The sequence below is a fragment of the Equus caballus genome, chromosome 6 (genome assembly GCF_041296265.1).
Source record: "Equus caballus isolate H_3958 breed thoroughbred chromosome 6, TB-T2T, whole genome shotgun sequence".
Taxonomy (NCBI): Eukaryota; Metazoa; Chordata; class Mammalia; order Perissodactyla; family Equidae; genus Equus; species Equus caballus.
The window spans coordinates 84,165,510-84,235,642 of record NC_091689.1 but is presented as its reverse complement, the minus strand read 5'-3'; the positions used below and the strand labels follow the sequence as shown (position 1 = coordinate 84,235,642).

General features: G+C 43.8%; 3 protein-coding genes across 15 annotated transcripts; 2 read left to right on the top strand and 1 right to left on the bottom strand.

The window, feature by feature from the left end:
- Positions 1–10,839: 10,839 nt before the first annotated feature.
- Positions 10,840–18,159, top strand: NFE2 (nuclear factor, erythroid 2). 3 transcript variants are annotated; one of them, XM_001495426.6, is made up of 3 exons: positions 10,840–11,129; positions 15,522–15,691; positions 16,873–18,159. In XM_001495426.6, the coding sequence occupies exons 2-3, from the start codon at positions 15,578–15,580 to the stop codon at positions 17,878–17,880; spliced, it is 1,122 nt and encodes a 373-aa protein (XP_001495476.2). In that variant the 5' UTR covers positions 10,840–11,129; positions 15,522–15,577; the 3' UTR covers positions 17,881–18,159. The 3 variants fall into 3 exon arrangements, with proteins under 3 accessions (XP_001495476.2, XP_070127669.1, XP_070127670.1); XM_070271568.1 differs by lacking the exon at positions 10,840–11,129 and adding an exon at positions 15,070–15,283; XM_070271569.1 differs by lacking the exon at positions 10,840–11,129 and adding an exon at positions 15,093–15,330.
- A 3,452-nt stretch (positions 18,160–21,611) lies between these two features.
- HNRNPA1 (heterogeneous nuclear ribonucleoprotein A1) lies at positions 21,612–28,096 on the bottom strand. 5 transcript variants are annotated; one of them, XR_002808406.2, is made up of 12 exons: positions 27,965–28,096; positions 27,302–27,418; positions 26,863–27,009; positions 26,561–26,771; positions 26,370–26,462; positions 26,191–26,283; positions 25,834–25,908; positions 25,473–25,631; positions 24,761–24,916; positions 24,475–24,540; positions 21,991–22,069; positions 21,612–21,755 (listed from the first exon to the last, which is right to left on the bottom strand). XR_002808406.2 is itself a non-coding variant. In XM_014740750.3 (11 exons), exons 1-10 carry the CDS (start codon positions 27,977–27,979, stop codon positions 24,485–24,487), a joined length of 1,122 nt encoding a protein of 373 aa, XP_014596236.1. In that variant the 5' UTR covers positions 27,980–28,096; the 3' UTR covers positions 23,536–24,244; positions 24,475–24,484. The 5 variants fall into 5 exon arrangements, 3 of the variants coding, with proteins under 3 accessions (XP_014596236.1, XP_014596238.1, NP_001229438.1); XR_002808407.2 differs by lacking the exon at positions 25,473–25,631; XM_014740750.3 differs by lacking the exons at positions 21,612–21,755; positions 21,991–22,069 and adding an exon at positions 23,536–24,244.
- Positions 28,097–28,538: 442 nt separating this feature from the next.
- Positions 28,539–64,974, top strand: CBX5 (chromobox 5). 7 transcript variants are annotated; one of them, XM_070271575.1, is made up of 6 exons: positions 44,100–44,439; positions 45,875–45,911; positions 46,016–46,193; positions 51,326–51,512; positions 54,537–54,637; positions 56,283–64,974. In XM_070271575.1, exons 3-6 carry the CDS (start codon positions 46,057–46,059, stop codon positions 56,431–56,433), a joined length of 576 nt encoding a protein of 191 aa, XP_070127676.1. In that variant the 5' UTR covers positions 44,100–44,439; positions 45,875–45,911; positions 46,016–46,056; the 3' UTR covers positions 56,434–64,974. The 7 variants fall into 7 exon arrangements, with proteins under 7 accessions (XP_001504609.1, XP_003365300.1, XP_070127675.1 ...); XM_070271573.1 differs by having other exon boundaries at positions 44,105–44,198; XM_070271576.1 differs by lacking the exon at positions 44,100–44,439 and adding an exon at positions 45,291–45,526.
- Positions 64,975–70,133: the final 5,159 nt, after the last annotated feature.

Below are 70,133 nucleotides of genomic sequence, written 5' to 3'. Positions count from 1 at the left end.
AGGAGGGTAGGTGATAAGTGTGTGGAGGAAATTAAAACTGAAAAGGAAGCCAGGGAGAAATTCCACTCTGTTGCACAATTTATTTTTTTTTTAAGATTTTATTTTTTTCCTTTTTCTCCCCAAAGGCCCCCAGTACACAGTTGTATATTCTTCGTTGTGGGTCCTTCTAGTTGTGGCATGTGGGATGCTGCCTCAGCATGGTTTGATGAGCAGTGCCATGTCCGTGCCCAGGATTTGAACCAACGAAACACTGGGCCGCCTGCAGCGGAGTGCGCGAACTTAACCACTCGGCCATGGAGCCAGCCCCTGTTGCACAATTTAGAGTGGTACGATTTACACTGGGGAGAACTGTGGGACAGGGAGGAAGTTCAATAGGGTGGTCAGAAGTGGACATCTGATAAAGACCTGAAAGGAGCAGGGGAATGACTCATGTGGATATTTGGGGGACGAGCATTCCAGGCAAATAGAACATAGAGGAAAATGTGGAAGAAAAGTATTAATATATATTACCCTAGAAGAGGAGATGGAAAAAGTGGATTATTAAAGTTTTTCTTTATATGTGTTGGTATTGTTTGACTTTGTTACAACATGCATGTGTTTATGTTTAAAAACTAATAAAAAGTGAGTAACAAAATGGGGATAAAGTGAGGATTAAGTGAGATAATATGTGCAAAAATGTGTGTAAACTGTTAAATGCTCTACTGTTGTTGTTTATTATCTTATAAATAATTGGGTACCGTTGAACACTTCTGAGCAGAGACATGAGATTATGAAAGCATTTCTTTAATTGAAGCAAAATTCATATAACAAAAAATTAACCGTTTTAAAGTATACATTCAGTGGCATTAAGTACCTTCATAATGTTGTGCAACCACCACATCTTTCTAGTTCCAAAACATTTTCATCACTACCAAAGAAAACCTGGTACCCGTAAAACAGCCACTCCCAATTTCCCCCTCCTCCAGCCCCTGGAAACCACCAATTTGCTTTCTGTCTCTATGGATATTTCAAATAAACGGAATCATACAATAGGTGACCTTTTGCATCTGGCTTCTTTCACTTAGCAGAATGTTTTCAAGGTGCACCCATTTTTCAGCATGTATCAGTATTTCATTCCTTTTCGTGGCCATATAATTTTCAATGGCTCAGTTTACCCTGTTTTGTTTATCCATTCAATTGATGGACACGTTTGAATTGTTTCTACCTTCTGGCTATCGTGAATATTGCTGCTATGAACATTCATGTAACAAATATTTGAGTACCTGTTTTCAGTTCTTTTGGACATACACGTAGGAGCAGAATTGCTGGGTCATATGGTAATTCTATGTTTAATTCTTTGAGGTACCACCAGCCTATTTTCCACAGCAGCTGTACCATCTTACATTCCCAGCAGCAAGATATGAAGATTCTAATTTCTCCACATCTTCACTAACACTTCTTATTTTCCTTTTTTTTTTTTTTCCACAGCCATCCTAGTTGGTGTGAAGTGTTTCATTGTGGTTTTGGTTTGCATTTCCCTAGCGACTAATGATTTGAGCATCTTTTCATATGCTTGTTGGCCATTCGTGTGTCTTCTTTGGAGAAATATCTATTCAAGTAATTTACCCATTTTTTTACTGGGTTGGTTGTCTTTTTGTTGTTGAGCTCTAAGAGTTCTTTATATATTCTGCACGCTAGACCCTTATCAGATATAGGAGTTGCAGGTATTTCCTCCTGTTTTGTAGTTTGTGTGGAAGACATTTTAATATTATTAATTTGACAACTGTGTGTGTAGGAAGGATTGGAGGAGAGATGAAAGGCAGAAAGACCAACTAGGAAGCCATGGCAGTTCTTCAGGTTGCAGTGACCACAAAATAGGCACAGGAAAATGCCCCCCCAAAGATTGCGTGCCACAGGTGAAATTAGGAAAAGTCAGAGAGTAATGGATGAGATCACCCACATGTAGAAGTAGCAAATGACCTGGTGTAGTTTCAGGAAAGCATAATTCTATCAAAATATCGAAAGCTCTAGCAGCCTAATCACTTAAAGTAAAATGGCTGGAGCCCTAACACAATCAAACTCTAACCCAATCCGTTATAATAAAATGGCTGAAGTGAACATAAGCCGAATCAATTATATTAACTTGGCTGGAGCTGAAACCCAATCAATTGAATGGTACCTGGTCTTCACAGAAGGGGGAGATAGAATCCCCCCTCCCCAACCAAAAAACAAAAGGAAATGTTGTCAATATTCCTCCAGTGACGTTTAGGAAAGAGGATTCCCTGTTTGTCTGACACAAGTGATATCTTACATATTTTTAAAGGAGATGGATGCAGTTCTATTAGCCATTAAAATTTTCCAACTAATTCCACTTGTTCACTAAGCACCCTTCTAATTATAATATTTGTCTTCCAAAAGTCGTCAACTATTTTGATCAGCCAATAGGACTGTCTTGGCCACTGTAAGTTTTATGGAGAACAACGTAAATCAATCATGTCGCTTATATATCATGCTCTTTTAAGTTTGGTCAGCATGGGTGAGTTCTCCCAAGATGAATTAATTGACTGAAATCAACTTCTGCACCTTCAAAGTGAGCCTCGGATCCAAAGAAAAATTAACAACGTTAATCTTCTGTCACTCTAACATCAGCCCAGGTGTGAAAGGAGCCTTATTTCATGTACTTAGAGAGATAGAGGAGTTTTTTGTTATTTTGTTTTTCCATTTTAGAGTGAAACCAGAGACTCAGAAAAGTGATTCAAGTTGCCCAGGGCCACACACAGTTCAGCTGGACTAGGTGCTGAGCACTCTGACTCCCAGCCAAGGGCCTGCTCTGCATCTTGCTAAAGCCATCATACATTGCTTCTACTCCAGCCACTTGCAGAATGAGAAACAGCGCAAAAAGAGGTAATCACAGACAGCAGTGTTGGCGGCCACAGCTGTTGATCTGGAGATGTGGCTCATCCCCTCCACAAGATGACTGGTGAGGACACCTCAAGTCTTGGGTGCTCAGTGGGGCACTCCTTGGAATGAAGCAGGTCTTGGGAAGACAACAGAAGAAGGGAGTATCTTTTTGACCTAACAGCAGTCTGGCTTTATCTCTGAGGTGTAGGACACATCTCCCCAACACAGGACTGTGATGAAACTTAAGACCACAAAAAGGAAGCTTCTTGGGCTTATATAGCTACTGCTTTCATCCAAGGGGATGGGCTGGAAGTGCCACGGGCGTGAACTCTTAAGACTGCCACCTTGCAATTCAGCCCTCCCTCTGAATTGTTCTCTCACTCTTCCCCAGGATTGAATCCACATAGTCAGCCCCGCTGTGGTACAGAGTTGAATGTTAGCTGTGTACTCAGAAAATCTAATTTCTCATCTCTTCACAGAGCTGAGAGGGGATGGCTTTAGTTAGGAACAGGGGTACTTCCTTCAGCTTAATAAGGTAGAAGGCCAAGTACATGGGAATAGATGCAAGTAAGCTGCTGGATTTGGCATTGGAAAAATAAGGCAGTCTCATCTAATTGCATCTATTTTATCAATGAAATATGAGGCAAGGTCATCTGCTGAGAGGGAAGTGGAGGGAGTACTGGAGATTTCAGAAGAGAGAAGGTGTGAAACAGTTATCGAGCAGAGTAGAAAAGAGAATTTACCAGGGAAATATAGAATTATTGGGCAGTATTCAGATTTGGGGACATAAATTTAAAGTGATACCAGTCTGCAAGGCCGTCTCCGTGGCCGAGTGGTTGAGTTCACACGCTCCGCTTCAGTGGCCCAGGGTGTCGCCAGTTCACATCCTGAGCGCGGACATGGCGCCGCTTGTCAGGCCATGCTGAGGCAGCGTCCCACATGCCACAACTAGAAGGACCCACAACTAAAAATACATAGCTATGTACCGGGGGGCTTTGGGGAGAAAAAGGAAAAATATAAAATCTTTAAAGTGATCCAGTCAGCAAGATTCTGATATTTTCTCCATCAAAATTTAGCTGCCTGGGTCTAGACATGGAGAAGCTAAGTTGTTGGATTTAACCAGAATCGGGGTTTTTTTCCCAGAAAATTTCAATAGAGAGGAAGAGGGGCAAGGAGGTTAACAGTGTCTGTAAATTCATAGTTCTGGATATAACGGGGAGTAAATGGATTATTTAAAAAATAAAATAAAAACATAGTACCGATGGTTTAGAGGTCCTTGAGGGAGGGGGATGTTAGGAGGCAGGAGGGGTGTTAGAGAAGGAGAAGGAAATGCACAGAATAGCAAACAGAGGGTGAGGTTTTTGGACATTTCCGAGGATTTTATCAGGATTGAATTGTTCCAGCTTTCTTTTCCTTTCCAACTCTTGGTTTTCCCTTATTTCTTCTTGCTGCCTCTTCTCCCACCAGAGAAAAAGAAGCAATGTAGTCTGCTTTTGACTTCCTGTCTGGGTGACTGAGCTGCTGGCTCTCCACCAATCCTCAGTATGGACCTCTGCCTCTCTTTCTCTGTCTCTTCATTCTGGAAAATGAAAGCTGATAGTTGGGGGAAGATGAGGCCAGGAGCCCTATGCCTCCTTCTCGTGGGTGTCTCCTTCTCTGGAGAGAGGTCTCTTTGGGGAAAACGTTGCCAGAGGCAGCAGCACTCAGGTTGTGAGCATGATTTCAGCTGCAACCAGAGGGAACACACACAAGAACTGCTGACAGGGAGAGTGTGAGGCCCTGGTGTGGACAGCCTTCTTGGGAAGAGCTTTAAACACCAGAGAATTTGGGAAGGGGGCCAGAGGCACAGGGGAAATTAAGACACCCTTCATCCTGCATCTCTGATGTGCGGTGCGTGAGACTTGGAGAATCAAAGGGGCCCAGGCTCACCACGGTGAAAAGAACCCCTGCAGGCTCCCTCCTTGTTAGTTTTGGCCAAGATGGTCACTCCTAGAGACTGGAAACAACTCAGTCAAGCCCTCTAAGTTTCCCCAGGACAGGTCAGCCCACCTGCCCCTGAGTGCTTGTAGGGAGAGGGCTATCTGGGAACTTTGATAGGCAGCTAGACTCCTGGCAGGGAGTGGTCTGGTCACCATGACCTTCCCTGCTGTCCCAGGAATCTGCAGGAAGCTTCCCCTCCACCCACACTTCCTTTTCTAACCATCGGACTCCCATACACTATAACCGATCAAACCTTTATAGATGTTTCCCCAACAACTGTGCATTTACATATATCGTTTCCTCTGCCTGGAATGCAGTGCCCCATTTTTCTCCCTTGAAAATTCAGATTCTTCCATCTTTCAAGACTAGTTGAAAGGTTACCTCCTCTCTGAGGCCTTCCCTGAGACAGTTAGTTGCTCCTTTTTCTTTGTTCCAAAAAAATTTAATTTATTTATTCTCACATCACTGGCCACATCCATTTATCTGTTTATACATGTGCCTGCATGTATAATATATGCAATATAGTTTACCATTAGACTGTGAGCACCCAAAGGCAAGGATCACACCTTAATCATCCTGGTATCCTCTAAATTTAGCAATTCGCTAAATACACTATAAATATTTGTTGAATGAGTGACAGCATCTTGTACTCAGAACTAAACACCTTGAGGTACATACAAAAAAAGACAAAAATAAAATGCAATCCTTCTCAAGAATAGATAGAAATTTATCTATTAGTTAACTAACAATAATTTAACTTATTTAATATTTAATTACTTAATAATAATATTAGATGTACCATATGTATGCCATTTAATAGTGTTTACTATATCCCAGGCACTGAATCACTGAATTAAACATACATACTCAGTTTTTCCTTTTTTTCTTTTCTTTCTTTCTTTCTTTTTTTTTTTTTTTTTTGAGGAAGATCAGCCCTGAGCTAACATCTGCTGTCAATCTTCTTCTTCTTGCTGAGGAATACTGGCCCTGAGCTAACATCCGTGCCCATCTTCCTCTATTTTATATGTGGGATACCTGCCAAAGCATGGGTTGACAAGCGGTGCCAAGTCCACACCCGGGACCCAAACTGGTGACCCCTGGGCCACCGAAGCATAACGTGCACACTTAACCACTGCACCACCGGGTGGGCTCCCATACTCAGTTTTTCACTCAGTTACTTGTACAATAACGTGTAAGATAAATATTTTTATTATCCCCAAATTACAGATGAGAAAAATTAGGTTCAGAGAGATTAAAGAATTTACTTGAGATCTCAAAGTGACTGTCAGAGCCAAGGTTTGAGAGCAGGCATTTCTGACTCTAAAACTCTTGCTCTTAACCATTATACTGTGGTGCCTGAGACAAGTTATGTACAATATAGTTTACACCAATCATTGTTACAGGATGACATAATGAGACACAAAATCATAAGGTTTAATTATAAAATAAAATATTTAAATGAGGTTTTATTAATTTTCCATTACATATAATAATTGCAAAAGGAGTTAGAGAAGAGAAATACGTGTATGGCTGAGGTAGCCAGCAAAAGTGTTGTGGAGATGGAACTGGACCTGAGCTAGGCTGCGGAGTGTTGGTCAGAAGAAGGGAACCAACATTAATGTACTGTCTGTATAACAAGCACTGTATGTACATTGTCTCATCTGATCCCTCACAACAACTGGGGATGGAAGCTCTGTTCTCCCCATTTACCAAGAGGAAACTGAGGTTCAAAGAGGTTAAATAATTTGCCCAAGTCCACACTGCTAATTGTTGAGCTGAGACTCAAATCCAGATGTCTCTTCCACTCCATCCTGCCTCAGGTTGGTAGAAAGGGTCAAGGAGAGCATTCTGATGGAGGGGAGCAGCAGGAGCAAAAGGAGGAGGCTGGAATGAGCAGGATGCCTGTGAAAAGGAGGAAATAAATAGTCAGGCACCAAGCCTTCCATCCTCTAAGGAACAGAGGGTGGGACTTCCTAGGCAGCTCCACCCACTGCAGAGGATTGCAACAGGGTGAGGTGGGGGTAGGGGTTCTGGGGTTCCTGGAAGGTGACTGAAGCCCATAAGGCTGGCACTCTGCCCACTGTGTGGCTAAAACTTGCCCCGCCCAATGGTCCTGAGGTGGGAGAGCCATGCCTGATGGCTTGTTCCTGGAAGTCTGGCCACCCCCTGCCCCCCGACCCAACACTGCTGCATCCTCGTCCTGGTTCTCTCCCAGGACCAGGCTGCTCTCTGGCCTCAGGTGTGTCCCAAGCATCTCGCGACCAGAGTCTGGCTTCCAGATAGACTGTTCTCAGTTCTTCAAGCCCCTGAGACACTCTTGCCTCTAAGTTTCTAAGCTGCCATTTCCTAATAATAACAGACTCACTTTCTTATTGATCTCATTTTATCTTCCCAACAACTCCGCTAAAGAAGTATTATTATCATTATCTCCATTTTTCAAGTGAGGGAACAAAGCTCAGAAAGGTTGCATTGTCCAAAGCCACATAACCAGTAAATGCTGGGACTCAAGATTCAAGATCTGGTCCTCCTCCCTCCTTCTACCATACACCAGGCAAACTACTTCTGTCTTTAGATTTAGAATTAAACCCCAGGGGTTATTTCTTCTGGGCTATTCTGGACTCATCTATCAGCCCTCGTCCATCTTGGGTTCAATGCGGGGCTCTGCCAGCAGGGCATAACTCTTAAATGCCAGGGTCTGGGAACCTCAGTCTTACCCAACTCCCTGGACTCTTGAAAGCCGCAAGCCTTTTTGGCCTGAGAATGGGGCTCAGTGTCCCCACAACTCCTGAGTCAATCCTCTAAGAATTCTTATCTGTGGAAAGGAAGCTCCTCTAAGACTTTTTTATCTTATCCTATCCTTACCCAAACTAGAACATAAGGAAAAAACAATGGATGGCTTAGGAGGTCTGGCTCCACCATCTGGGCCTCAGTTTCTATCTTCCCACTCCCTCACTTTAGTAAGAGGGGCCTCACTATTCCCTCGTCCCAGACCCCCTTCACCACCTCCCCCAGCCATCCGGGGTAACCGCCAGGCTCTGCTGCCTAGGATAACACCCAGCCCTCCCCTTGTCCCCTGTGGCTGCCTCCTCTTTCCGTCTGTTGAGAGAGGAAGCCAGGGGGTGTCGGGTGCAACCCTGCAGGGCACTGATAAAGGGCCAGCCCTTCCCCCGCCCCTTGGGGCCGCTGTGGTCAGACCAGCAGGCAGGCAAGGCAGCCAGCTCCCTCTGGGACCCAGGCCCTCCCCTGGTTCCAGCTCTACCTGCCCCGCCCTACTCGGGAAGCTGGTTGCATAACCTAGTGGGGTGTTTGGCAACATTGCTTGTGGCTTGACCTGATGCTGGTGGTGGTGTGCACACGCGTTGGGGTGAGGGTGAGGGTGGATTGAACAGGGGTGGCAACAAGTCAGCCTTGCAGGGGTGGGTGAGCGGCATGGAGAATGGTATGACAGTAATCTGTGTGGCCAGGTTTTTCTCCAGATTCTGTCTCTGCTACCTTTGCTGAAGTGGGAGAATCTTGGGGATAGGAAAATCGTAGGTATTCTGCCTTGCCAAGCCACAGGGACTGTCCAACCCATTCAGGCTCCTAATGTCCGGCTAATCGTACATCAAACAAAGGAGACTTAAGGTAGAAGGCTGTTGACTCTGGACACGAGGAATCTGTGAGGAGGGGGCTAAAGGAACCTTCCCGCCCCTGAGGGCTGTAAAGGGTCTTCTGGAGGCCGGACACAGCCTGGGAACCGCAGTAAAGTCCTCTTCCTACAGGAGGGGAGTGGGGGTGACATGGGAGAGACACCTCCGCCTGGCCAGTCACCTAAGTGAAGGCTGCCTGTTCACTTAGCTCCCCCTACGTGACCACATCTGTGCCCCTAAATAAGTAGTAAACTGCTTCAAACACTTCTATGAATGCCTATTGCTTACAGGATGAAATACAACCTCCCTACCTTGACTTTCAAAACACTTTACAACTTAGCCCCAGTCAAACTTCCCAGGCTTATCTTTTACTACTTCCTACCCCTGCACCCCACCCAGTAAACCCAAAGTACTACTCTGTGTCTTTGCCTCTGTGCCTTCACACCTTTGCTTGGAATACTCCTCTCCTCTTCTCTGCCTGGTGAGCCCTTCGTCATTCTCCACAGCCCAGCTCCATTGTTGCCTCCTCCATGGTGCCTTCTCTGAATTTCACCAGGCAGAAATTCAGCTCCATAGCACTTTATATGGAGCTTTGTTAACGTAATTCCCCAGCTAGACTGTGAATGAGGACATAGACCATGTCTTATTCATCTTTGTTTTCCTGGAAAGTAAAACATAGGAGACACTCAATAGATATTTGCTGAATGAATGATGAGCCTTGTGTTATCCATAGGCATATCTGCAGTGCCGCAAACAGAGTCCTGAATTGGTAGTTTTTCATTCACTAAATGTTTGTTTACTAGCTGTAACCTGATATTATTTAATCACAATTAATCACAATTTAGCCACAAGTGTGATTATCATTACCCCTCATCCCCCTCTGAGGGGCCCAAATAAGTATGCAAATGAGAGAGCTATACGTGAATGCCCATGTATGTGACCCAGATTCATGCCCAGGTCATTGAGAGATTCTGAACCCACATGTAACATGCGATGAAGCTTTGGGTCACCTCCTGTCCTACATTGATCATGCATGGAGAATCATGACCTCCTGGGATAGAGATGAAATTCAAGACATTCAGCCATGGGTTCCGCATGGGCGTTGATCAATCCCATACACAGGCTGCAGAGAAGCGGTGTCAGCTTCCCTCTTGAGTTGCTTGGTTGTGTTGCTGGATTGTGGAGGGTCCTGAGAGAGAACTGGGGTGGCTGATATAGTGGTGTAGTGGTGGGGAACACTTGGAGAATTCCCAGCAGCTATTCTTTATCAACAGGGACTGAAGGTTTTCATTATTTTAACAGTGAACACAATCTTATCAGAGAGTGCTGGCTGAATGCCAGCCTTGCCTAAGGGGGGCACCTGTCTGCCTCCTCAGTCTTTGTTTCCAATTTAACTTGAACACAGTAAGAAGAAAAAATAGAGAAAAAGTATAAGATGCAGCTGTAAGGACTGAAGCTAGACATAGGAAGGACTTTCCTTAGAGCTGAAAGCAAATAAAAGCTAAGAGGAAGCAAGACTCTTTTCTCCTGGTCTCTGGAAAGAGATTTGTTTGGCCTGGGACTTGAGTTGTGTGTGTGTTGGAGGCAGAGGGATGAATGAGTGACTTCTGGTGGTAATTATTGGGCCTGACACAGAGCTGTTGTGGGTGCTGGGGGATGGACCTGATATCCTACACACGTGCCCTGGTCTGTCCAGGGTATGTGGCTGCCATGTGGCTGGGGTGCCTTGCCTGGAAGAAAGGAGGACAGAGGGCACCCGGGGTCCCCTTTAAGGGAGGTGAATAATGTCCCTGCTGGGTACCCCCCCCCCCCCACCTCAACTCCCCTCACACACTGACAACAAACCTGGCCAAGAAAGAGGCCTTTGTCCTAGGACATCTGAAGCTGCGGGGGAGGGGAGAAGGCGACAGGTGAAAGGACACATCAAAGCAGCCGGCTGCCCCTCCTCCCCAAAATAGCTCCCGACCCCTTTCCCAGAATCCAGCTTTTCTTAGATAAAAGCGGTCCCCTAAATGCCCACCTGCCTAAACAGCCGGGACGCCAGGCACCTGGTCCTTTTCTTCGGCTGCCCTCCACCTTGTCATGACTCAGTTTCCCTGTCCCTAAGAGGGTCAGGGGGCAGAGGGAAGGAGGTTACAACTTGTATGAAGTTTAGAGGTCACTTTGGAGTGGACCATCAGGTTGGAATTCATCATAAGCACGGGAGAAACGCAGACCTGGCTGGACTCCTGGGCTCCAAAGGAGGGCCGGGAGAGGCCCGGAGCCATGTGTGCCCCCGCTGGCCGGGAGCAAGGTGGGGGCGGGGCGTGGGCAGAAACCACACCGGGCTCAAGTTTCCTCTGTTGGCCAGAAAGGGCAGGAGGAGAGGAGGGCCATGGGGAAAGGGGAGGGTTAGAGGAAGGACGGAGAACTCAGGCCGAGGGCTTCAGAGAGGAGACGGGTGCGCCGCCCCGAGCTCCGCGCTCAGCCCAGCCTCCACACTCAGCGCTCAGCAATGGCCCGGGGGCGGGGCACGGCCCTCCCCGGCTCTCAGAGGTAGCAGGGATCCTCACCCGGGAGGTGTCAGCCCAGGCCCAGCCTCCCCAGAGACAGCACCCGGAGCTTCATCTCTCTCCTCTCTCTGCTCGGACCCTGCCACAGGTGCCTGAGGGGCGGGGTGGGAGAGGGATCTCAGTGGGATCCAGGGACAGGCTGGGGACGTGGAAGCGAAGGTAGAGGGAGAAAATAACCAACTTTCCGCACATTCCTAGCAGATCTCAGACCTTCCCAGGCTGCCTTTGGTTTAGGAATTTGACATCTCTGGGAACTCTTCTGGGAGAAGACCTAGATGGCTTCTTGAGCGTTCTGGGGTCTTGGGGTGAAAGGCTGTAGGTGGGGACCAGAGAGTGTGGTCCTCGAGGGGCTGGGGAGTGACACTGAGTAACACTTCAGCAGGCTGGCTGCCCTGGGGACATGGTAGACTCTCAGGTGTATAGTACTGTCCTTTCCCCTACTCCACTCCTTCATGCTGCCCTGTCCAGCCAGCTGGGAAGGTCTGGGGGAAGCTGAGGAATTGGAGGCACTGAATGCTTGGCTGGCTGAGAAGTGTTGTTGCAGCAGGATGGGTGGTGGAGGTAGGGGGTGCTCAGTTCTTGCCTCCCTCTGTCCCTCTCTTCTCTGGGCCCCGGCTGTAGAGATCAGCTGGGGCTGGAAGGGAGAGGAAGGCATCCCACCCTCAGTGTAGTTCCTTCCTACTGGATGTCTTGGCAGCTTGGGAGGTAGGGGCTGGGAAGCAGTGGAAGAGAAGAGGGGAGCCATCAGATCTGCTAGGGCTTGGATTCCCTAGTCATTGGCCCCCAAAGGACTGGAGTTTGGGGTCTTGGGACCGAGTGACAGGATGGCAGAAACTTGTCCCTCTCTCTCTTGTTCCCATACACCTGTTTGAGTCATGTATGCCCCCAGGAGACTGAATCTCGCTCCGGTCAAATCTCTCTCTTTCTCTCTCTCTCCCTCCTTCCCCCTCCCTTTTTCCTCTTTTCTGTTTGTTTCTGTCTCACCTCTATGTGCCTCTCCTTCTTTGGGGATTCTTCCTAATCTTTCTAAATAGGTTGCTCACCTGGCACTCCACACCCCAAGTTTCATTGATCCCTCCACATCCTTTCACTGCCTCTGTTGACACTTGGAGAGGTGGAGTGGTCTAATAAGCCTCGGAACAGTGTCCCAGAGGCAAACCCCCTCTCCACTTCCCTCTTCCTCAAGGCTATTAGAGCCCTGGGGCAGCAGTTGAGGCCAAATGCCTTCCTTTCCCCAGCATCCCTCCCTAAATGGTCCTCACCCTGTATCCTTAAGCATAAAGCTCCATGTCATTCTGTGAGTACTCAGGGATTGTGACAAGATCTTTCTGTATAGGCCTATCAGGATGAGAGTAAAGAGGATAGACTATAGTCCCTGGAGATGATTCCAGTCCTACCTGATACATAACGTTGGGGAGTAAGATGGCTGTGTGACCGCAAAGTGTGGACTAAACTGAAAAGTGGGAACTGTTTATTATAAAAGAAGAGGAACACAGATGTCCACTCCGCTTTCCCAGTATCTCTCTAGTTTCTGCACCCTCTGTGATATTCTATTTGATCCATTTCTGGCTATACCCTCCTCCCTGATTGATACCATGGACTGCCAGCCTCCTGGCCCATCATCAGGAAGATAGGCTCCTAAGACACAGAGGGGCCTATGCCTCGTGTACAGACCACCACCCATCTTGAGTGTCTAGGGGAAAACATGCTATAGTCACGCACTGTGTAATGACATTTTGGTCAAAAGTGGACCACATATATGATGGTGGTCCCATAAGATTAGTGCCACATAGCCTAGGTGTGCAGCAGGCTATACCACCTAGGTTTGTGTTAGTACATTCTTATGATGTTCACACAATGATAAAATCGCCTAACAATGCATTTCTCAGAACATATCCCCATTGTTAAGCGATGCATGGCTGTATTGCCCTTTGGCCTGGTGCAAACTTGCCACTGCACTAGACAGCTGGTTGGAGCTGATCCAGAAGTTCTCCTCAACTCCCCCTTCTCCAACCTCCTGTCTCCCCCTGCTCTCCTTTTGGATTCTCATTTCCCTGTCCAAGATGAGGAAGAGATTGAGCTGCTGGTCTTCATGAGAAGGGGCTGATATCTGGTCTCAGAGACACGAGCAGCCTAGAACCTAGCCTTGCCTGGGCCAAGGGTTTGAAACCAAGAGAAGCCTGGAGAGCACTGCCAGGCTCCTATCTGGCTTTGTGTTCTTTCCTGTGAATTCATACGGTTGGACTAGTTTAGTAGTTCTCAAGGCAGGGTGGGCCTCTGGCATCGGAAACACCAGGGTGCCTGTTAAAATGCTGCATGCTGGGTCCCTGCACCTATGAAATCAATTCAGTAGGTCTGCGGTGGGAGGCCTTCGGGATTCTGTGTTTACAAGTCCCCCGGGGGAATGTAGTGCACAGTAAGGTTTGTGACTGCTTGAGCCAGATGCAATCTACTGCCTCTCACAGCAAGGACGTTCTCTAGGCCCATCTCCATTTAATGAAGGAGACTGAATGTGAAGCAATTCGCCCAAGGTCATGAATCTGGAAGGCCAGACAACCTGGTCTCCTGCCTCCTAGGGCAGGATCTTTGTACTGCAGCTGAGAGTCAGATCCAGGAACAAGTAAAAAGGGACAAAGGGTGGGTACGTGTGTGAAGGACTATGAGGCAAGAGTCATTGTCCCTGCCCCCTAAACCCCTTCTCCATTCACTTTGCCTTTGGGCAATTTCCGCCAGAACCTGGGTGCGGGAGGGTGGGGTTCCGGTGTTGAAATGGCATCCTGGACAGACATAAACACCCCACCCACCCTGCCCACTGCCCAAGGGCCTGTGCCTACACCCCTCCCAGGGGACAGCAGTATGACAAAGGAGTGGGGGAAGGGGCTAGAGAAGATCCTCCTTCACAAGGATAGTTTGCATTCTCACTAATTTTGTGGTAAGTCAAAGAGTGGATTCCATATTAAATAGCTGTGATATGCCATCCTTGTGATTATCTAAGGTCATGCAATTTGAGGTCATCCAGTCCTGTCTTCTGTCCTTCCATAAGTTTCTCCTACTCTCAGCTGGCCACCTTGACTTATATGGCAGAGGTGAGGTGTGGTGTCTGGCCCTAAGAGATCAGGAGGCCCTGGCCAAATCTACTTGAAATCTCATGCTGGAGGCAGGGTGAACAGATGCAGGAGAGCTGGGTATCAGGGAGGTAGGGAGGTAGGATGAGGAGAGGGACTGCCAGAGAGGAGAAGATGAAAGCAAGGGCAAGAGTTTGCTGAGAATGCTAAGCTGTCCAAGCAGAAACGGACCTGTGGCTTCAACTTGTCCAACTCCCTGGTTTTACGAATGAAGAAACAGAGGCTCAGAGAAGTGTGATGGCTTGCCCAACATCACACTGCTGCTTTGTGGCTGACCTGCGGCTAGAGCCCAGATCAGAAGAAAAGGTGCTAGAGGGGAGTGTGTCTTCAAGGCTCTACAGAGATACTCCCCAGAAAAAGAGAAAAGAGACTGAGATTCCACAGAAGGAATTGGCTGATGTAGGCCAATAGAGGCTTGGAGTATGGAGACACAGGAGTGGGATTGGAAGGCACCTGGAAGGCAGTATAGGCTAGTAGAGTCAGCCAGTATAGATTCCAGACCTGCCCCTGCTATTTACCAGCTTGGGTCTCAACTTCTGAATGGACTTCATGGGATCTTTGTGAAAATCAATCTCATAAACTAATGCTTGGAAAACACCAGTGCAGTTCTTGACCATTGCTTGATGAGTCTTTGCTATGGTTGTTATATTACCTTAGAGGAAGAAGACTCCTGGCTGTGTGGATTGGGGTATGGCCAAGATGACCCTGCAGGGACACAGAGTAGAGGTCCAGTGTCTCCAGAGACCATTCCTCTTCTGCTGCCTGCAGCTGATAAACCTCTTATCTGGTTCAGGCAGAGGAGCCCAGGGCCAGGATAGGAGAGGGCAGGGCTGCTATCAGCCACCAGGCCTGGGCCATATCTTAGAGAAGGGGAGGGGCTGTCTGCTTGGCTCTTCCCATAACACACTCCTTGGGGATCCCCAAGCACTCACTGTCATCTTGGAAAGAAAAGACCCAGATCCTAGAACAGGACAGAAGAGGAAAGCAGGAGTGGTCCCTGATATTGCCCAGAAAATGGGAAACCCACCCCAGAAGACATGACTTCTCCTCCAGCCAGTGATATAGTTTTGGGGAGTAAGAAGTAGGAGAAAGAGAAGGCATCTTGTCTGAAAAAAAGGTAAAGACCTCCTGTGCTCCCAAAGGAGCTGACTACAGCCACAGCAGGTGAGGTGGAGATTGCACCGCAGAAAAATGATTTCTAGTTTAAGGAGTTGGTTGATGAGTCCAGCAGGAATCGGGCGATGAGGTCCTTCTTTCTCTCAGGTCACGTTGGAGGAGGCCTCTCCATGGGGGCAGGACAAAATTGCTGACCCCTAGCAGGAAAGGCCCTAACCCCAATTTCTCCTTCCACGCAGGTTGCTGGGGCTGTTTGGGCTTTGGGGGACCCTGGACCAGGCCCTGGCCCAGTAGGATGCCCCCGTGTCCTCCCCAGCAGAGCAGGAACAGGGTGACACAGCTCCCCACTCCAGAGCTGGGCGAGATGGAACTGACTTGGCAAGAGATCATGTCCATCACTGAGCTGCAGGTGAGCTGGGTTGGGGCAGGGGCAGGGAAGCACAGAGACGCAGAGAGTCTGGCTGCGACTGAGGCAGGGGGCTGGAACAAGCAGGGCTCAGGGTCTCAAGTTGGAAATGTTCCAGGCACTGGAAAAGGAAGGGCTGGAGTAGGAAGGAGATCTGAATGGATGAGCAGAACGCTGAGGGACTGGGGGTGTGGGTGAGCAGGGGAGAGGAGTGGTGGGGAGGAAGGATCTGATTGGGGCTGTAAGCTCTCAGCGGCTACTCTGCCTACATCTCTCTACCCCACCTCCCCGTCCCCACCTTCCCTTTCTCACCTTCTTCCTTTCTGACCTCCCTGTCCTCCAATCCTGTCCATCTTCTTCCTTCATTTCCTCCCCCTGCCCTCCGTAGCTGGGCCCCTTTCCCCCAGGTAGCAGAGCAGTAAGGGGCCTCGGGAAGGGGGGTCAGACTATGCCGGGGTCCTCTCCTCCTGCTAGTTGGACAAAGGGGTGTCTGTTGGTCTAACAATGATGCCTTTGTCCCAGCTGGGCTGGAGCAGGGTGGCTCCCCGACGTGGGTTGGGGGCCCTGTTTCCAGCATGTTCTCTCCTCCTCTCTGCACCTGGGCAGGGACAGAGGGACTGAAGAGTAGAGGGTAGCACTTGTGCTAGCTCCCCAAGGTGCCTCTTAGCCCCCAGACCTGGCTCTGCGCCTGCCCCCTTTCTCTCCCCTGCCACCATGTCTGGGCCCTCAGGATCTGCCCTAAGCCCTCCTCCCACACAGCAGCTCCCTCTGCTGGGCACCCAGGGCATGGCCAGAGTCTGAACTTGACCCTTTGACCCTAGATAACCACAGCAGGAAAGGGTTCCCAGGGGTCGTCTTGGATAACACTCCTTGTCTTCCTGAAGGAAATAAAGGAACACGAACCATTTCAACCCAACCCAGTAAGAATTTCTACTGAGAAGGAGATTCCATAATTGTTGCAACATTAGATAGTCCTTTCTGAAGTCTGACCTCAGAGACTTCCATACCTGTTTAAGCTGCTTTCTTCTTGGAATAGCTGCATTGCAACTTTATATGAAGCTGTCTGTGATTGTTAACACCTTTCTCTTCCCTTTGTTATTATCTCACTGGGTCTTTTAGAAGGCCCCAGCTTGGGCCTGAGAGAGCTGGTTCTCCTCCTCAGCCTCTCTGTGTCTTTCTTGCAGGGCCTGAATGCTCCAACTGAGCCATCATTCGAGCCCCCAGCCCCAGCCCCATACCCTGGGCCCCCACCACCCTCAACTTACTGCCCCTGCTCAATCCACCCGGATGCTGGCTTCCCGCTTCCTCCACCACCTTATGAGCTCCCAGCACCTACATCTCATGTCCAAGACCCCCCATACTCCTATTGCAACATGGCCATACCAGTCTCCAAGCCACTGACCCTCTCAGGTCTGCTCAGTGAGCCCCTCCCAGACCCCTTGGCCCTCCTGGACATTGGGCTGCCAGCGGGGCCACCCAAGCCTCAAGAAGACCCAGAATCTGACTCAGGATTATCCCTCAACTATAGTGACGCTGAATCTCTTGAGCTGGAGGGGACAGAGGTTGGTCGGCGACGTGGCGAGTATGTAGAGATGTACCCAGTGGAGTACCCCTACTCGATCATGCCCAACTCCTTGGCCCACCCTAACTATGCCTTGCCACCTGCTGAGACCCCCTTAGCCTTAGAGCCTTCTTCAGGCCCTGTGCGGGCCAAGCCCACTGCAAGGGGGGAGGTGGGGAGTCGGGATGAACGTCGGGCCCTGGCCATGAAGATCCCCTTCCCTACGGACAAGATTGTCAACTTGCCGGTAGATGACTTTAACGAGCTGTTGGCACGGTACCCGCTGACAGAGAGCCAGCTGGCACTAGTCCGGGACATCCGAAGGCGGGGCAAGAACAAGGTGGCCGCCCAGAACTGTCGCAAGAGAAAGCTGGAGACCATCGTGCAGCTGGAGCGGGAACTGGAGCGGCTGGGCAGTGAGCGGGAGCGGCTTCTCCGAGCCCGAGGGGAGGCCGACCGGACCCTGGAGGTTATGCGCCAACAGCTGACGGAGCTCTACCGGGACATTTTCCAGCACCTGCGGGATGAAGCAGGCAACAACTACTCCCCTGAAGAGTATGTGCTGCAACAGGCTGCCGATGGGGCCATCTTTCTGGTGCCCCGGGGGCCGAAGGTGGAGGCCACAGACTGAGCTGGTCCAGAGGGGTGGGACTGGTGATGGCGATTTCCTTCATTCCCTTCTGATGAAGGTACTCCCCAACCCTGAGGCCCAGGAGCTGTGTTCTCTAGACCGGAAGGGGACAGTGGGAAACCTGGCATTGGGAAGGTCCAAAGTGTGTTCTGTGAGGCTCGCCTTGAGGGAAGTATGTGAGGGGAGGGCTGGAATCTCTCTTCTGTGATTCAGCTTCCCAGGTCTCCAACGTCCACCTCTTGTTTGAGCTTTGGTATATAAAGCACTCTACAGAAATAACCTTCCGCTGTGTCTTCCTTCTCAAGGGAGGGTGATGAAGCTGAGCACCCCTCAGAGCTGACTGCTTGCTGTTGGGGAGGGAATCCTGCCAAGCTCATTTCTTTCCCCTACAGCTCTGTGTAAGAGAGGTGCACATGACATTTGGGCTGGAGCAGTGTGATCCACCATCTTCATACTCCTTCTCAGAGCTGGGGCCATGGATGATCTGAGGAACCCCACCTTCTCTGGTGGCCCCCTATTTATGGAGCTGGGATTGCTACCAAAGCTGGCTAGATCCTATGTGCAAGGCCCAGAGGGTTGGCCTCTCCTTTCTCAATCTTTGGAGCACAGAAAAGCCTGGATTGCCCATGGGCCTTTTCTCTCATCTTCTCCTGCCTATTTCTCTAGGACCCCCTCAGCCTGGGTTCTGATGTGCCAGAGTTCTCTCAGAAGACTGAGTGAGCTGCTCTTGATTGGAATGAGAGAATTTGATTGGACAACAAAGTTTCAGGGGATTTCACACCTTGGTCTGGGTAAAGCCAGCTCCACAGTGGAGTACAATATGCATTTTAGTGAAATTTTCTATCTCCCTGGTTAAGAGAGACGCTCCCCAGGGGGGCGGCCCTGTGGCCTACTGGTTGAGTTTGCGCGCTCTGCTTTGGAGGCCTGGGGTTTTGCCAGTTCGGATCCTGGGTGTGGACACCGCACTGTTCATCAAGCCATGCTGAGGCTGTGTCCCATATAGCACAGCCAGAAGGACCTACAACTAGAATATACAACTATGTACTGGGAGACTCTGGGGAGAAGAAAAATAAATTAAAAAAAAAAATTGGCAACAGATGTTAGCTCAGGTGCCAATCTTCAAAAACAAAACAAGGGCCAGCCCCGTGGCCGAGTGGTTAAGTTGGTGTGCTCCGTTTCGGTGGCCCAGGGTTTCACTGGTTCGGATCCTGGCTGCGGACATGGTACCGCTCGTCAGGCCACGCTGAGGCCGTGTCCTCATGCCACAACTAGAAGGACCCACAACTAAAATATACAACTATGTACAGGGGGCATTTGGGGAGGAAAAGTAGGAAAAAAAGAGATTGGCAACAGTTGTTAGCTCAGGCGCCAATCTTTGAAAAAAAAAAAAACAAAAACCAGACAAACAGACACTACCCAATTCATGTTTTGGGGCTTTCCTTTTCTAGATCCTTGAAGATCTAGGGCCTTTATTAGTATATATATTTTTTCTTGAAACTAGACATGATTGCTTTTCAGAAGCCTTCACATCAAAGTCCAGTGAAACCTCCCTGACACCATTACCTTCCTCTTCCTGCTTGGAATTGGGTGGTTCCCAACCTTCCCAGTCACTGAATTACACAAATTACCTCTTTGGGGTATTTTACTTCTATATACACTTCTATTCAATTTTACGTGTTCCATTCCAACAGGGAAACCTTATTTCCAAGTTCTGATAGACACTAGTTGTGAGCCATAAAAGCGCACAGAAGTGATCAAAAGAGATGTGGAAACTTCATGCCTATATATTCTGAAAAACATCGTCTCTAGCCTAGGTTTAGGGAATGAAAACAACTTAGAGCTTCCTATTCCTAATAGATCTGAAGATCTAGACAACTTGTGAATTTCAATTTCTCAAAAAACTGAAAATGTGAGGTCAAGTTGTAAAGTGCAGAGCCTGGGGTTAGCTATTGAGAAACTTGATTAGTTCACCTAAGGGACATCAGACACTGAAGATTTTTTCATTCTAATTTACCAAGGTGGTAAATTCAGAGGCAAATTTAGACATTAATTTCTTCAACTAGTATTTACTGAGCACCTAATAAGCTTAAGGTACCGTTCTAGACATTGGAGGTACAATGAACAAGACAACGCCCTACTCTTACGGAGATACACTGTAGTGAGGACCAACCATCACATACACACACCTTGTTTGGTTATGTGCCTACCTAAAGCAAAACGTGGAATACGGTTTTGGAGAGTGAACTGGGTTATGCGACCCACAGGTTGCAAGAACTCCAACGAGGTAATTATCTTCCTTCTGTCTATTTCCTCATCTAAAATAAACAGAAATTACTAATAATCTTGTATATGTAAAGAATGTTAACAAAGTACATAGAATGTAACAGGTGCATAACTGCTTTTCTTCAATAGGAACACTTTTAGCAAACTCTTGGTAGCTTGAGTTTCCTATCCCTCCAAACTATGGTTGTGTGAAACAAACTAGTAATTTCAAGTCACAAGTGAGATTCTTAAATCAGAATCACAGCAATAAGATGACTGTTTTGCTAGATTGAAAACTGAGGCCAGATGAACTATTCTTGAAAATACTAGGGAAAAACATAAGCATTTGCCAAAGGGTTAAATTATTGCTTCTAAACAAATTTTTAGGCCAATTACCTATGAGAAGACTTCCTTCCCTTCCATATTCAGTTCATGTTATCATCCCTGGCTTGAGCTTTCTGAAGCCTGAGATAGCTGGCCAATAAATACTTGTTCACCAGATGCACTATGTCCCTCCAGAACCTACTAGATAAGCGTGGCTCTTATGCTATGCTTATGCATAACATATAAGCACAGATAAGCTCTCCTCCCAGAGACACCCTGAGCTCAACGGCAGCTGTTGGGTTTTACAACTTGGTTTTCCCTTGCCAGGGAAGCTAGGAGGACATGGTCAAATGGTACAATCGTAAACAGCTTACTTCTAACTGGGTGAAGATTTACTCCTGCAGTGAGAGCTAGTTTCTGATTTCACTAAAGCACGACGCTGATGGGATAATCTATTATAGTAACAAGACGCTGATGGGATAATCTATTATAGTCACACAGTATAAGAACCACTTCCAACAACCCAATCCTTCCTATTTACAATTTTTTTTAAAAGATTTTATTGTTTTCCTTTTTCTCCCCAAAGCCCCCCCAGTACATAGTTGTATATTCTTCGTTGTGGGTCCTTCTAGTTGTGGCATGTGGGACACTGCCTCAGTGTGGTTGGATGAGCAGTGCCATGTCCACACCCAGGATTCAAACCAATGAAACACTGGGACACTGCCTCAGTGTGGTTGGATGAGCAGTGCCATGTCCACACCCAGGATTCAAACCAATGAAACACTGGGCCACCTGCTGCAGAGCGCGCGAACTTGACCACTCGGCCACGAGGCCAGCCCTCTTCCTATTTACAATTTCAACTTGTGCTTTGGTTTAAAGCATTGATATTGTTCCACTCTTCTTTAAACTGCTAGCTTCAAGATGCAGTGACTATACACTTACATAACACCTTGCTCCTTTAAATTTAAAAGGATCCAGGGAAGCACTGGTAAGGCATGAAGGGGAGGGATTTTGACTCAATTATTCTGGTTTACTAGACACCTGGTATGTCATTAACTCCTCTATTTCCCACTCTCAAACTTGAAATGGCAAAAAACACAGTATCGAGTTATTTAGCACAAGTATCACAAACAGCACAAGAAAAAAACAAGTTAAAAAGCATTTTATTTAAAAAGCCCATTCACAAAATTGAATGATTAACTCAAGCTGCAGAGCAGCTAACGACAACTGCATGGCAGTGAAAACGAAGTGCAGTGGCTCAGATAAAGGTTGTCCTCATAAGGATGTTCCTGCAAAAAGAAAAAAGTCTATGAAGTATTTACACAAGCAAGAGAAGCTTCTACAATCACATCCATTCCCTTTACTGGGAACCCAGCTGCTTTAATAACTGGTTTTGCTGGCTACAGCCTTCCATTAAGACCAGATTATGAGATCCCATGTTTTTTGGTTCTGAGGCAGTTTGTTATTCTCTTTACTTGGGCAATACCAAGCACTCTTGCAGACCATTACTTCATAAAAACTTACCTTTTAGCCATGAACTTGGACAGATGAGTTTCTGTTTTTTTAAAAGAGAGCTGATAAGCCTGTAGTGGCAGACTCCTCCCTAGAAAAGTAAACAACCTTTAGTACCAGCTTTTCTCTAAGACCAAGTCCCATTTCAGGCTAAACCCCCCACCCCCATTAATGGTCCACCCACCCTCCCACCACCATTTTGGGGAAGATTCTAATGCACTACTTTGAGCCATTGTTTTAAGGAAATGGGTCAAAGGAAGGTAAGAAATAAATCAAAATTAAAGGGCAAAAAGGCACTATTATCACAGTAGAAATAATTAAAGTGCTCACTTCCTTCAATTGGGAGCCACCAAGACAAGGGTGTCAATTTAAAACAATTCATCTCCAGAAAAACCAAGTTCAGCTTAACTGGACTAGTTTTGGCTCAATATATTAAGGAAAACATAACAGAAAGCTGGATTATAGATAGCTATATGGATGTAAGTAAAATCTGTTCTTACCTACCAGCATAGCAATAAAACCTTTCCTCCTGGTTCTGACTGCTAGTCCTAAGAGTCAGGTGTGCCTTACTCTCGTCTGCCTCCTTCCTTGCGATGGTCCTGAAACTTCACTCCCTCCTAGCTTTCATGGAGCGTGCGTGGCCTGCCCCTGGCTTATCTGTACTCCACATACCACAAGTGTCTACTCTCAGCTGTAGAGTGTCTGAGCTCGGAGCCATTCGCGCTATACTTGCTAGCAGTTCCTAGTAGCTGAACATCTCTCCTGGATCTTTAAAGGCATTGTCACGAATCCTGAGGTATCTGCAAACTCCCTCAATAGTTAAGGTTCCACCTGCCATTGCAAACTCAGCCAATATCAAACCCATGGCACTATCACCCATGCTTTCCCACCCTCCTCCACCTCCCACCCACCTTCACCCACCCTCCTCCCCAAACTTCCAAGTAACACACCATGGGATGGAATACACAGTCCTAGTGATAAACAAAATCTCTATGCTGCTAGGTACATTGTTACTGAAATTGAGGGTACCAAAGGGAAGGCTCAAAAGAACCTATGTACAAATAACAATGATTGGATATTAACTATTAAAAGGTTTAGAAATCATTTTCTATACAATTAACATTTTAGGATGGTCGTGTTATCTTGTGTCATATTTAAAGGAAAGCTGCAGTTAACATTGAAGTATATAATGTGGTTCCTTACCATCTCCAATAATTTTAATTTCCAAATAGGTAACTAATGTGGTTAATCTATAAACCTCCAAAGACCCACCCAACCACAACAAAATAAAAACTGCAGTTTTCCTTTAATGTAAGCCTGTTTCCGTGTTAAGAGTAAGATACTCTTACTGGTGCTGGCCAGTTTAAAAAGGTCTCCCAAACGCTTCTAATCTGTGGATTTATGGGTGGCATTAGCCAGCAGCTGGTTTCTATTCTCTGGCAGAGTTTTGAACTTGAACTGTGATAGAAGCAGTCAACATGATCAGGGGTAGTGGGCAGGGAAAGTCCAAAGCTCTGCCAGTCCCAAATCCATACAGTTGTCATTCCATTCAAGAAGTATTATTAAATCGTTTATTGATTACACATGATAATGGATGATACACAAGCTTCATTCCCATCTATAACTTTATCTGATACCATAATTCAATTTAGATATATTGCATAGGATGTGCCAACAATCATATTAATAACCAAATGAACTCCATGACTTTGCTTGGGTGACCCTTTTAACAGTGAACTCCAGGTCACAACACAGTAACTGTCAGTTCAACTACACCAAGGTTTCTGAAGACAATGGCTTCTGTGCCCAAGCAGGTTATAAATAAATTTCGGATGGAACCTGGCATCACCCTGAAGGAATTCTAACTTCACACTGTTGGGATAGTTTACCAAGATGGCTTCAGAGTAGACTAACTTTACACAGCACATTTAAAAAAGACACATTTATTCAGCGTCATGATCAGACTATTACATTTAGCAATCAACAGCATGGGTGCAAAAAAAAAAAAAAAAAATCTACATTAAAACCCTTTGTTGGAATGCTTTACACTTTCCACAGAACAGAAACTAAAATAACCTGTTATACAATTAGTCACAAATACAGTCCTGGAGTTTTTTGCCCATACACATGAGTATTGTCTAAAACATGTCTTCTTTGTAGCAGCTAGGCCCTGCCACCACTGTGCTTGGCTGAGTTCACAAATCTGTTGTAACCTGTAGCTTCCCTGTCACTTCTCTGGCTCTCCTCTCCTGCTAAGCTTTGTTTCCTGTTGAACAATATGGAATAAAGTTGTTAATCTAAACATATTAAGACTCAAGGCTACAATCCAATAGCAAGTTTTGTTTCCCACAAATTTTGCTGATCTGAATATTAACTTAAGATCCACAATTTTACTGCAATTAATGTTAACTATGTTGTACTGCTCAGCTACATTAGGGTTACTGGGTTCATCAAATTATAAAAATTAAGTCAAAACACAAAAAGGTGCATACTTACCTGGCAGTAATTAAAACCTTCTGCCACTGCCATAGCTACTGCTGCTGCTGGAACCGCCATAGCCACCTAATAATAAAATGTGTTCCTTTAATAGTAATGCTTTTATAATCGGGGCAATAAAACTAAAATTCAAGAGTTTGAACTCACATGATCTTTTTCCAATTTGACTACAAGTTACCAGTCACTCAAGTTTTCTGAAGACTTTAAATTGTTAGGTTTTTATTGTCTACACATAAATCACCTAAAGATTTAATGTATTCCTATCAATATTACACATATACCATACCTTGGTTTCGTGGTTTGGCAAAGTATTGGCCTCCACCACCATAGGGGCCAGAGCTTCTGCCTCCAAAATTTCCTCCTTTCATGGGTCCAAAATTTGAAGATTGATTGTTGTAATTTCCAAAATCATTGTAGCTTCCGCCACCTCCAAAATTGCTTCCTAGGAATGGAAAGAGGGCCTCATCTGTTACTTGGGGCAGATGATAGTTCTGCTTTCTATTTAGTATTCAGATAGAAAAAAGTTGCATGATCTGCCTGCCTTCCTCCCAAACTCTGGTGGCTCCAATTATTATCTTTCTATTTCATCCTTTGTGGGCAAGGCATTCAGTTGAATAATCCAGTAGTGTAAAAATTTGCCCAACATCAAATTTACCAAAAACTCTCTAGCCTTTAAGGCCTTTACCCATTCAGGGACACTGCAAACACAGGCTGGATACATCAACTAAGTGCCTAAGGTGCCAAAGGAGTTAAGATACTAAATCCTGCCAGAAGCTAATCTAATTCTAATCGAAGATGCCACTATCCACTTATCCATCTATTTGGGAGTGAGGCGGCCCCAGCTTAAAGCTAGGAGGTAGCATTAGCAAGCCCATTAAAAATGGATACCATGCAGTGCACCATGTAATGCTGTAAGAGCACCAAATCCCCACACGAGCATCAATTCTAAGAGACTAATCTAGCTACTGCACCAAGTACTCAGATCACTCGATACCTACCACTACCACCGCCAAAGCCGCCTCCGCCTCCTCCGTTGTTATAGCTGTCATAGCTGCCACTCCCGCCATAGCCACTGCCCTGGTTTCCATAACCCTGTCCACCACTTCCATAGCCTCTGCTTCCTCCAGAGTAACCAGGGCCGCCTCCTCCATAACCACCTACAAGAATACAATTCTTCTCAATAAGACAAAAGTATTCAACAGTCAAAATCTCCGCAAGCGTAATGGCTAAAAGCCTGCTCACAGCATGCTGTTACGGTCAGAATTGAGCTCGTCATGCACTAGAATTTTAGTCTCTACTAACCTATTCTAAAGGTTGCCAAGAAATTTTTCACCTGTGTATTCCTTGAAAAGAACTTACCATCATTACCAAATCCATTATAGCCATCCCCACTGCCACCATATCCACCACCACCACGGCTGCCACCAAAGCCACCTGAAAGAAAGAAGAGTTTTATAAACCATGTCTTAAGTATATGCATTGCACACACAAATCAGTCTTCTAAGTCTTAAATTTTAAGAAGCACTCCCTGTACTGCAAAGTGATTCCCATACCCCAAATTTTAACTTCTGGATAGTGAGAAACCAGCAGTACATTTGGATAAAATGTGGGCCAGTAGTTCCATCTACCACAGGTTGCAAAAAGGATTAAGTTATCTGGGGGTAACTAAACTACAGGCTTATTATTAATTCTTAGTAAACTATTAACCATACGTACCTCGACCACTGAAGTTTCCTCCGCGACCAAAGTTGTCATTCCCACCAAAACCACCTCCACGACCACCGCCAAAATTTCCAGAACCACTTCGACCTTAAGACATAAAAGTTAAGTGTTAAGCAACGCGGGTTGGAATTACTCAAAGTAACCTGTAAGATTTAATTAAGCAACAAACCCACCTCTTTGGCTGGATGAAGCACTAGCCATCTCTTGCTTAGATAGGGCTTTCCTTACTTCACAGTTGTGGCCATTCACAGTATGGTATTTCTGAACTAAAAAATTTCAAAGATAAAGAGAACACGATCTCAGGCTTTAGAAAACATAGACTTCAGAACCATTAGCAAATAAATCCCAGTCATCTGATACTTACTAACAATCTTGTCTACGGAGTCATGGTCATCAAAAGTTACAAAAGCAAATCCTCTCTTCTTGCCACTGCCTCTGTCAGTCATGATTTCAATCACTTCAATTTTCCCATATTGTTCAAAGTAATCTCTTAGGTGATGTTCTTCAGTGTCTTCTTTAATGCCACCAACAAAAATCTTTTTCACAGTTAAGTGGGCACCAGGTCTTTGAGAATCCTAACAGGAGAAAATCCAATTAAGTTGTATTGTATTAGCGAACTCTATCCCCACATCAATATTTAGGGAAGGGGAAAAAAAACCCACTCACTTCTCTTGAGACGGCCCTCTTTGGTTCCACAACTCGTCCATCCACCTTGTGTGGCCTTGCATTCATAGCTGCATCCACCTCCTCCACAGTGGCGTACGTGACAAAGCCAAAGCCTCTGGAGCGCTTGGTGTTTGGATCTCTCATTACCTGAGGTGTTAAATCATTTAATACACACTGAGATCCCAGAAGCCATTGTCATTTCTAACCTGACCAACGTAAAAAGAAACTACACAAAGCTCTTCAGTTTCCCTCTACCCATCTAGGGTAAACCCATTAAGACGAAGCTTTTTAACAAGTTAACAAGGCCACACCTTCCCTTGCCAAGTTGTTTCCAACTCAAATCCTGTCAACCTTCACAAGCATTCAGACAGGAACTCTAGCAAGATAAGCCAAGGGAATCAACTAGGTTCTACTGCCTTTTGTGTCTTCCGAGCCTTACCACACAGTCCGTGAGCGTTCCCCATTGCTCAAAATGGCTCCTGAGACTCTCATCGGTTGTTTCAAAGCTCAAACCTCCGATGAAGAGCTTCCGCAGCTGTTCGGGCTCTTTGGGAGACTAGGAGTAGGAAATAAAAGCGTTAAGTAGGGCTGTAACACAAACCACCTTCCCGTTAGGAGAAGCAAAACTACACAACGACGTACGCAGCACTTATTGTTCCTTGGGGCCGCAGCGGGCCACGTGCTTCCCCGCACTAGGGCAGGCGTTAGGCCAAGGGCTGGGGAGCCGCGAGCGCATGCGTCCCCACTCTCCCTCCGACGCACGCGCAACAAAAGGACCCGGCGGGCGGGGTACGTGCCAGTAAGCAACCGTAGCTACTCTTTAAGGAACTTGCCCACCGAGACAAGGTGAAAAATACATTGAATGTGCCTAAGCGTTTTGCCAGGAGGAAAGAGCCCGGCGTGATAACTAAGGGCTGCAAGACGGCGGCCTCATGGCGACGACGAGGACAAAATGGCGACCTGAACTTTGGGAGGGGTAGGCCCTGGCAGCGACAGAAGAGCTGCCGAATGGGCTGGTGCAAGCAGCCAAACCAGGCCGCGTCCTACCGAACTCCGGGAGGGGCGAGGAAAAAACTGAAGTTGGAGAGAGCGTCCTACTCACCTCTGACTTAGACATGACTGCAGTGGGAGGGGAGACTAACGATGCTTACTCGGCGGCGTCCACGGGCAGAAAGGAGTAACCTAACGAACGTATCTGCCAGCCTACCTTCGGCCTCGCTTTTTTATCCCGCCTCCTCGCTTTCGGCATTGGTAGACTCCGCCCCTGGGCAGCTCTGATTGGATATTTGAAACAGCTTCCTCCTACTATTGGTCTGCGGTTCCGCACTGCTGTCTGACGTCATCCGTTTGGGCGTTCTACGCAGTCTCCACCCCTTGGGGGCCATTGGTTCCCGAGTAATATTATTCTTAACCAGGCTGATTGGCTAGCCAGTTAATCTTTCATATTTGAATGTACTTTGGCTATTTAAATAACTTTAATCTTCCACGCCCCGGATTTTATATTCAGCCCTCTTAGCAAAGCATGATTAATACTATGTATTAAAAAGGTAGTTAGCGGGTGACATTTTTTTTTTTTTTCCACGAAGACCGCCTGGTGAGCGCATGTGTAGTAAAATGGCGAGTTTACGCAGACGTATTAAGAAGTTCCGCCTGGCGCTTGGAACACGTGAAATGGCGGGCGGGAGACGGCGGCGAACCTACAGCGCCTGCGTAGTGGCGGGAGTTGTGCCCCGTTTTGCGCAGGCGTAATGGGCGGAGAAAGGGTCCGGTTCCAGGATTGGTCGCGCAGGCGCAGGGAAGGATCCGTTTTGGCGGGCGGTTGGCGTTGCGCAGAAGGCGGCGGCAGCAGTGGCTTGTGGTCCGCCTTCACCACAGACGAACAGGGAAGACGTTTGCGTGAGTGATCGGTCTCTATCCCGGGTAAGTGGCTGACAGCCTTGCCTACCCATACGAGGTCTTGAACCGACTCCAGTTGGGCCCGTTATTGTGTGAAATGAATGGACCGCGAGGTGGGGGCCAGTGAAAGGGGAGCGGTGGGTCCGGGCAGCCAATAGAAGGACAGGGGCGGGATGTTTAATCCCCGTAGGTTCTGTGGAGCTTTGCAGCCGAGGAGTTTGACTGGCGAGTGTATAGGCCAATTGGGTCTGCCTTTAGCTGCCTTCTGCTCGGTCCTTGGGCAGGCGGAATGTGGGAGGCGGGTTTTCCCCTCCTGAGCAGCGTCTCTCCGAGCCAATGAGCACGCAGCGCGCGGTAGGTTGGGCTCCTCCGAGAGGCCGCGGTGTGTCTCCAATGGGGGAACGCGAGAGTCGGGCGGGTTAATGGATGGACCCGGTTTGGAGCCAGTAGGCGGGCAGCCTCCGGAAGGCGCTCGGGCAGGCCGTCCAATCAGCTCTCCAGAAGAGGGAGGTCTTAGATTTGGGGTTGAGGGAAGGGGGTTCAATGCCCGTGATGGCGCGTCGGGGTGTTTTCTCCACCACGACTTCTCTAACAAAGCCCGTCGGCCTCCATCCCCAGACCTCCCGGGTCCGGAAGCTCTAAGTTTGCTCCTGTCTGCCTCGAGTTCGGCATTGTTTTCCCACGTCGGTGCTTCCCACCGTCCACCACTTTTTAGATTTTACGGGAAGCAAGAGAGGTCTTTTGACTTTAAGAACTCGCTTCTTTAGGAAGACTGACTTGAAATGTTAGAACGAATGGGATAAATCTGTATGTACTCCCGTGGAAAGGCGCCCGAAAAAAATCTACATCATAATGATGCATATTTCCACGGACAAATAGATATTTGTAAATCTATAGAAAAAGTTTTGGAAAGCTACAGACCCGAGGATGTTACCTCTAGGGAAAAAGGTGGGGTCTGTAATGCAAAAATCCTTTCAGGAATAATGCTAATTCGTGACTACAATTAAGTTAGAAAGTCGGTTGTTCTTGTTTCCAGGCATTATCACGTACTTGTTACCACCCTTTTTCTCCTTACACCTCGAAAGAGTACTCTTTTTCCTTTTAAGAATTAAGGTGATTCTTGTTATAAAAATGTTAATTTAAAAAGGTAACTTTTTTTTTTTTTGCATGCCTAGTACCTGCTAGGCATCAGGCTAAGCACTTTACAAGAATTTCCCCGTCTCTCCAATGCCTTTTATCTTAGTCTCTTTGAAGAACTTTTCAACCCTTAGTATGTTTCTCTCATTACATGGTTAAAGAGTCTCTAAGCCCTTCTTTCTGCTGTTCTTTGAGGATGTCTGAATTTGGATAAGAAGAAAGTTGGTTAAGGAGAGTGATGATACGTTAGGGTGTTGGGGAATTAGTCTTTGCCTTTTGATTAGGTTTCCTTCAAAGTGTTTGTTTTACGTGCAGTCCGTTTCCTATTGGTAATGTCCATTCTGCTTATTCCAAGATGTCTTCATAAAATACAGGAATTTTTATTATGTATTGGCTGTTTTAGAGTCTATACTTCTCTATTGTTGACTTATTTAGGGTCAAGGGAAAAATTTTTGAATAGTGTAATAAGTTCAACTACATACTAAGGAGACTTATAGGAGACCTTTCTGACATTGTACAAAAGGAAGATGATTTTAGTTGAGTTTGTAATGAACAGAGGAGAGATTTCCATGTTCTCTGGTGCTTGCAAAGGACAAACCTATTTCACATTTGGTTAGAAACTATTTGTAGGTAGGCTAATAATGCAGCTGCTTACCTTATAAGAGCAACTAAAGTGACACAGGTTAAGGTATTTGTCCCTAATTTGCTTAGGTTTGAAAGGAATACAATCTTGATGTGCTGCAAGGTTTCTCAACCTCAGCACTATTGACATTTTGAGCCAGATAAATGCATTTCACCCTCCCACCCCCGACTTACGACAATCAGAATGTCTCCAGGCATTGCCAGATGTCCTGGGGTGGAGGGGGGGTGCGCACATGCACCCACAAAATCTCCCCCAGTTGAAAATCATTGACCTAAAATGACAGATACTAGAGTCGATTATCTTGTCAAAATCTTTTATTTTACTAGTTGGAAATTAGATAGAGGAAGAAGATGGTTGAAGTGTTTATGTTTAAGAAGTGGCCTGTCGTAAATGGATCACTAAATCCTAATGATTATCTCTTCAGATAGAGAGTAATAATTGTTCCATTGGATAAAAGGGAAATTCCATTAAGATTTTTACCTTTCCTTGCAATTTAAACATGATTGATTGCATCTTGTGTTCATTTGGCTTCCTAAAATAATGGCAAATATCTTTTTGAAGAAGGTAGACTTTGCTTCAGATACTTCTTAATGTTTTCAGCTGATTAAGCCTCTTTACTGGAATTCTTTTGGTTCAGCATCTCAAATTTTTTTGACCTTGACCCTCAGCAAGAAATACATTTTACGCTGATCCTGTATACACATTGAAACAATGTATATACTATACAAATATGGTATAAGTATAAATGTGCAAAGCACTCTGATATTTTCTCATCTGCAGGACACTATTTCATTTTCTTAAAAACACAGATCAGTTTCTGCTGAAATGATTTCACAGCTGTGTACAGACCCACAGTTTAGGGGAAAAAGAAAAATAACTGATCTGAAGAATAGGTAACCAAATCATGCCATGTTAAATTACTCTCTGAGTCAGTTCTTCTCATCTCTAGCCCCAGCAACTTGTATTTGTAAACAAATTACTCAATTACCCCTTATTTGATGTTTTTAATGATATATTTTAATTTGAAAGATTTCAGGATTTGAACATAGACTTCTTGGTTTACTGTAGTGTACAAGGAAAAAGTGCTTGTTTTATTGTGAATTTTCTTTCAGTGTCGTAGTAATACGTCTGATGAACATTTCTCTCTGGTGGGGAAATTTTAGTGGATAATTTTTCATTGAAATTCTGAGATGATCACATTGAAAATCCTAACTTTAGATTTATTTCTTGCCTTTGGAGAACCAGGTTTGGTTGTTAACTTGTACCACTCCATTAACAAGACAAAATGTTGAGTTTGTATTGAATAAATTAAATTTTGGACACTTGTGCTTAGAACTTTGAGGCATGCTATTGCAACCAAACCAGAAAAGGACATTGTTCACTAAAATGGAAAATAATGCATCTTCACTGGTCTGTCTGAAAACCAATACATAGAAAGCTTCTATCAAATTACCACAAACATGGTGGCTTCAAACAATAGGAATTTATTTTCTTGCAATTGTGGAGGCTAGAAGTCTGCCATCAAGGTAACCAGGATGGTGGTTGGGGAAAGAGAAAGAACATATCTCTGAACTGACTGGATTTTTATTATGTTTAGGAAAGTTCTGGTGATTTTCAGAGCCTTTGACAGTAGCTCTAGAAAAGAGAGAAAGGTACCAGAGTACAAAGCTTTCTGACAAAGACTAGTAGTTTTTGCTTTTTATTGAGGTATTTTATTTAAGCACATAGCATGATTTAAATGTCTTACTGGAATAGCCCATTTAACAACCCCTGGTAAAGCATTTCTTGTCCTTCTTTGTTCTTTTACTTGGTCTATTTTTATTTCTGTTCACCTTATGTGAAATTGGGCCTAAAGCTCTGTGCTGTGGATATGGATTTTAAATGTAATAAATTACAGTGCAAGGTATCACTTGTATGGCTGCCATTTACACATTGTTATTCATGAACTTGGACTCTGGGCAATTATCTTTTTTTCCCTGACATAAACTTTGATTTTCCTTCCCTCCTTATAGAGGATAGCTTTAGCTGATCATTGTACTAATGGGAAGGAGTCCAGGTCATTCTGAGAAGAGCTGGCTTGTGCAGAGTCCAAGACGCAGATTTGTTGGATTTCTGTAAGCACTCGAAGCCACATATTCATTTCTGATGACAACTTTACACTTGTGTTGGCAGAACACCCACAGTGACAACTGTTGCCTATGTTTAGTCTGTCCAGGAGCTACCAGCTAGCATGTTTGGGGGAAAACCTACACTGTTCTTCTTAGCAGCTATGTAAATATTAGACCTTTCTGAGTTTGTCTTCTCAGATCTGCCAATATCTTTTTGGGTACATTGCATCCTGTGATTGCCTCAGTTTACCCCTTGAAATGAGGGACTAAAGGTTTTAAGTATTCTTTGGGTCACTTGAAGCACGGTTCTTTTTAGATTAGTAATTGGTTTTATGTATGTCTAGTTTATGATTTTTGAAATTAGATATCCTCTATGTACTAGTTTCTCGTGACTGCTACAACAAATTACCACAAACTTGGTGGCTTCAAACAATAGGAATTTATTTTCTTCCAGTTGTGGAGGCTAGAAGTCTGCCATCAAGTTGTTGAGCCCCCTTTGGAGGCCCTAAGGGAGTCTTTTTCTTGCTTCTTCCAGCTCCTTGTCGTTGTCAGCATTCCTTGGCTTGTGGCCTCATCTCTTCCTGCTCTGTCTTCACATTGTCTCCTCCTCTGTATATCTGTCCCAAAACTCCTTCTTCCGCTCTTATAAGGATATATGTGATGGATTTAAGGTCCACCTGGATAATCCAGGATAAATTTCTTTTTTTACATCTTTTGCCATATAAGGAATATTCATAGGTTTGAGGGTTTAGGACATGGATTTCTGGGAGGAGGGCATCATTCAGACCACTACACTTTGGTTCTCTAACCCCTATCCAAAAATGTTTTACTTAATTCAAAAAAGAAAAGGTTATTTTTAAAAATGAGAGGCAAATGAAAAACAAAAACGTTCAGGGAACCTGAGTTCTCTTCCCACTTCTGTGATTAACTAGTGATATAACCTTGGGTGAGCCATCTGACCTCCTTGGTCCTTAGTTTCTTCATCTTATACAAAAGGAATGGGATGGATGATAGCTGATAGCCGTCTAGGCCTAAGACTTTTATGAAATGACTCCCAAATTGTCTTGGAGTTTATTTATGAAGTCAGTAATTCTACATGCAGATTAGGAACTCATTGTAGTATTTTGGGCCAGTGGAGTTCTGTGATGGTCTCACCTAGGGCTTGAGGACGGAAGACTGAGTTGTTGGCTGGTTGTCAGCTCCTTGGGGTATTAACACAGGAGGACAAACCTGTACTTGTTAATTGTGTATAATTGTCTACAAAGAGTATAGTGGACTAGCTGGGCCGTTTCTCACTCTCATCCTGATGAGACTGTGGACTGTGTAGTTTGGATTTCCTTTCTAGTAAGAGTAGTTTGTCCAAATTAAACACTGATGGATTTTTCTACCTTAAACTAGGACATGGACCTAGTTTCATCTTCACACGCAGTTTTGTGCTTCAGACTTACGGAGTGCCTGTTCTCTTGTGCTTCATTGCTAGGAAGGACACTAGAAAGCATGGGATTGAGATGGTGTTGTTGAAAGGACTATTTCAAGATCGAGTTTTATAGCTCATTATTTATTTCTTCCATGGAGAGGAGGAACTAAATTGAATTCAAGTATTTCTCTGATCATAATCTACATTTCTTAGAAGAAAGCAAGCTCATATCTGAGCCAGTGGGCATAATTATGTCGGAACAAAATGCCCTGTGCAAAAGAGGTCAACCAACAGGCTGGGAAATCTATCTTAAGTTTAGTTTTTGAGGCAAATCCTTGAACTCCATGTGCCTTGTTTCTCAACCCTATATCTGTAAGACTCACTTACCTCACAGCGAGTTGTAGAGGCTAATATACTGCTAATTTGTTCGGTATTTCACAACAGTAAAGTATATTTAAGGATCTGATAAAACACAGGCAAACCTTGTTTATATGAGTAGTTGGAGACAAGCATAATAAAACTTACAGGTAGTTCAGAAAATTCATTAAAGTTATTTTTAACTTCCTCTGTCATCAAATATTTTACCTTCTGTTTTCTGTATATTTTCCAAAGTGTTTTCCTGTTCTTTTTCCATAATAGATGTGAAGTAGGTAGGGCAAATAGCTTAACAGCAGGTTAGATGATAAAGGGATCAATTCATCAAGAGGACACACAATCCTATGGGGCCAGGCCTGTGGCCGAGTGGTTAAGTTTGTGCCCTCTGCTTCAGCAGCCCAAGGTTTCACAGGTTCGGATCCTGGGCGTGGACATGGCACCACTCAGGCCATGCTGAGGCAGCGTCCCAATGCCACAACTAGAAGGACCCACAACTAAAAATATACAACTATGTACTAGGGGGCTTTGGGGAGAAAAAGGAAAAATAAAATCTTTAAAAAAAAAAAAAAGAGGACACACAATCCTAACTTTTACACAACAACTAATAAAGCTTCAAAATACATGGAAGAAAGACAATAGAACTGAAATATATACATCTATAATTATAATAAACAACACACTTCTAAGTAACCCATGGATCAAAGAAGAGATCACAAAGAAAATCAGAAAATATTTTGAACTGGATAAAAATGATAACATGACAGATCAAAATTTGTAGAATGTAACTAAGGCAGTGCTTAGAGGGAAGTTTATAGTATTAAATGCTTCAATTTGAAGCACAGAAAGGAGCCAGCCCTGGTAGCCTAGTGGTTAAAGTTTGGTGCTTACACTTCCATGGCCCAGGTTCACTTCTAGGTCACAGAACGACACCACCTGTCTGTCACTTGCCATGCTGTGGCAGCGGCTCACATAGAAGAACTAGGATGACTTATAACTAGGATATACGGCTACGTATTGGGGCTTTGGGGAGGGAAGGAAAAAAAAAAGAGGAAGATTGGCAACAGATGTTAGCTCAGGGTGAATCTTTCCCTGGAAAAAAAAAAAGCAGAGAGATCTTGAGGCCGGCCTGGTGGTGCAGTGGTTAAGTTCCCACGTTCCGCTTCAGTGGCTGGGGGTTTGCCGGTTCAGATCCTGGGTGTGGACCTAGGTACTGCTTGTCAAACCATGCTGTGGCACGTGTTCCCCATATAAAGTAGAGGAAGATGGGCACAGATGTTAGCTCAGGGCCAGTCTTCCTCAGGAAAAAAGAGGAGGATTGGCCGCAAATGTTAGCTCAGGGCTAATCTTCTTCCAAAAAAAAAAAAGGCAGAAAAGTCTAAAGTTAGTGACCTATATTTCTATCTTAAGAACTTAGAAAAAGAAGAGCGAATTAAACCCAAAGAAAGGAAATAGTAAAGATAAAAGTATAAGTAGTTGAAGTATAAAATAAAACAGTAGAGAAAATCAATGAAACTGAAAGTTGATTTTTTGAGAAGGGCTATAAAATTGGTAAACCAGGCAAGTCTGATTGAGGCAAAGAAGATACTAATTTCAGGAATAAGAGAAGGGATATCACTGCTGATTCTACAGACGTTAAAAAGGTAGTAAAGGAATATCATAAACAAATATGACAGTACAGTCAGTGTCTTAGATGAAATGAATCACTTTCTTGAAAGACAAACTAGCAAAGCTCACTTCAGAAAAAATATGGTCTCACTAGTCCTGTATCTACTAAGGAAATGGAATTTGTAGTTGAAAACCTTCCCACAAAGAAACTCCAGGCCCAGATGGCTTCACTGGTGAATTTTGCCAAACTTAAGGAAGATACAATATCAGTTCTACACAGACTTTCAAAAAAATAGAAGAGAAAGGAACACTTACCAGTGCATTCATTATTTTTAACTTCATCTCCTATGAAACATTTAACTTCTGTTTGCTTTACATTTTTTAAAGCATTTTCTAGTTTTTTCCCCCACATCAGACCTATGAGATGAGTAGGGCAAATAACTAACACCCTTAAGGTTAAGTGAACTGTCCAATTTGACCTTTCAGTGATCTAGTTGGGATAGGACCCACATCTCCTTGTTCTTAGTCCAGATCTTGCCACTGTTAACAAGTTACCCATTTTGTAGCTTTTTTGTAACAACCTTTGGAGACAGGTCAGACCAGTGCTGACTTAACCAAGGAGGAACTGTTAAATCCTCAGCCCTTAAATTGAAGACTGGGCTATATTCAGAGCCCATGCCATGCTTGACACTTACTAGGCCCTCGATAAATATCCCATAACCAACCAAACAATTTTAGAGCAAGGATAAGAATTACTATATTAATCATCCCTTTGGCATAGAATTTGAGTTGGGATTATAGTTGGAAACTGGACAAAGAGAGAATCAGAAACATCTTATTTGGCTTAAGTAACACGTCAGAACGCTTAGTGGAAGAGCTGGGTGGTCTGAAATTGGCCATCCCTTTAGCTGTTTATCTGATGGTGGCCTTTTTTTGCATTTAACTATCAATATATCTGAAGTGTAGAGCACACTTTTATGATATTGTGGCATAGTAACTCACACTTAAATGTCAATAGAGACACTTGCAAAGACCTACAAGGTTCAATAATTTCTGGTGTGGGTTTGTTTCTCCTGTCATCACCCATTATGTATTTTTTTACAGCTTTTAAATTGCCACAGAGAGAAATTGGTCAGGATAGTAATAGATGGCCAAGGAGCTGCCAAGGATACCGTTGTACAGGATGGGAAAAGTTCAATACCGGCTTGATTTTATTTATCTAAATTGTAGGCTATGACTTCAATATAATTCATGTTGCAGATACACCAAGGTAATGGCAGAGCACAAAATTATGCCATATGTTGGAGGAATGCTCTCTTTGACACTCTGAAGTTTTGCAGTCTGAAATATCTTCCTTATTCTAATTATATAAAAACTCCTTTTCTGTTAGCTTGTATTAATCAGATTTTAGCATATTGATTTGAATTCTAATACCATCTCAACAGTTAAATTAGAGATGTTTATGGTTATGTAAATTAATTTTTATGTCTCTTGAATGTCTTCGTTAAACAAAGACTATGAGAAAACATAAATTGTCTGGCATAGTAGTAGCTCTTCCTTAAAACAGGATTGTTGAAATGATCTGAAGGGGCTTTTGTAACCCTTAAGCTGCTGGTGTCCAAAATCTGTACAAACTAGATGATGCCAGAGTAAGCACCGAGTCTTAATTTTATGGCTGTTTGAAAAATGCTTTATGACCATAATTTTATTTGGGGGTGGACACTTTAGTTCTCTTTTAATCCTTCCATATTTTGTGAACATACTCTGCCAAAGTGATATGTAAAAATCTGTGATTCATGGTAATCTACTCAGACATTGCTATTACCCATTTTTCTTAAGATTTATTTATGGTGAAGTTGCCAGGTTCTTCATGAAAGATGACAGGATCTACTAGTTATGCTTCGTCACATTTAATTAAGAGAGGAGTGGGTGTGAGATTAACACTCACCTGAAACTGTGGTGCCTGCGATGAGTTCAGTACATTCCAAGGATAGAGTTGTTGGAAAGCGCCATCTGGAAGACATTTGCCCACGGTGGTGCCAAATTGTACTTTCTCATAAATCTTGGAACAACTGGATATCTGACCTCATGCCCAGTAAGGGTTTAGGTGTGCCCTGACTAAATTTAAAGGAGACTGATACCAGAGAGAAGAAATTCAGTAGATTTTTTAATAAATGAAAAAACACAAATCCCATGTAAGATTATTTTGTAGGATTGTGATCTGGTGATGAGATAACAAGAACTTGTGTGTTACTGCTAAATATACCAGTGAAGCAGACTTTGAACTTCCAGCAGTTCTGAGAATGGCTGTGGTACACATTCATTTATATTTTTTAATGGTGGTCAGAACTTGGAGGACAGTACAGCCAAATGAAATTTATAAGGCAGCCTTTATCTCCATTTATAATATATATGTTTTAATCTAAAAGAACAAAAGGCCCTTTACTCCCTTGCTCACTGGAGCAGGAAGCTTGAATAATCAACAGACAGGATACTTTGCCCCAGAATGATTCTATGACTGGTTGAAGCAGTGCCTTGGCCTGATTTTTAAAGGTTGCTGAGCTGGAGCTGTGCTAGCCAAAGGGAGAATATTTCCTCTCTCGACACTCCTCTCTATTAATACAGTTTGTGTTGTCTATATGTGGCTGGTTAATGATAGGGGTGTTAACGACCACAGTTAATCTTCCTCCTCAACCCTTTCCTAATCCAGTCTCTTAAATAGACATTTAAAAAGCTTTTAACTCCCCTTGAATTGGGTGCTCATGGGCTTTTGGTAGAGGTGGAGTGATAGTTATCAGCCCATTTAACAAAACCTGAGACAGCCAGGACAGCTGTAATGTGCGTTTCTATGCTGTGTTTTTGTTAAAATGCCACATGGCTAATACTTTGGAAATCATAAATCTAATGGAAGAAAACATCTTTATAGAGAGTATTTTAGTTTTATGCCGTTACGTGTTACAAACCTAAAACCATTGGTACTTCTAGATTCATGAAGAGCAAAGAACATAGACCAGATTAAAATGGTTCTGTAAATTTAGTTTCGTTTCATCTGTTTCATTTGCTACAGTAAGGCTGTATAGAGGACACCTTGGAGACAGTGCCATAGCTGACAATTTAATCTTCACCTAAGCCACCAGGTCTCCCCAAGGGCCTTAGAGGAGAAAGAGGAGTTTCTCAAGCCTGGACAGACTGAAGTCACCCATCAGTGTGGCATATTTAATTAATATATATGCTAGGGAGCTTTGCACATGCCCTCACCCTTTCCTGCTTTTTTTCCTATCGGGTTTTTCTTTTTTTAATTGAGGTAAAATTCACATAACAGAAAACTAACCATTTTAAGTGAAAAATCCAGTGGCGTTTAGTACATTCACTATGTTATGCAAGAACTACTTCTATCTAGTTTCAAAACATTTTCATCACTCCAAAATAAAACCCCATACCCACTAAGCAGTTACTTTCCATTGTCCACCCTCCACCTCCTTCAACCTCTGGCAACTACCAATTGGCTTTCTGTCTCTCTGGATTTACCTGTTCTGGGTATTACATATAAATGGAATCATACAATATATGACCTTTTGTGTCTGGCTTCTTTGACTTAGCGTGTTGTTATCAATATGCTACGTTGTGTAGTATGTATTCGTACTTCATTCCTTTTTATGGCTAAATAACATTCCATTATATAGATAGACCACATTTTGTTAATCCATTCATCTGTTGATGAACACTTGGGTTGTTTCCGCCTTTTGGCTATTATGAATAATGTCACAATGAACACTGATATACAAGTATCTATTTGAGTCCCTGGTTTCAATTCTTTTGGGTAAATACCTAGGAGTGAAATTGCTGGGTCATACCATAATTCTGTGTTTAACTTTATGAGGAAACACACTTTACTGCCAGTACAGTACTCTTTTGATTGGTATAGCTTTGTAGTAGGTTTTAAAATCAGGAAGTGTGAATCCTCCAGCTTTGTTGTTTTTTTTTTTTTTGAGGAAGATTAGCCCTGAGCTAACATATGCCTCCAATCCTCCTCTGTTTTGCTGAGGAAGACTGGCCCTGAGCTAACATCCGAGCCCATCTTCCTCTACTTTATATGTGGGAGGCCTGCCACAGCCAGTGGCTTGCCAGGTGGTGCCATGTCTGCATGCGGGATCCGAACCAGAGAACCCGGGCCGCCAAAGCGGAACGTGCGCACCTAACTGCTGCGTCACCAGGCTGGCCCCTGTTGTTGTTCTTTCAAGATTGTTTTGACTATTTGTCACCCTTTCCTACTCTTTTAGCCTGGTTTTCTTTCTGGAGGATTTGCCTTCTTAATGGACTTAGAGAATTTATATAGAAATATGAAATGGAGAGAGAGCTCATTTTGACATTTGGTCTGACATCCACCTCCAGACAGTTCAGTGAGGTGACTTACCAATTGGTTTTCATTACTTTTTTAAAAATGCAAAGGTGATGGGGGCTGGCCCCGTGGCCAAGTGGCTAAGTTCGCGTGCTCTGCTGCAGGCAGCCCAGTGTTTCGTCAGTTCAAATCCTGGGTGCAGACATGGCACTGCTCGTTAGGCCACGCTGAGGCGGCATCCCACATGCCACAACTAGAAGGACCCACAACTAAGAATATGCAACTATGTACTGGGGGCCTTTGGGGAGAAAAAGGAAAAAAATAAAATCTTTAAAAAAAAAAAAAATGCAAATGTGGGACTGGCCCGGTGGCACAGCAGTTAAGTTCGCACGTTCCGCTTCTCGGCGGCCCGGGGTTTGCCGGTTCGGATCCCAGGTGCAGACATGGCACTGCTTGGCAAAAGCCATGCTGTGGTAGGCGTCTCACATATAAAGTAAAGGAAGATGGGCATGGATGTTAGCTCAGGGCCAGTCTTCCTCAGTAAAAAGAGGAGGATTGGCAGCAGATGTTAGCTCAGGGCTAATCTTCCTAAAAACAAAACAAAACACAAAGCTTAGAGAAAGATTTAGAATTATGTTATATATATGCTTTCGCTTGTAAGTAGTGATGAAAATAAAATGTGCTACACCAGGATCTAAGAAAAGCCACTAAGACAGCTGGCACTGAAAAGCAGTGACTGGAGGGACTGGAGCAAAGCCTGAACTGGACAGAGCAGACAGATAGCAGAGACCCCAATGGGTGGCTTTGTGATTCCATGGTTCCAGGATTGAAGGGTTAATTGAATAGCTAATCATTCCATCTCTTCTGGTTGCTCCAGTTTTCTGAGGTGCCCTCTCTGTAATTTGGGGGGACTGGCAGTTTTAGATGTTTATCTTTTACCCTTATAATGTGTGGGATTTTTTTGTCCCTCTCCTCTTTCTGTTTCACCTCCTCACCTCTTCCCCCCCTTTTTTCTGGAGGATTCATTTGTTAAAGAAGTCTCCTGTCAGCGACTTGGAATGCGGGTTCTGACTGTGCCTGACCACAGAGCTCTTTGATGTTTTTCCAAGGCTGACTTCTCACCAGATCCCTGGTTAGGTGTTTTTTCCCCCAGCACTCAGAAGCCTATGAAGTGAATTTGCCCTATATCTTTGATATGAAGGGTTGGTGGGATCTGCTCTATCCTTATGGTCAATTAATTGCCAGAATCTATGTGTACTTGTTGATGCCTTTACCAGAGAGTTCCTGTGTATATTCAAGAAAGGGCTGAGACTGTTATGCCTGAAAGACTCTGGAAACTTGAGAATCTGCTCACCCCTTCCCATGGAGATTTCCACAAGGATAAGGTTGCGCTCAGAGGCTCACCCTCTCTTCCTCCGTCATGGTATCGGGATTCTGCCTTAATCACTCCATCATCCTGCCAGCCCTGTCTCATTTCTCATACAGGAATGCTCCCTCCTCCCAAGCTCAGCGTGAACCACCAGTCTTGATGCTTTATCTGGTCCAGGCTCTAGCCCTTAAATTGTCCGTCTGGCTTTGTGTTTCATTTGACCCTAATGCACTGGGGCGCACTGTCTCAAAGAGAATTATGTTGCTTCCAGTGTCTGAGTGCATTTCTCATTTCTTACTGCTGCTCCTGAGCAGATCTGTAACTTCAAGGTTAAGATAAGACACATTCCATCAGAACTATGTCGTCATCCTTGCCAGCTTCTGATCTGTGACTGTCCAGGAGATTTACAAGACAATTGCATGCCATTCTTTACAGAATATTATGGTTGGACTCAGACTCCTGGCATCAGGCCCAATTTGATTTGTCAGCTGTTACCCATTTCCCAAAGAGAAAGGGACCTCAGCCATGTCAGGCAGGTCTTAAGAGTGGGAAAGAGGGAATTGATCTGACTCTTTATTTCCTTATGTTTTAGGGAGAGGAGTGGGCACCAGAATATTTTTGTCTCTTTCCTCATTGAATTCGCTTTTTTCCTGAAAGATTTCACTAAAATGTTAGTGTTGCTCTCATTCTTTCCTGCCCTTTATCCCTTCACAGAATTACAGTTAGTTTTTTCATTCTGCCATCTTCAGTGCTTTTCTGAGTTTTAAGGAGTAAGAGTGGATATTTTTAACCTTGGGAGAGAACGTACCTGTCTGTTCTCTGAAGGTTTATTAGTTTGCCTGCGCCTAGCTAACAGGCACTGCTCCTCCTTTCTTGCTACCTGCTAACATGTTGGGTGAGCTGCAGGAGTTACTGCATGTGATATGGTTTAACGGCTTAGGAATTTGGAAGCTCATGTATTTCCTACTGCTGTTGTATTCGGCCCTATAACATTTTTACAAAAGCTTCTCTTTAGGGGACTTACCAGCTCTTTGATTGCGACATAAACTCGCTCATTCCCTAGGAGGTAGGCAGTGGGGATTTATTTGACCCATTTTAGTGATTCCAGGGTTAGATCTAAAATTATTTACTCCAGATCACACATGGCAGGTTAATCACAGAATCAGAACCTTGATCTAATTCCTTTGGCATTGTTTTTATCCTTTAACTACGAAGAGTTAAAAAAAAAAGTTAGGAAGAGACAAAAGAGGCAGTTTTTATTCAGAGATTTCCTGATGGGTCCATTCAAAGTTGAGGAAATCCTGTGTAGTTGAAAAATGTCTGCTTTGCTCTTATACCCTGTAGTTTCTTCTGTTTGATAACCAAAACAATCACCAGTCTCTGCTTTTCCTGCCCCTTTTTCTTATTCTCCTATGGCACCAACCTCTGGCTCTCAAGACCCATATCTATCTGTAAAGCAGAGCAGGATTTTGGCGCTCTCTAAAATGTTCTTTAGAGCCAGGAGAAAGGAGAATTTATGGGATTGCAAGCCTCTAAGTGTCTCTTTTCTTTATCTCAGTCCTCCGTTTCTCAGGTATTAGGAACTATTGATGTACAGGGTTTTTAATTATTATATATTAATGTTTCATGTGGGTAGTAATTATTTTTAAAATTTGTTTTATCACATTACAAGAACAGCTAATGAGAAGTGGTTTTACTTTTAATTTAACAGTAAAGATTGTGGCTGAGCTGCTCTCCCTTCCCCTTTTTTAAACTACTTAACGGTTAAATTTTTTTCTACCTGTAATTTCAGTTGAAAGGTTCTTTGGTAGTGCTTCAATTTTCTGGATTCTGTTTCTAATAATCGTGCAAAGAAGGAAAGTTGTATGTATCTTTGAAATACTTCCCTTCCCCCTTTTCCTGTTAGCCTCCACCCAAGCAATTTTAATTAACTGTTCAGTGACAGATGGTAGAAAAGGCCTTGTCTAAAGTGCTTCTTGTGGGCTGGATTAGGGGGTAGGTGGTTTGTACTGATCCTGTTGTGGAAGGACCTAGCCTTTCCCCTCCCCCTTTCCAGTTGAGCTATAATCCTGTTAGATGATCTTAAAATGCTATTGATTAACTTCCAGTGCTCTTGGAGGAATAAACACAAGTTTTGGATTTAAAACCCAAGAACCAATTCCCTTGAGCTCTGAATGCCTGGCCTGGAAGCCAAGGGAGGTACCTTCCAACTTCTCCACCCAGTCTTCACTGAAAAAGAAAGTTAAGCCTTTTAACTTTTCCGTTTGCCTCTCCCCCCTTAGTCTAGTACTGCTGCCAGTTGCCATGGCAACGGACTGGGACAGCTGCGCAGTGGCGCCCAGGCAGCTGGGTGGGGGCGGGGGAGCTGCCAGCCCGCCAAGCCCCAGACCTGGGAGGGGAGGCCCCTCCTGTTAGCCCAGAGGGAAAGAAAGAACTGGGGCGATCCGGTAGGTAAGGGAGGGAACCCCCATTCATCTTCTACCTTTGGGGCTTCTCCTCTGCATGAAGGTATAAAGGGAGATTTTCCTCTTACCTCCCTCAAACTGAAAAACACATATGTAAATCCTTGTTTTTCCTCGTGAGGCAGGGGAGGCCATAGCCACAATGCTTAACTGCATGCATCTAACCCGGGGCTGGTTTTAACCCCAGCGCTCTGACCCAAACTGCTCAGCTCCCGGAAATTCCAAGGTGAGTGGGGGTGGGGGTGGGGTACTCTCCCTGGAATATGACATTTCCTGTCTCTGGTGAGGTCGGAGGCTGTTTTTATTTTAAATAAATCAAATCAGGGTTTTTTTTTTCCTTGAAGCTTAGGACTCTCTCCTAAATTCATGGAAAAATTATTTTGAAACCCCTTACCTAAGGTACTTTCTTCCCCCCACTCCTTCTTCCAAATAAAGTATTTTAAAGAAACTTAGTTTTATTACAGGACAGTAATGGGTATAGACAGTTTTTTGGGAGGGCAGATGTATTGCTAGTAAGTTCTGGGGATATGGTTTCCAACTATATATTCTTGGAATAATTCCTTAAATTTTGCTAATTTGAAGTAAATTGATAAATGCAATTTTTTATGCTGCTGGACTTAAGTAAAATTCTGAGATTAGTAGTGGCCTTCCCTATTCCTGAGAGTGGTCTTCTGGTCACGATGGAAATATTTTAGAGAGTGCTGAAAAAAATCTCTAAAGATTACAGCAAAATAAAAATGGAGTTCAGCTGAGAAAACAGTTCCTGCTACTCTATCATCCAGACTGTGGGCACCATTTAACATGGTTAAGGAAGAATTCTTAAAAATGATTATGGTAACAACAACGTGGGAATTTAAAAGACTAGATTCTCTGCTGAGTCCCCCCTGGTTGTGCATATTTCTGTGCTTAACTCAGTTTCCATTTGTGTGGCTTTGCTTCAGCTTTCTTTGGGCCTATGAATGGTTCCTCTGTGTTTCAAGGCTTCATGCTGATGTGAGTCTGGGGCCAGACTACTTTTTCCTCCTCCTCTTCCTTTGGCCCAAAGTCAACTTCAGTTAAGAGGAGAGGTACCTCCTTAGCTATTTGGATTGGTTGAACTTGGAGAATTACTGAACAATCCAAAGACTAATTTTGATTTTTAGGACTAAAAAAATGTTTTCTTCTCCCTGCCTCCCTCCTATCCCTAAGTGAAAAAGGAGGCCTAAGTGTGTTTGAGATGTCAGCCTTGCTTTTGTGAGCTGATGGATGCTCTGAAGGGACAAGCTCAATTTGTTGAAGGGAAATGTACCGAGTCGCTGAAAATGTGGTGAAAGGTGCCTGAGCAGGCCTTTTTTGTGCTTCTAAGAGACTAGTCAAGGCGCTCAGAGCAGGAGAAAGTTGCATTTTGGTGGTTTTTGCTTTTCATTTTCATAAAGAACTTTATTCCCTTTGGAGGGAAAGGTTTTCGTTCTTTTAACTGAAGGTTTTCCACATTTCTCGTTGAGTTCCTGGCTTGTAAACAGTTACAGAAGTAGCCAGAAGGAGCATACCCTGCTACTTGTCTTTGGGAATCTGAAATCAGAGGAGTTAGACAATTATCTAATAATTTTGGTCTTGTTACCTGAAGAGAAAGTTGTGGTTGGGAAAGTGGGGCTTGACCTATTTTTTGATTAAATTCTTAGGACTCATCTGTGGAATGCTTCAAGACCCAAGAGAAGGGTACGTGGCATCTTTGTGTTACACCTCCCACATCCTATCAAGAAGAGACAGGAAGTTTTAACTCCTCACGTGGGTACTGACCATTTTGTCCTTCCCATTTGCAGGAACCCGGTGGCCTTAGTCTTCAGGTGGAACAGCGTGCGACATGGGAAAGAAAACCAAGCGGACAGCTGACAGTTCTTCTTCAGAGGATGAGGAGGAGTATGTTGTGGAGAAGGTGCTAGACAGGCGCGTGGTTAAGGGGCAAGTGGAATACCTACTGAAGTGGAAAGGTTTTTCTGAGTAAGTGCCTTCTCTTAGGCTTTAGGACTGCAAAGGTGGGCACCTTTGGTTTACTTCTCTATGAACCACAGCCATCTTTGCCTTTTTCTTTCCCCACCTCCCCTTCCTAAGAGTCAGGAGACACAGCAATAAACTAAACAAAGTCTCCCCCTTCTTGGAGCTGGTGTTCTAATAATAATGCTTTTGAGAAGCAGTATAATGAATTGGTTAGGAGTGTAGACTTGGGAGCCAGATTGCCTGGGTCCAGACTCTTGTTCCATGACTTATGATATGAGCTGGGTGACCTTGGTTAAGTTCCTTAATCCTTTTTCCTCCTCAAAAAAATAGGGATAAGGAATAATACTTGTCATAGAGATGTTGGTAGATGTACAGAGCTTGACACATAAGCTCAGTGTAGGTATAAACTGTTGTTGCTGTTCTTTTGGATATAACTAAGCTGAAATACATACATTTAAGCAGCAGCAGCAGCAGAAATCATCCTCAATGCCATAGCCCATAGCTTTCCAAAATGATCCTTGGATCTCAGAAATATCCTAGAATGAAGCACTTATCTTAATGAGAGACTTAAATCTGAAGGCCACATTTTTTTCTCCCCAATTTTTTTTTTTTTTTTGGAGGAAGATTAGGCCTGAGCTAATAACATCTGTTGCCAATCTTCCTCTTTTTGCTTGAGGAAAATTGTCACTGAGCTAACATCTGTACCAACCTTCCTCCATTTTTTATGTGAGATGCTGCCATGGCATGGCTTGAGGAGTGATGCTAGGTCCACACCCGGGATGTGGGCCTTCAAACCTCAGGCTACCAAAGCAGAGCACATGAACTTAACCACCACACCACTGGGCTGGCTCCTCCCAGTATGTATTTTTTAAAATTTCAGATGTACAGCTGCGGCAAAAGAAATTGAGTAAACACTTGGATACACACTATCTAGTTTCTACAATTAACTTTTACCTTTTTATTTTTATTTTTTGCTGAGGAAGATTTGCCCTGAGCTAACCTCTATGCCTATCTTCCTCCACTTTATATGTGGGTCACCACCACAGCATGGCTGAGGAGTGATATAGGTCCACGCCCAGGATCTGAACCCATTAACCTGGGCTGCCAAAGTGGAGCACGCTAATCTTAACCACTAAGCCACGGGGCCAGCCCCTACAATTAACATTTTAATATGATCTATCATCTATTTCTTTATCCATCAATCTTTTTTTTATTTTGAAGACCTGAGAAACCTTTTTAAGTCAATGAGCTTTAAGAATGATACTGAAATGTTGACTGGAATGTCTGTTAGGCAGTAACTGGCTTTGCGCTGAAGTGCTAAAATAAATTACTTTTTCCTTTGGAATGAATGGAACTAGACACGTTGAAGCATAAAAGAGGTTGCTTGAAAGGTGAAATACATGCAGCTTTGTAATCATTAGGCATTTCTGATTAATTCCCTTCCTATGATTGCCTAATAACAAAGAATGGGTTTCTCAGAACCCCAGTGACCTGAGAGGAGCTGGTTTAGGCTCCTTAGATTGGTGCTGTCCAATAGAAATAAAATGCAAGTCACAGAGGTAATTTTAAATATTATGGTGGCCACATTGAAGAAAAGTGAAATTAATTTTAATAATATGTTTTATTTAACACGATATATCAAAATGCTGTTTCAACATTAATCAACATAAAAATTGACTGATTGGCCAGCCCCATGGCGGACTGGTTAAATTCTCGTGCTCTGCTTTAGAGGCCCAGGGTTTCACAGGTTTGGATCCTGGGCGCGGACATGGCGCCGCTCATCAGGCCATGCTGAGGCGGCATCCCACATACCACAACTAGAGGGACCCACAACTAAAAATGCATAATTATGTGCTGGGGGGCTTTGGGGAGAAAAAGGAAAAATTTTTTAAATCTTCAAAAAATTGAAACATTTTACATTATTTTTTCATGCTAAGTCTTCAGAATTTGATGTATATTTTACATTTTATAGCATAGACTAGTCACTTTTCAAATGCTCAACAGCCATATGTGGCTAGTAGTTACCATACAGAACATCACAGCTTTAAAGTGTAGGGCTTTAAATATACTAGAAGATTCAGTGTTTTGACAGTACCTTTGGATAAAGGTATGAATCAAGAGCATTTGGAACATACGTAAGGTTATTTCATTACGTGGACGAAGGTTTCTCATCCAGAGCTCTGTTGGCGGTGTAGGTGGGACAGGTTGTGCACTACAGGATGCTTAGCACACAGAGCACTAGATATGGGTAGCACGGCAATCAGAATATGCCCTCAGGTTTCTAAAGAGAAGTGGTAACACAGCCTCGTCTGGAGATGGGAACTGTGAGTTTGCGAGACCTAGAGCCTATGAAATAGGGATTAAAATAACACCTAAAGATTTTACAGGTGTTTCTTGGGCCCACTGAATCACCACCACTGGGAAGTCTTGGGCATTTTGAAGGTACTTGAAACTATGTCTGCAGTTGAGCTGCTGGTACCTTAATAGATAAAAGAGGGAAAGACAAGGCTTGGGGTAGACAGATTAAGCATTTCTTCTTTGTCAGAAATGCCCAGGATTTCATTAAAGACTAGAATAAATTTTGCCCCTGCAGCATTGTCTACAACGAAGTACCTGCTGTTTGCTAGGCAGTGGTCAGATTCTACCTCATGTTTTCTCTTTAATTCTCGTAACAGCCTTTAGAGGTATTTTCAGTTTACAGATGACGAAATTAGTGAAGTTATTTGCTGAAGATAACATAACTGGTAAGTGCTAGAACAAGGATCCAGTATCAGATTTCTTTGGCCCTGAAACCTAGGCTCTTTAAATTATAACATGCTGTGTCTTTTGGGTGAAAATTGGTTGATGTAGAAACAGAATACCCATATGGTAGGAAAAGGGATAATCCTGTTACAGGACTGGCTTTCCTTGCTATCAGCAGAGACTCTCCTACCCCGACACTTGCTTGCTTATGTTATAATGTTGGCATACCTCTTGATTTTGGTGCCTTAATTTCTTCTGGGATAGTAAACTATATGGTCTGTGGATTTGGGGGAAAGTTGCTGTATGAGGACTTTTTTTCTTTTTGCTGAAAGAAGAGCTATGAAGGAGAGGCTTTTCCAGTTTTAGTTCAAATGATTTAGAAATTTTGTCTCATTCTTAAGGTCCTCTTACAGAAAGTTATTTAAGTCTGGAGTAAATATCTCAGATTTTTCCATCATTCTGCTTCTTGGGTCAAGTTATTATGGCATGTGTTCAAACCATTCCTTATCTAAAGATTTAGATCTTTATTTAAAAACAAACAAACAAAATACAAAACCAGGGCCAGCCCTGTGGCCTAGTGGTTAAATTCAGCATGCTCCACTTTGGTGGTCTGGATTTGGTTCCTGGGTGCATACCTACACCACTTGTCGATGGCCATGCTGTGGCGGTGACCCACATACAAAATAGAGGAAGATTGGCAACAGATGTTAGCTCAGGGCGAATCTTCCTCAGCAAAAAAAACACCTAAAATGTATAGTGCATACGTTAAAAAAATTTTCCCAAGTCAATTAAGGGATTGTAGAAACTGCTTCTATGATATATTTACAGATGTATCTTAATAGAAACTAGTCCTTACCAAATAACCAAAAAAACTCTCTGCTACTGGCCAGGAATGAAGACAGTACCTGGTCTAGTTTTTTCCATGTAGGTTTTTCTTGCTTTGATTCCATAAACTTATGATGTAGTTGGTGGTTTGGTTTTCTAAAACCCATGTCACGAATGCAGAGAATGATTTTTTTTTTTTTAAGGAAGACTAGCCCTGAGCTAACTACTGCCAGTCCTCCTCTTTTTGCCGAGGAAGCCTGGTCCTGAGCTAACATCCTTGCCCATCTTCCTCTACTTTATATGTGGGACACTTACCACAGCATGGCATGCCAAACAGTGCCATGTCCGCACCCAGGATCCAAACCGGCGAACCCCAGGCCGCTGAGAAGTGGAACGTGCGAGCTTAACTGCTGCACCACCGGGCTGGCCCGAGAATGACTTTTTGAATACCAACTATTTGCTTTCCTCATAGTAGAACTCCCTTGATCCAAGTTTAATTAGCCCCAATTATTTAATTTGGGTTTGGGTTTTTTGTGGGTTGTTTTGCTTATTAATCTAAAAATATATTTGACTACCTGGTGACATTAGACTTGAATCCAGAGCATTGAATTAAGGCACTCCAAATCCCACTCTGAGTCTTCTTGTTATGGTTTGCCTATATTCTAATGAGTTAAGCCATTACTTTTAAGTAAATCTTAAATAAGCCCTTACTTAATGCCTTTTTTCTAAATAACTATTATCAATCTCCCGATATTTTGTTGACATTTCTTCAAAATATAGGTAGCGTATTTAAGACAGTGTAAACTGGGGGTACATGATTTATTAGATTGTCATCTCTTCAGGATTTGCATAGATGACTATATGTCTGAACTGATATTATTTTCCCACTTATAAAGCAGAATTCATGTTTGACTTTTTAACAGCTTTATTGAAGTATAATTTATATACTGTAAAATTCATTCATTGAAGATGTACAATTAAGTGATTTAGTAAATTATTATAAAGCTGTGCAACCATCACCACACTCCAGTTTTAGAACATTTCCATAACCTCCCAAAATTTCTTTGAGCCCGTTTGTAGTTAATCCTGACCCCCACCCTAGGGAACCACTGATCTGCTTTCTGTCTCTAACTTTGTATTTCCTAGACATTTCATATGAATGGAATCAGACAATATATAGTCTTTTAATCTGGTTTCTTTCACTTAGTAGAATGTTTTTGAGGTTCTTCCATATTGTAGCATGTATTAATTAACACTGTGTTCCTTTTTGTTGCTGAATGGTATTCCATTGTGTGCATATACCACATTTTGTTTATCTACTCACCAGTTGACGGACATTTGAATTTGTTTTGTGTCTTTGGCTATTGAAATGCTGCTGTAAATAATTCCGTGCAAGTATTTTTGTGGATGTATTTTTTCATTTCACTTAGATTCTAGGATCAAATTTGTTATTTCCTTTAAGCAAAGGGTTTCTTTCGTTTTTTGCCTACTTATCTTCTTTAAAATAAGGCATTGGATTTCTTTTTCCCCCTCATTCTTTTCCTTTTTTCTCTATTCTTCCTGCCCAGGGAGCACAATACTTGGGAACCTGAGAAAAATTTGGATTGCCCTGAGCTAATTTCTGAGTTTATGAAAAAGTATAAGAAGATGAAGGAGGGTGAAAATAACAAACCCAGAGAGAAGTCAGAAAGTAACAAGAGGAAATCCAATTTCTCAAACAGTGCTGATGATATCAAATCTAAAAAAAAGAGAGAGGTAAGCTTCCTTTCCCCATTGTTCCACAAACTATTCTTTTGCTACCAGCCGCCCCCCCAGAACCTTATTTTGTTTTTTTTTTGTTCTAAGGGTGGCCTGCAGGGTAAATTGTTGAACAAAAGAGCTTCCCAGGGAAGTATGTTGATTAACTACAGTGCCCCCTCCTGGCTGAGTAAGAAATGTAATGTGTGTACGTCCACTGATTGTACTGTTTTGAGGTTCCAAAAGTAAATCCCTGTAAAACATTCAGCCACTCTGCCTTCTCCATAAATAGAAGGCTAAGTTATCTTAGACAGGGAAGGTCTTTGGTGATTTTTCTGAGGATAGAGGGCTTTAAAATGTTTACTGGTTCACTTCCTTTTTTCTTTTGTTCCAAAAATAGCACTTATTTTCAACCCTTTATATTCTTTCTTTTTTTAATTGAGGTGAAATTCACTAATGTACACTTAATCATTTTAAAATGTACAGTTCAGTGGCATGTATATTCTCTTTTGATCCTATTATTTCTACGTACTCCAAATAAATTAATTTTCATCTTCCTTTTGAATCTTTCATTCTGTTTGGAAAGTGTGTTTATGAAATTTTGTTTTATTTGGTTGCTTTAATCCTTCTGATCTTCAGCTGTCAAGCAACTAGCATAAAGCACTGTCATTGTCTCTCTTTCTTCATCTATATCTTTTCCATCTGTGCACACACATACACACCCCTTCTCCCCCCAGCTTCCACTCCTTTTATTTATTTCAAGCTTGTGAAGCCTTTTGTGGTGAAGGATGTATCATATCCTTAAAGTTTAATAAAATAAAAGCATAAGTCTGCTTCTGAATCTTCTAGCATCACTGCCATAAGCATCCCTATTTATCTTCATTCTACTTGGATACCTATTTTTCTAGAGCATTAGTTCTTAGCTCTGGCTGCACGTAGAATCACCAGGGAAAGGGAGGGACTTTAAAAAGACCTCTAGTGCCCAAGATGCACCCCAGGCCAGTTAAATTCAGATTTCTGTAGGTTGGACATAGGCATCAGTATTTTATATAGACTTACACAGGTGATTCCATAGGAGAGAAAATGGGAAACTAGCTTTCCTAAAAGAATTGAAATAAAAGTGAAAGATTGGAGGCTGCAAATGAAAGTGGACTCGGTTTGTGTCTATTTCCTTATTTGTTTCCCTGATTAATTTTATTTATTTCAACCTTCTTTTTAAAACTTCCTTATTCTGGTGAGGTGTGTATATCATTATGGTGTACTGTACTGATAAAGAATTTGAGAGTGCCTTCCCTCCTCTAAGATGTGGTTTGTTCTTTCTTTCTTTTTTTTTTTTTTTTATTATTATTGTCTATTCTGGCTTTTGTCATTTGATTCATTTTCTAGCTAAGTAAAGAGACCAAAAAGCAACACAGCATAAGACTTCTGACTAGCAATTTGTGACATATAGTGTGTATTTCCTCAACCTAAGGTTTCTGTCCTTTTAAAAAGGAGTAATTTGGCTCAGAGCCACTGGCGAGCGCAGAGAGTTCGTTCCTAGGCCAGGTTCTGATGCTGCTGACCTTCAAAACAACCCGCACATGTCCCTTACATTGTAATGTTCATCGGGGGCCCCTGACAGCATTCTCAGTACTGCTGGCAGCTGTCAGGTAGGTAGCTGGGAAGATAGGTGATTGTATGCTTTAAAGGTACAGGAGGGGATTGCGTTTCTTTCTTTAGACCACTGTAGAAGAAATTTGTTAGTTATGCCTGATTTAAGATTACTGCCTGTGTGATGATTTTAGCATTTTCCTCGCCTCCGCTCCCTTTCAGCAGCTTGAACGTTTTTCTTCCCTTCCCTCCCTATGTGGCAAACTGTTTTCAGCCGCCAGCTATGATTTATGACTCAGTTCGAGTGCCAGCATTCCAGCTGTGAGCAGCTGTGTGCACATCTGGGAACCTCCTCCCCTTAAGTGCCCCCAAAAGACGCTGTTTTTGAGTCAGTGTCTCCCCTGATCCATGCATGGAATTTCCTTCTCAATGTGGGTTCTGGTATCTTTGGGGACCACCTGGACCCTGAATGCTTTGTATCTCTCAGAGGAAGGCAAGATGAATGTCAGATCAAAGAGATTTTATTATGAAAATCAGGCATCAGAGATTTAGTTCATTTGGCCAGTCTTTCTAAATTTTTTTTATGTGTTGCCACTAGATAAGCTTGCATTATCTTTCATAATAAGTTTTTTAAATTACCTGGTTTGTATAAAATTTTTCCATTTTGCTCTCACCATTGCCATCACTCCCGAATCAGACCCTGAGCTCCTTGTCTAGAGGGCATGATTGCATTTTGACCAAGTTTGAATAATCCCCTAAGGAATTAACAGTTTATTTTAAATCACTGTCCAATTCTGTCCTCGAATGCTAATGCCTCGTGCACATCAGGAGGGGACAGGCACAGGCCAGGGCCTCTTCTCCAAGGGCGTGGGCTCTGTAGGCTGTGAGTGCTGAAAGAGATATGCTGTTTTGTGGCACTACCTTGCGCCATTCTTATCTCTGTTCCTTCATAAATATAAATGACTGTGAAAAGAAGTACTAAAAATATTGGTCAGTGTTAAGGTAAACTGAAAATCTTAAAAAAATAAAGATTGGGGGTGGTATATTTGAAATTTATAAAATGAGAAAAGGGATTAGTTCAGGTAAACAGACTTATCTCAGAAGCAACAATTTAGGGGTAGTCAATTTATAATATTAAGGAGATTAGAAGATTAGAGGAGTTCCTAGATGATGACTCCAGAATATTTTAAGGGATATTAAAGGATTTTAGGGGCCGCTCCTAATCATTTGAAGGAATACTGGAAGGACAACTGCATCTTGCAAAAATCTCTCTTGGCATTACTGTCATTGATTGACCCGTATTGTATTTGTTAAGTTCTAAGAATTTTATGAATTGGTGACAGAAATGGTATCAGGTGATATTTACTTAGGTTGTGCTTTGTTGAGCTGAGAAACCAGGAGGTTTTGTACTCTTTCCCCAAGCTGTAACCTTTCTTCATCTTTTCTTTATAGCAGAGCAATGATATCGCTCGAGGCTTTGAGAGAGGACTGGAACCAGAAAAGATCATTGGGGCAACAGATTCCTGTGGTGATTTAATGTTCCTAATGAAATGGTGAGAGAGATTGGGCCTCACTCTACGATTGTGTTTCTTTGCCAGTGACTTGAATTTGTGTGGAAGATAGGGAGGGAAGCCTGAGTATTCCCCCCAAAAAATTTGCTCGCCAAGGATCTTTAACTGATACCAACTGTCAGCATCAAATGAGAATTACAGTTCAGAATGGATTTAAGACATTCTCAAGCTTTGGTATTAAGCCAAATTATAGTATATTAGCCCATATACCGGAAAAAGCTAGATTTGAGGTAGGAAACATATAAACATGACCTAACCATTTATTTACATGGTTCGGAATCATTTACCGTCAGACTGTGAGCCTGTGGCCGTGGGATAGGAGTTGAGTGAGACTTTCTGCCATCACTGAGGACCCAGACCACTGAATAATGTCTAAAAGAGAAAAATTATCTCAACAAAAAGCATTAAGAATCATAGTGGCGAAAGCACAAGTTATTTCATCCGGTAGAGGGAATGGCTCTTAGAGGAAAGTGTAGTTATTTCCCCTCAATTTGGTTTCTTAAAGACAGGGTGATTTATGGGATGGCCCTCGCTACCTCTCTGTTTCCAAGCGTTATGGGCTTGTGATTTAAATCTGGTCTCTAAATACAGGGTTGGTGCTACGGTGCCACTAAAGAAGCTAATTACCTTAAAAGTTGTATAATCAAAAGGTTTAATATCTTATCTGATCGAAATTTTGCTGGTAAATTACCCCAAGCCTATATTTGAAGCCACTGTATTCTGTCAGAAGTGTATAGCTATATTGACTGCTTTTCCCACTCAGCCATATGTGTACTTGTGATTTACATTCATATATTAACCAGCTCTCTCCACCACAGTCCAAATTTTTGAGTATCTGCTCTCAGCTGTGTGTTTTCCCCTCCTCTCCTCACCCATAATACTTACCTCTATGAATTGAACATCTCAGTTCTCTAGAAAAGGAGGTAGTTGTCTTTGCTCACATCTCAGTGGAATTTTAATTTAAAATATTTTTTTTTTTTATTTGGAATCCTGGTTAAGGAACTTCCTAGATCTTTTATATGTGATAGTATAGTCTGTGTAACTTGGATAACTGAAATTTGTAGCTAATTCCTACATTTTGTTTTACTGACTAGATTTTACATTTTCCCTTACTCTCCCTTTTATAACTTCTGTTGCTTACTTACATTTCTGTTTTCCTATTGTTCTAATCCACTGTTCTGACCAAAAGGATAATGAGTGTTGAAAAGGCCACAAGATAGGAGGAGGGTTAGGACGCTTTCACTTAGATGATCTAGAAACTGGATTGATTACTTTATGCATAATCAATAGGGCTGAATGTAGATTTGATTGTGTGTTCACTCACATGCTCATACACAAATAAAAATTACAGGAGCAGAATTTATATAATGTAGTTTTCAGCCTTTTGATTAAGCCTATGTTTTCCATCTAAATTCTAGCTGAAGACTTCTGTTTCTATCTGATATAGTAAAGTGATATTTACTAATAATTTATTTACTTAAATTTCTCCTCGCAAATATTGGACTCTTAGGGTCCTTTTCACTAGGAAATCAAGTAAGCTAAAAGCATATAATGACATAAACCTGTGCTTGGACAGACTTTCACTCTTGCTTCCTCTCCTTCTAAGTCTCATATTCTTTCTCTCCAGGAAAGACACAGATGAAGCCGACCTGGTTCTTGCAAAAGAAGCTAACGTCAAATGTCCACAGATTGTGATAGCCTTTTATGAAGAGAGACTGACATGGCATGCATATCCTGAGGACGCGGAAAACAAAGAGAAAGAAACAGCAAAGAGCTAAAGGAGGGGGTGGTCTCTGTCATTTCTCTTTGTACATAATACATTCACCTCCCAACCTCCTCTCCCTTCAACCCACCCCCTTCTATCCTAAACACATCCATAAAAAATGTGCTTATCACTGTGCTCCACAGGAGAAATGTTGGTATTGGTTCTCTTGTAACATAACTGGTGGTCTGATTCATGATAAGTGTCTCTCTGTGAAGACCAGGCATTTACATACTGTTTGTAATTCCTACAGTTTTTTCCTTTGCCCTGATCTCTTCCTTCTGCTCCCCTGTGACCTCAAGATGAGTTTTAACTTTTTAACCACCTTAGAGTCTTGATCTTTCCACGGTTGGTCACTTTTTAGATTGTGGGATTTTGTCACAATGATGATGAATTTAGGTTTCTTGCTTTGATTCTTAGAACATGTTGATGACCAGCTAGCCTTTGTTTTGAGATGCTGGGATGGAAAAGATGTGGCCCATCTTTTTAAAAAGCCAATAGCAACTGCCTACCTGTCGGGGCTTTCCCAACCTCATTCAGCTCTACCCAGGAGGATACAGGGTTCCTGGTGTGGTCTTCTGGGCCACCCTCTGTTGTTCATCCTCACTGTTCCTCCCAGAATAGCTCCATCCTTTGGAGGACTTGAAATTTTTGCATTCAAATTTGTCAAGGCACTTCTTTTAGCCCCAGGACTTTTGGCCTTCTTTCTTAGCAATCCCTGATTCTGCTTCTGCAAGGCGGTGTAATCTGTCACAAAATGATGAGATAATTAACTGTGGAGATTTTTAGCTATTGGTACATGAGGATGATGGGGTAGGGTACAGTTGTCTTTATTATCACGTATGATATATATGTATTATCTCCTTCCACCCCTCGCATTTGGACTATATATTCTTATAGGTGTGAGTGACTGCCTGGTGCTTGCTTGTGCCAAGGTGCTAGGCACCCTCCAACCCTGCCAACTTTTGTGGCCTCCCAAAGCATTCTTGTTACCAAAGAGGCTTCAAACCTGACCCTCGCTTCTCAGTGGACCCAAGTTTCCCCTCCATGCAGTTACTTTCAGTGGGGAATTCTTGCAGGGGAGCCATTGGCCACAATATCAATTATGATGTTCACAATATCATAAGTATTCATCACATTCATAGTCATAAATTTCCTGCTTTGTTGACTCCTGGATTTGCCACTCAGTCTCCAAAGTATTAATTCTCTCTCTCTCTCTTTTTTTTTGTGAGGAAGATTCACCCTGAGCTAACATCCATTGCTAATCTTCCTCTTTTTTTGCTTGAGGAAGATTAGCCCTGAGCTAAGATCTCTGCCAATCTTCCTCTATTTTTTTGTATGTGGGATGCCTCCACAGCATGGCTGATGAGTGGAGTGGGTCCGTGCCAGGGATCCGAACTGGTGAACCTGGACCACCGAAGCTGAGCATGCAGAACTTTAACCACTCAGCCAGGGGGCTGGCCCCTAGTCTTTCTTTTTTCCACCCTCAAACTCTTAGTTGTATCTTATTTTTTAAAATGCATTTCTATTAAAGACTACCACTTCAGAGAGTGACAAGCCCTGGCATTAATATGTTGACACAACCTTCTCTCCCTACTCAGCAAAATATGTCCCTTTTGGCTTCCTCCAGCTTTGCCATTATCCTGAGAGGTTATTTTTCTCATCATATCCTGCCTTTGTCCTCTAAGAAATGCCCTACTTCTCTTTACCCTTTTCATCTTGTAGTTGAGGGGGTGCTAGAGGATCAAGACTAAAAGTAAGAAAATAGCAGGGTTTTGAGCATCCTTGTCCCAGCCCAAAGCTGAGGAAATAAGAATAAAATGCTTGAAATAGCCTTAACTCTAGAGTTCACCAGCCATTGAGGTTTTTGTTGCTTTTGATTTTTAAAACATATAGCTGTCTGGCCAGGAGCATTCAACCATTTCTGGATTATTCAGAGTAATGAGGGGAATGGATAGATTGCTCCAGTTCACAGATGAGCCGAATAATATGCAAATCATATGCCCATTCATAGCATTTGTTAACATTGCTTCCCTGCTCAGCTGCTGATTGAATTCTGTGTGCTTGTATAAATTATGTCAGAAATTATACTGCACAGTTGAGAAGACAGCTGTTGCTGCAGTGACGTGACAGACTGGAACAATGAAGCTTCTGGGTTAAGTCATCCAGGAAAATCCTTCTGAATGGGAATGTGATTGGGTGAGAACGCATAACCCACACCTCAAGTGGGTAGAAGTTTTAACTCCATCTTCCTTTACTCTCTGAAGGAATTAGAGGCCTAGATCAAGTGCTAGTTAACTGACAGTTGTTAGTTCTTCATCTGATGGGTATCTAAAAGAAAGGATAGTCAGGAAACAGATTTGTCATAAAGTAACCAAGGATATCAATTCGAGTAGACAAGAATAGGACGAAAGTAGGCCAGGGCCCCTGAGGAGGTGATCTGGGTCTCAATTTGCAGGTGGAGAAAACGACAGCTTATCCACGTAGCCAGTGTGTCTCTCCCAGGAACTGTGGGCATGTAAACCACAGTGACCATATTTTGAAAACCAAAATCTAGCATGTGAATGAAGAACACAACAGAATTATCTTGTGCTGAGATTGTTCCTCAGAAACCTGGGATACGTGGTTGTTGGGGTTATGGGTAATATTTAAGGCATTCATCAAAATCTGATTTCCTTTTAACAATATAACCCCAGTATCATCTACTACTCATTACCCCTTTAATACCTTGCTTTTCACTTCATTTTTTTGTACCCACAGTTTATTGAATCATGGTCTGGTACTGAGTGCCACCGAAACAACTTTGTTCTCTCCCTGCCTACCCACAGCTTCTTCTCCAGAAATAAAGGGAGCCAGAGGCCAGTACTGCTTTTGGCCCTCAGCAGAAGGGAAACCAGATGCAAGCATGTGCCTCCAGCATTTGTTAGTGCCAAGTAGCTGTCCTGGCCCTTGGAGAATTGCAACTTCAAACAGAAACCTGTTTTCATGGGCTGTCTCCTCTCAGAAAAGTTAATAGCTGGAGGCTAAGTAAGCACTCTTAAACCTCTAAGTCTCAGGTGCTCAAAGTCTGTTTTTCCTGTGTTTAGACCTCTTTCAAAACATCTTTCTCATGCTGAATTTCTCCTGGTAATCAGCATTCAAGGATCTCCCTTTCCACAGAATATAGCAGAACTTCGCCCAGCAGAGTCTACCAAGGTCAGTGTAGCTGCTTTTCTGAGCCCTGGGCTGGGCATATGCCCCCCTGTTAAAATCAGCTGTTGGGAACGTCAGCCCTGATGGAAGCACCCTTTTTTAACCTGGAGAGAGCCGTATCATTTTTCCTCCTGCAGTCCAGTTTTTGTCTGCACAAGGAAATGTTTGGGCCTGTGGTGCTCCTTAATGCTCAAAAGTCTCCGTGCTCCTTGGCTGTCCCTGAGCCATAGCTACGCACTACTTGTTGATGAGAAGTTAGTCCTGTTCTGTAGCCACCCTGCAGTCTGTTTTCCTTATATTCAAGCCAAATCCTAGGGCCTTGGGGAAGTTGCTTGGGATTTTCATCATGTGATTTTGTTGCTTCTGTGTTTAGGCCCGCTCACCTATGGTATAGAGAGGGGTCAGCAGGATCTGTAGGCTGGGGAGCAATTGTCTTTGCCCTTAGGGTTCATATTTGAGGGCCTAAAATACTACTTTGCAGTGACATGAGAACCCCAGGAAGAGCTGTGTCATTAGATTTGAAATGTGGCAGTTGTTTCTCACAAATTAGGTCACAGGAAAAGCTCACTTTGCACCCATGACTCCATCCTTTTGCTTTAGATTTTTAGAGTAAATCTTACAGTGTTGAAGTCTATACCTTTGTAGTGAAACCACCAAGCAAGCATACCCTGTGGTGAGACGGAGAGGAAATGTGTGGACCCAGTGTATTCCGGTTTCATGCTGGCTTTATCACTAGTCATCAAAGTTATGTTTTCGAAAATAGAGATGTTACCAGCCTTGCGCCCAAGAGTATATGCTCAGGATTGGGTGCCCCCCATCCAATTAATAATGGTGGGTTTGTATTGAGCCGTTCATATTTCAGCCACCTTAGTGTACATCAGCATTTCATTCAACAAACACTTTTTGGCTCTGGGGATACAAAGTTCAAAAAGCTGCAGTCCCTGACTTAAAAGAATTTTCATACTGGTGTGGGATCAACTGACTATTAATAGTTCAGTGTGATAAATGCTATAAATGGGTACACATTTTTTATTTGGGGGCAGAGGCAACTGGTTGGTATAGTTCACGGTGCTAAAGTAGGAGGGTGACAGTTGGTTCATATGTGGAAAAGGCTCATGTGACCTTGGATGAATGTAGCTAAATAGCTATAGATCCACCACAACAAGGGCTTGTTTTACTCCAGGAAATAAAGGTAACTAAAGGTTAGTTAGACATGCTGTTACTGAGGGGAAACAGCAGGTGAGTGGGCATTGAGAACCTGATTTCTGCCCCTATTTTAGGCTCTCTGCCTAAGAATTTAATGGTCCAGTTAATTCTTGCTTATGGGAAGTATTAACTGTGTTGCAGGTGTGTTGTTACATTATTGTGGGTTCTGTAACATTGTTTCCTCATGGACATTTTATCAGAGCTGCTCACATCTTTTTCAGTTTCTCATCCTTTTTGGAGGAGTTAACATGAGGCTGGCTTGAAGCCTAAAACAGGGACATACTTTCCAATGACAGGTGTGCTAAGAAGAAGGCTTGGGGCACTTCTCTTAACACCTGGGCATCTGTTCTGGGCAGTGTAGTAGTTTTAGTCAGCACTGCAAGATGGTAATTTCTAAGCAGATACTTGTGTCAATTGTGTGGAAACCTTGCCCAGAAATACACATCCCCCAGAGTTTCAGATTTAGTCAATCTAGGGAGGTCTAGGGTGAGGCCTTGCCTTGTTAGGAAAAAGCCTTCTTAGTTCTGACCCATACCATGACATGAAAAAGATGCTTTTCTCTGCCTGGATAATTGAGAGCTGACTAGCTTTGAAAGTCAGAATTCCCAGGAATTAGAGTAACTTTTGGAAAATTAAAGTGTAATGGTTCTTTGGCTAGCTTCATAAAAACAGTTCCAGTTTCTTTTTGCTTGCTCTGGATTTCTTGAATTTTAAACTACCTCATCTTGTCTTTTTAGAGTTGCTTCACCTTGTCATTGCTACTTTAACATCACACTTGACTCGGTGGTTTTCTAAGATGGGATTTTTCCTGCTCATGGACAGCATGTTCTTTTGCCTTTTCATCCTGATCCTCTTTTCACCTAACATCATCTCCTATTGCTCCTCTATCAGAGAAGTGTTTTAAAATAGTTTAAAATTTGGTTTATGGGAAGAAAGTGATCCTCCAAAGCTATTTGTCTCTGAGGTCAGTGAGAGAAGGAGTTAAAACAAGGTGGTGGGAGAGGGGACAGAACCTGCACTGGTGGCACCGACAAGGGAAGAGCCATTAATTAAGACAATTTCAGAGTCAACTGATTGTGATCATTAATGTCACAATAGATCAAAACCTAATTATCACAGCCTAGGTAAGAGCCATCAGTATTAATCGGAAAATCTAATAGGAAACTATTATCAAGAAATTAGGCCAAATTGAATGCAATGAACTTTTTATCTTGTCATTCTCCTCTTTTTTTTTTTTTTCCTGTTTTGTGATGTCCCCTGGCATTGGCAGGTGTGACCCTCACAGTTGATCCAGGCCCCAGTGGCCAGTTCATCACCCTTTTTCAGAAATTCCACCACAGACTGAAGCTGAACTGTCATTGCTGCTTTAATCAGTCTTGAACTTTCTCATCACCTGGAGTTGTTCAGTGTGATCAGCAATACATGGAAAAAGGTTTATATTTAGGTCTTGGAATGGTGGGTCCTTCCTGGAACTGGAGTGTCCCTGGTGAACGTTATATCGTGTGCTGATAAATCATTCTTGGAGCTTCCAGCGTATGTGGAACCCTGCTCTGGCTGCTGCCGATGGGTATGGGGGCCAGGAGGGTGTCCTGCCTGGAGATTGTTTGAGACGATAGAGTTTAATCAGGTTACGGCACTTTTCAGTCTCAAGTGAGTGTTTTACAGGTAGCTTTATGATTTGATTCCAAACCAGGGCTGGCTGTGGGTTTAGGGTTTTCCCTCTCCTTTTAGGATAAGGGTCGTAATGATTTCCACCAGATTCCAGTGTAAATCCAAAGGAGGTGAAGAAGTGTTTTTCCTTTTGCCTTTCTTTTGTTAAGGACTTATGCCTCTGGCAGGAGGAAAAAATACTACAAGAGTCTTATGACTAATGATAGAGAACGTTTCATCCCCTCTCCCTGAATGCAAAGATAGGGGTCACCATTTATATCCTTAATCTTCAGCTGCTGTGGAGATGCTGCACCTCCTAAAGTCAAGCTGAGGCAGGAAGGTTGGGAAGGTGCCCTCTGGGTGTTGGGGGACGGGCAGGAAGCAGCAGGAGGGGTTCGGTGGTGCTAGGATTCCTACCTCCTGGCTGAGCCTCTAGAGGATGTTGCTGCTGCGGGTGCTGTTGCTGGCCTTTCCCCACCAACCTTGCAGCTCAGCACTGCCCACGCCAGCCCTGGGGAAATGGTTCTTACCTTCCTGCTGGAGTGTGGTCTTGTGTCGTTCTGGATTTTAGGAATTTGGATTACTCAGTGCAGAACTTTGGGAATTGGTGTGACTTAGTCCTTCACCTCTTAGGGTAAAGTGAATATTTCTTTATAAAAGAATCATGCCCTTAATGTTTAAAACATAATTTTATTTTCAAAATGTCCGTTAATACATGACTTTCAGAATCAGTTTGTTTCTCCAAGGTTCCTCGCTAGATAAATAATAGGCCCTCAGTTAATACTTGGGGGTTGATTGAGTTCATCTAGTTTGCAGAGGTGTGCCTGCCTGCCTTTTGCTCCCAAGTGTGCTCTAAGAAGTCAGATGCTCTAAGGAGTGGAACAAGAACTGAGTGGGTGCTGACTGTGTGTGCCAACCTCCTCAACTGATCCATAATGGTTGACCTTGGGCAAGTCACTCCTTTCAATGCCTCAGTTCCCCATCTGTCAAATGGGGGTAATAATACTGACCTACCTCACAGGGGTGTTGTGAGGCATTGTAAATCAAAGTTGATAGAATACTTTAGGGTCCTAGATGGAGGATGCCTTGAGCTGAAGTCTAGGGCTGACATAGGCTTTAGTCCTCACTGAGCTGTCCCAAGGTTTTAACTACTTAGTGACCTTGGCAAGATCTCTGCCCCCCACCCCTCATCAAAGCTGCTAGTCCAGATGTTGACAGTGTTTTTGTGAATGTTGGAGTCTTAATAGTCCAGACGTAGGATGTTATGGAGGAAGGCACTTAGTATTTTCTATGTCTTGCATCCACAAAGAGGCTGTTTCACACTCAAGAGCATTGGATTAGGGAATCATGAGGCAAGGATGCTACTGTTTGTTTCTCTTCAGGTTGGGAATTAAGGTCCCATACCCCAGGGGCTTGGGACAGACTGGGGCTGTCTCAGGGGCAAAGCAAACACAGTGGGTTTGACTTATGTAGTTGCTTATTGCTCCCCGAACTGATCCCCAGACATCTAGGTCACTGCAGCACTTCGTGATATCTGTACCTGAGCCTCCGCTTCCCCAGAGGAACCAGCGGGTTTGATAAACATAACCATTTCCTCCATCCCCCGCCAGAAAAGAGCCACATTGGAAGTTTTTTTTCTAGATATATGTTTAACACTCAGAATCAGGCATTGATACTCCTTAAAACTTCATCCAATTCACTGTATTCAGCATCTGTCACCTCTTTCTCAGTGTCCACAGTCTGAACCTGACATTGACGTCTTTTCACTCTGGTTTTGGAAAACTTTGGACACTATTTCTGTTTGCCCAGGTGTGGGCTCAAGAGCCTTACTCTCTATCTCAGTTTAGGGGCTCATCTGGCTCCTCTACCCAATAGGGCTCTTTCTCTTTCCCTCTCCTTGGCCCTAGATTTGTAACTCGTGAAAAAGCACAAGGTCCTGGCCCCTTGCTGTGGTCACATTCTGGTTCTCCGTGTTTTGTGGACTCTGCTCTGCTCTTCACCCAGCACCGGCGGCACCAGGTGGTTCTGTGGAGTCCTGGAGGATGGAGAGAGCACAGTCTGACATCCTGCCAAGTAGCCAGGAGTTGATTCACCCATGGCCTCCCCACCCCTTCCCACAGGATGGGATCTAGGAGACTCGAGAGGCTGGGTTTCTTTCAGCATTCTGTACCATCCTGAGTAGCAAAACAAATCACACTTGGTAGCCAGATTTCTGAATGGAAAAATGAGAAATTGAATTCTCTATGGACCTTTTTGGTTTGTGGGGGAGTTTTGGTTGTGTTTCTTGGTTCTATTTCAGCCAAACATGTCTGCTTTTGATTTTTTTTAGGATAAGTGATATATATATATGTTCGCCTTTTAAATGTAAATGTTTAAAAGTAGGCAGTTTATGTGTTTCGACAACTGACATCCAACGCAGACCTCATTCTCTCCCCCTCTTCCACCCTCCTCTTTTCCCTCTTTTCATACTCTTGTATTGGTTCTAATAAATGGTTGCTTTTCAAATATGGATCCTGAGTGGTGGTTTAAAGATCTAGGTCTTACACCCCTTCCTTAAAGTGGGCCCTGGACTGTCAGTCAGTAGTCACACATGCATTTCTGAAAGAGCGGCCAGACTTGGAGAACAAAGGCTTTTTTATAAGGATCCTTTGTCTCTGACTTTCTGCAAATAGCCACAGGGTGGCACAACTCTGAGGGAATGAGAGAATATGTATCCTGTTCTGTATTCTATTCCCTTAATTCAGATTTTGTGCCTTCCTAGCTTCCATGCTCATTCCTGCTCCCAGTGGCCTTCAGAGCCCCCTAGAAAAGTCAGCTCCTGGTTATTAGAATTTGTGGAAAATCACATTGACAATCTAAACCAGGTTTGAAAATCCCAATAAATGAGAGTTTTAAAATATAACTTTTACTATCTGATTTGCTACACAAATACCAAAGAAACTATCTTCTCAGGATCAAATTATTGTGGGTCAGGAATAAGGCAGGGGGCGGGCAATTGAAAGTTGGATCAGGAGGGAAAGAATGTAGATAGGTAATCAAGAATTTATTAGGTAATGTAAGCCTGATGCAGTTCTGAATCTAACAGAGATGGGCAGAAATTCACAGAAGAGTGAGAAATGAGGAAGATGGAGGGACCCCAGAACCCAGACGTCTTCCCACTATGGTCTTCCTACTCAGCCTTCCTCCGAAGGCTGAGCCCCCTTGATTCCACCATCTCTTACCTGCAGTTCTCCCTGTTGTCGCTTCTTGCTGCTGAGTTATAGGGTCTCCCCAGTCTAATCTCATAAAGTCTTATAAAGACATCTGTAGGTTGGCTGGTTTAATGGTCCATGACCTCATAAACATGGGACAGGAGAGCCATTTGGTCCACTTCAGAGCCAGACCCTTCTGGACATTATTTATTTGCTACCTCTGAAGCCTGGGACTGCTTGCCCCTTTCCCTTTAGATCTCTTTCTAGTTCTCTCACCAGCATGCCACTTTGTCTCTGCCTCGGGCCCAGTGGAAAACAAGACTTCAGGGTTTTGACACCCGCACTCCAACTCCTAAACAAGTGTGTCTTGGTTTTTCTTTCCCTCCAGTGTGTCAGAGGGTATGCCTGCATGGCACTCATTCAGATGAGCTCATCGTCACTCATAACTCTTCTCCCAGGAATCTTGCCTCTCCGTGTGCTGGAGGAGGCCAGAGCCCAACAATTTTGCCTCCCCTTTTGTCTCCACTAAAGGGCTGCAGTGCTAGTGAAATCGATGCAGCGCTGACAGCCTGGGGAAAATGGAGGATCGCTGTGTGGGAGTCTGTGCTTAGTTGGACTGCTGAGCACACAGCTCGAAACCGCCCTGTTAGGAGTAAGCAGCCCCCAGGCAGCCTCCGCCCTTTGCGAGGAAGTGTGAGCTGGGGTGAAAGCCCTAGTGTTGAGGGCTGCTGCACAGGAGTGTGTGCTGCACGTGAGCGTGCCTGTCACAGCCTGCGGACATGCCAAGCTAGCGCTACCCAAGCCTTGAGTGTGGCCTGTGGGGGGAGGGGTGCAAACAAGGCAAAAGCTGGGGCCAGCTGGTGTGTGGAGCACGCCACCTGAGGACTGGGGCTCTTATTGCAGCAGACTGGCGGGGAGTGAAGACTGAGTGAGAAACCTCGTGAACTCACCTGCTTCAAGTCGTGGACAAGCTGAAGGCGCATGAGGGGAAGGGTCTGGTTCTCAGCTCCTTGGGTCCTCGGCCTTTGTCTCCTCCTCCCCACTCTGCTCTCTTGCTTCCCACACCCCCTCTGCAGCTGGAACATCTTGATTTCCAGGTGCCAGCTCCCTCCTCTCTCAGCTTCTGTCTTTATTTGTGCGTCTGTATTTTTTATGGTTTCTCCCCTTTGTCTACTATATCGTGTGTGTTTTTCTCTTTCTTTGTCTTTTTTCTTCTCATTTCTGGCCTCACCACCCCATGTTCTCTCCGCCTCCTTTAAATTCCATAAGTAGCCTCAATTTGGACATTTAATTTCCACCCCATCAAATTATTATCTTTCTTGCAACAATCTGGGACTCTTTACGAGCCCTTTCTACCCCATGCCACCTCTGGAAACAGGTGCATCTCTTTCTGTGTATAATGTGATGCCCCCTCCCAGACGGCAAGAGGCGGTGCTGGCTCCACAGCCTCATGCCTCTTCTCAGGAAAGCCTTGTGTGATCATTTGGTTCTGAGCCAGGGAGAGGAAGAGATGCTGAAAATTGAGCTTGCTGATAAATATGGGGGCTGTTGAGATGAAAAGGTTTGGGGTTACTATGGCACCCTTTCCTTTTTTGCCCCGCTTCCTACCTCTGCTCTCTTCTGGGGAAGGAAGCCGGTGGGAAGCTGAAGTCTTGGCCACAGCTGCTGCAGCTTATGAACCTCTGCTTCTGCATCTGCACCAAGGGTGGTGTGGGGGCAGGTGAGATCTGCAGCAAGGAAGGAAGGGCAGGTGAGCCCTTGCCTGTGCTGCGTAGGAATGCGATGGACCATTCCTTCCGCTGTTTGCAAACCATGCAGCACTCTCTGTGCAGCCTGTTCGCCTCTTACTTCCTCCACCCCCTGACCCTCTGCTGCTTTATGTTTCAGCTCTTCCCGGCAGGAGCCAGGAGAGCCCAGCTCCCAGAGACCTGCCCTGACTGTGTTCCTTTGTCCTCTGCCATGAACCCCCTTTCTCTAGGTCCTGCCTCACCATTCCAGGCGTGTCTCCACAGGGAGCTGGGAGGTGGAGGGGACAGAGCTACTATGATGCTCCCAGGAGAGAGCAGGGCTGGGACTATCTGCGGCTGCAGAGGGTGCAGTGCGGGCACATCTCCCGCTTCTAGACCAGGACGCAGATGTTCCCTCTGTTTTCTCTTCCCCTTTTGTTTGCCTCTTCCTGACTTTTTCTCTTATCGTCCTTTCTCCATTTTTCCCTTTCTACCATCTTCTCATTCCTCTCTCCCTTTTTCCTCTCCGTTTTTTATTTCCTGGTTTCTAGGAGTAGATAGCTAATAAGAGGGTTTGAGGGAAGAAGTTGAGAGGGAAAGAAAAGCACAGATATTTTCCTCTTCCCCTTTGGAAGTGTGGGGAAAGGAAAACCGCCTATCTCTCTTCTTGGGGATGGAGCGTCTCCCATCCTCAGCCCTCCTGATTCTCTCAGCAATGATGTCTAAAACAAGGATTCTTAACCTTGAAAAGCAATTTCTATTTTTATTGTGCTCTTCATGATTTTGTATGTGAAAGAGACCCTTGCCATCCCCACAGAAACAGAGTCAGTTCTCTTTGTGGTATTTTTCTGTTAAAAAAAATTCAAGACAATCACTTTTGAGAATTTTATAATCCTCCTTGAGATGACTGGAGTCTTGTAACAAGACTAGAAATCCACATCTTTAGTGTCCAGCTAAAACAATTGGATCCTTATTTCTGCCTCAATCTTTTGCTGCCTTTCAGCATGGGAGTAAAAACTTCCTCCTTTGGAGATCTCCATTGCCCCATTCATCAGCCTAAGGGATCAGAGGGCAGGTAGAAACCATCTTGCTGACCCCCCTCCCCATGTCTCTTTCACTCAAAGCAGAAAAGAGAGTTTCTGGTTTGGATTAAGGAGCGGGTCAGCTGTGGTTGGGGACGAAGTTGCAAGCTTGGATAAAGGAGGTGGAAGAGAGTGAGGAGGCGGCACAAGCTTGTCCGTGTGAAAAACTGGGAGACTGGAATGAAACGAGGACGTTTGGGAGATGAAGGCTTAGAAAAACAGATGATGTGCAGGGGACCCGTGCGTGTGCGTGTGTACACCAAGACACAGATGCGGGGAATGTGGAAGCTCACGGAGGGCCTGCATCCTCGGCCTCCAGGCAGAATGTCTTCTTCACCCAGACACAGACGGCTGAAACTTCACTTCTGAAGGGCTCTGGGCAATGAATCAGCTTAGCGTTTACCCTCATGTGTTCTGAGTTAGAATAGTCTTTGCTCGGGACTGCATGACTCCCCTGAAAATCTAAAAAACATTTCTGATCACTTTAAGATGCCCTTCTGCATCCTGAATGACTTTAATTTCCACCCTGGTGTAGGGGTGGAGGGCCTGGAATCCTGATGTTTCCTTCCCTCCATCCCCAGACCACCTGAGGTGGTCCCAGGAAGTGTATGAGAGGGGAGCATATATAGGGGGGCAAACTAGGGGGTTGGCAGTACAGGTGTCTCATTGGAGGAGGGGTACCCTAATGCACATTAGAGATTTCTCAGAACTGAGTCGCTGTTGCTTTCTCCAAAAAGAGATGGGGCAAAGAGCTTCCCTTTCCTCCCCACAAAACGGCAGGTCTGTGTGTGTGCGAGTTGGAGGGATGTGTTAATTTGAATATCACTCTGTGAATACATGTTTGTGTTCATTTGAATATATTAAATTCCACTGAGTCCAAGTTGAGTCACTAATAGAGGGGAAGCAATGGCCTCAGTAATTCAGGGCAGTAGATAATCCCCAAATCATTTATGAATATGATTGAAAGGTGCTTTGGACTATGCTCTGGATGGGCTGTGGAAAATGTCTTATGGGCTTCTCAGGGCCAAGAGGAAGAAGTCATTAAGGAAGGTGGAGGAAAGCTGCTCTTAGCTCTGTACCAGGACAGCCATACAGATCGGAAGCAGAAAATTGCAGGTGATGTGTCTGTTCAGGTGGAAAGGCCAGAAGGCCAGAGAGGGCTTCAGGGGCAGCATGCTAGCAGAAGGCCAAGGGCACAGGGCGGCAGGATAAAGTGTGGATTGAGAGAGGGTAGGAAGCAATATAAGCTCACAACTGACCTTGCTCCAGACTTAGCCAAAGCACCAGCCCAGAACAGCCCAGGCAATGGGAAAGAATCATTAGGTGAGAATTCAAGTCAGGCTTTGTCATTCAGGCTGTGTGATATTGGGTAAATTAATTTGCCTCTCTGGGTATCAGTTTCCTGAGGAGACTCAGTTCAAATGTTGAATAATTATTTAATTTTTCATAAAATATTTTATCTCATAATCATAACAAAAATTGATATAAGCAAAAATTGGAAAAAGCATAATCCTAGCATATTAATATAATACATATTTTTATGTTTGTGTGCTTGACTAGGTTTTGTCCATATTGGCTGTTTTTTGTTCAAATTCGTGTTTTTACGTAGTGTGTGTACCATTTTGTATTTTTTTAACTTAGCATCATAAAATTGTCCTGTAGCACTAA

What these genes read in the sequence shown, in the direction of transcription:
- NFE2 (XM_001495426.6), top strand. Translation starts at nt 15,578, where the DNA reads ATGCCCCCGTGTCCTCCCCAGCAGAGCAGGAACAGGGTGACACAGCTC. An exon ending in TGTCCATCACTGAGCTGCAG is followed by an intron (nt 15,692 to 16,872) that starts GTGAGCTGGGTT and finishes TCTTTCTTGCAG; the next exon opens with GGCCTGAATGCTCCAACTGA.
- HNRNPA1 (XM_014740750.3), bottom strand. An exon ending in AGAGGGCCGTCTCAAGAGAA is followed by an intron (nt 26,772 to 26,862) that starts GTGAGTGGGTTT and finishes TTCTCCTGTTAG; the next exon opens with GATTCTCAAAGACCTGGTGC. An exon ending in TAATGGATTTGGTAATGATG is followed by an intron (nt 25,632 to 25,833) that starts GTAAGTTCTTTT and finishes GTATTCTTGTAG; the next exon opens with GTGGTTATGGAGGAGGCGGC.
- CBX5 (XM_001504559.7), top strand. Translation starts at nt 46,057, where the DNA reads ATGGGAAAGAAAACCAAGCGGACAGCTGACAGTTCTTCTTCAGAGGAT. An exon ending in AAGTGGAAAGGTTTTTCTGA is followed by an intron (nt 46,194 to 51,325) that starts GTAAGTGCCTTC and finishes CTTCCTGCCCAG; the next exon opens with GGAGCACAATACTTGGGAAC. An exon ending in TTAATGTTCCTAATGAAATG is followed by an intron (nt 54,638 to 56,282) that starts GTGAGAGAGATT and finishes CTTTCTCTCCAG; the next exon opens with GAAAGACACAGATGAAGCCG.